This window comes from Silurus meridionalis, chromosome 4, assembly GCF_014805685.1.
Source record: "Silurus meridionalis isolate SWU-2019-XX chromosome 4, ASM1480568v1, whole genome shotgun sequence".
NCBI classification, from domain to species: domain Eukaryota; kingdom Metazoa; phylum Chordata; class Actinopteri; order Siluriformes; family Siluridae; genus Silurus; species Silurus meridionalis.
The window spans coordinates 20,002,314-20,072,962 of NC_060887.1; the positions used below are offsets into that span (position 1 = coordinate 20,002,314).

The 70,649-nt window shown below is 36.6% G+C and overlaps 5 protein-coding genes and 1 long non-coding RNA gene across 8 annotated transcripts; 2 read left to right on the forward strand and 4 right to left on the reverse strand.

Moving 5' to 3' along the window:
- Window positions 1–3,394: 3,394 nt before the first annotated feature.
- On the reverse strand, window positions 3,395–19,489 carry si:dkey-17m8.1 (C-Jun-amino-terminal kinase-interacting protein 4). Of its 2 annotated transcripts, XM_046847746.1 has the most exons (29): window positions 19,368–19,489; window positions 18,190–18,304; window positions 17,834–18,084; window positions 17,245–17,439; window positions 16,966–17,086; window positions 16,324–16,394; window positions 16,149–16,216; window positions 14,591–14,645; window positions 14,339–14,505; window positions 13,669–13,910; window positions 13,496–13,553; window positions 12,399–12,551; window positions 11,519–11,561; window positions 11,123–11,250; window positions 10,990–11,043; window positions 9,382–9,549; window positions 9,102–9,228; window positions 8,853–8,936; window positions 8,108–8,155; window positions 7,665–7,806; window positions 7,522–7,564; window positions 7,355–7,435; window positions 7,198–7,265; window positions 6,949–7,097; window positions 6,658–6,829; window positions 5,047–5,160; window positions 4,846–4,941; window positions 4,641–4,733; window positions 3,395–3,741 (listed from the first exon to the last, which is right to left on the reverse strand). In XM_046847746.1, the coding sequence occupies exons 3-29, from the start codon at window positions 17,930–17,932 to the stop codon at window positions 3,632–3,634; spliced, it is 2,949 nt and encodes a 982-aa protein (XP_046703702.1). In that variant the 5' UTR covers window positions 17,933–18,084; window positions 18,190–18,304; window positions 19,368–19,489; the 3' UTR covers window positions 3,395–3,631. The 2 variants fall into 2 exon arrangements, with proteins under 2 accessions (XP_046703702.1, XP_046703703.1); XM_046847747.1 differs by having other exon boundaries at window positions 16,324–16,413; window positions 17,834–18,304.
- Window positions 19,490–24,377: 4,888 nt separating this feature from the next.
- Window positions 24,378–30,401, reverse strand: msmp2 (microseminoprotein, prostate associated 2). Its single transcript, XM_046848011.1, has 5 exons — window positions 30,274–30,401; window positions 27,932–27,964; window positions 25,672–25,777; window positions 25,203–25,311; window positions 24,378–24,802 (listed from the first exon to the last, which is right to left on the reverse strand). The coding sequence occupies exons 2-5, from the start codon at window positions 27,935–27,937 to the stop codon at window positions 24,637–24,639; spliced, it is 387 nt and encodes a 128-aa protein (XP_046703967.1). The 5' UTR covers window positions 27,938–27,964; window positions 30,274–30,401; the 3' UTR covers window positions 24,378–24,636.
- A 4,755-nt stretch (window positions 30,402–35,156) lies between these two features.
- zgc:174935 (uncharacterized protein LOC796019 homolog) lies at window positions 35,157–37,814 on the reverse strand. The gene is made up of 4 exons (XM_046847795.1): window positions 37,187–37,814; window positions 36,938–36,992; window positions 36,430–36,544; window positions 35,157–35,224 (listed from the first exon to the last, which is right to left on the reverse strand). Exons 1-4 carry the CDS (start codon window positions 37,481–37,483, stop codon window positions 35,170–35,172), a joined length of 522 nt encoding a protein of 173 aa, XP_046703751.1. The 5' UTR covers window positions 37,484–37,814; the 3' UTR covers window positions 35,157–35,169.
- A 659-nt stretch (window positions 37,815–38,473) lies between these two features.
- Window positions 38,474–41,807, forward strand: si:dkey-87o1.2 (uncharacterized protein LOC796684 homolog). The gene is made up of 4 exons (XM_046847519.1): window positions 38,474–39,079; window positions 40,968–41,022; window positions 41,140–41,257; window positions 41,548–41,807. Exons 1-4 carry the CDS (start codon window positions 38,783–38,785, stop codon window positions 41,585–41,587), a joined length of 510 nt encoding a protein of 169 aa, XP_046703475.1. The 5' UTR covers window positions 38,474–38,782; the 3' UTR covers window positions 41,588–41,807.
- Window positions 41,808–47,247: 5,440 nt separating this feature from the next.
- LOC124385249 lies at window positions 47,248–49,505 on the reverse strand. The gene is made up of 4 exons (XR_006925715.1): window positions 48,673–49,505; window positions 48,537–48,568; window positions 47,801–47,921; window positions 47,248–47,594 (listed from the first exon to the last, which is right to left on the reverse strand). It is a non-coding gene; the product is annotated as an uncharacterized LOC124385249 (long non-coding RNA).
- Window positions 49,506–49,690: 185 nt separating this feature from the next.
- On the forward strand, window positions 49,691–62,759 carry them4 (thioesterase superfamily member 4). 2 transcript variants are annotated; one of them, XM_046848454.1, is made up of 6 exons: window positions 49,691–50,586; window positions 58,838–59,024; window positions 60,243–60,405; window positions 60,655–60,765; window positions 61,134–61,258; window positions 62,228–62,759. In XM_046848454.1, the coding sequence occupies exons 1-6, from the start codon at window positions 50,446–50,448 to the stop codon at window positions 62,269–62,271; spliced, it is 771 nt and encodes a 256-aa protein (XP_046704410.1). In that variant the 5' UTR covers window positions 49,691–50,445; the 3' UTR covers window positions 62,272–62,759. The 2 variants fall into 2 exon arrangements, with proteins under 2 accessions (XP_046704410.1, XP_046704409.1); XM_046848453.1 differs by having other exon boundaries at window positions 49,701–50,586; window positions 58,835–59,024.
- Window positions 62,760–70,649: the final 7,890 nt, after the last annotated feature.

Here is a 70,649-nt window from a genome sequence, read left to right on the forward strand (position 1 = left end):
TGTGAGAGAGTGAGAGTGTGTGTGAGAGTGTGTGTGAGAGAGTGTGTAAATGAGAGAGTGAGTGTGTGAGAGAGAGTGAGAGTGTGTAAGAGAGAGTGTGTGTGTGTGTGTAAGAAAGTGTGTGTGAGCGAGAGAGAGTGAGAGAGAGAGAGAGTGGGTGTGTGTAAACGAGTGTGTGTGTGTGTGTGTGTGTGTGTGTGTGTGTGAGAGAGAGAGTGTGTGTGTGTGTGTGTGTGTGTGTGTGAGAGAGAGAGAGAGTGAGAGAGAGTGTGAGAGAGAGAGAGTGTGTGTGAGAGAGAGAGAGTGTGTGTGTGAGAGAGATGTGTGTGTGTGTGTGAGAGAATGTGTGAGAGAGAGCGAAGTGTGTGTGTGTGTGTGTGTGAGAAAGTGAGTGTGTGTGTGTGTGTAAGAAAGTGTGTGTGAGAGAGTGTGTGTGTGTGTGAGCGAGAGAGAGTGTGAGAGAGAGTGTGTGTGTGTGTGTGTGTGAAAGAGAGATAGTGTGTGTGTGAGAGAGAGAGATAGTGTGTGTGTGTGAGTGAGAGAGAGTGAGTGTGTGTGAGAGAATGTGTGAGAGAGAGAGAGAGAGTGTGTGTGTGTGTGTGTGTGAGAGAGAGCAAGAGAGAGCGTGAGTGTGTGTGAGAGAGAGAGCGATAGAGAAAGAGAGTGTGTGTGAGAGCGAGAGAGTGTGTGTGTGTGTGTGTGTCCCAGGTGTAATGTTGGTGCTGGTGGTACAGTGGTATAATGACTTTTATAATGTCATTATTGATTATTAATATTAACTATATAAATCAGCTTAAACGTCAGCATGTTTAATCCAGTGTTGATCCAGTTTTCTGACTCAGAATGGAAAGAAACACACAGCACACAAAAGCAGAATGGTCAGGTGATACAGGAGTGTGAATGTGGATCTGGAAGAAACAAATGAGCTGGTTAAAAATATAAATCAAAAAAAGATTTCAGAAGGATATCTTAGTAGAAGGTAGGTGTAGGTGATGAGATCATTTTTTAAAGCACATCATATGTGTGTGTTACATGTGTGTGAATAAGAGGAAGGGCAGTGGAGTGGTGAGGTTGCAGGGAGAAGAGGTGGAGAAGGTGGATGAGTTCAGGTACCCGGTAGTCAACAGTGCAAAGTAATGGAGAGTGTGTTAGAGAAGTGAAGAAAAGAGTGCAGGCAGGGTGGAGTGGGTGGAGAAGAATGACAGGAGTGATTTGTGATAGTAGGGTATCTGCAAGAGTGAAAGGGAAAGTTTATAGGACTGTGGTGAGACCTGAGATGTTGTATGGTTTAGAGACAGCAGAGGTAGCAGAGCTGAAGATGTTGAGGTTTTCTTTGGGAGTGATGAGGATGGACAGGATTAGAAATTAGTTTATTAGAGGGACAGCGCATGTAGGACGTTTTGGAGACAAAGTGAGGGAGGTGAGATTGAGATGGTTTGGACATGTGAAGAGGAAGGCCTAAGAGGTGGTTTATGGATGTGGTGAGGGAAGACATGCAGTTTTGAGTTGAAAGAGGCAGATGTACAGGACAGGGGGAAACGGAGATGGATGATCCGCTGTGGCGACCCCTGTTGGGAGAAGCTGAAAGAAAAAGAAGATATGTTTGTGTGTGGTTGATCTTTTTTTTTTTTTTTCTTTTTTTTTTGCTGCACACGTTATCAAGTGTGAAATCTAATTGGTGTTATTGATTTCCTGTCACTGATAAGCCTCAGGCTGAAAAAAGGCCACCTTTTTCTTATTCACCACGTTCCATCAGGACATCATGTCTGCTGAGAATGAAGGACTGGCCCATTGTAAGAGCATCCGGGTATTCGCCATGACCGTGGACCTCTTTGAGATTTCTATAGTACTGCTTGGAGTCTTTGTGCCACTCGAGGTTGAAGGTCAATGCTTCGGTGATCTGCTGGTCTACTCTGGCTTGCTGTTGGTCCCGATGTCCATAGTTGGCTGGGTGATACAGTGGCAACATCAAAGGCCTGAGCTTAGTAAAAGTGTTTTGGTGTAACCAAGTTGACCTCAGCTCGCACACTCAGTAACTGAATACGCAAGAGCCGCCGCACAGCATAGGCTGATCTTTGATTTCCGACGCTCAAATCTCCAAGAATAGTACACACATATACATATATTTATCTGAAATAGAAATTGTATCTAAACTTTAATACCTCAGAAAAATCTAATATATTATATTTAAAATTATACAACATTAAAAATTCATAGGTATCAAATGGTTGTGTATCACAGCATGGAAATGTAACTTATGTTACAATGGGAATTTTTCTGGTTAATTTAATTTGTTTTCCTCTAACCCTACAATTTTATTGTCCATGGATTAATAATTCAAATTATGCCTATAACATTTTTGACGCAGGATTTCTCACATGTATACCATTACTATCACTGCTCTATCCATATTTATACTTAGTACATTCAATTTTTATTTACACATTTTTTAATATTTTCTATTAAATAATTAAACAGGAAGATCTGATTAAAGACTTGTTTCAAAGGTCAGAATGGTAAATTTCTTACATTTATGCTTTGTGTTAGTGCTTGGGTTATTTATTCAGGTTAGCATTTTTATTTAACTATGATGCAATTGCATATTTCAAACTGTTTGGATTAGTATGGAAACTGTATTTGATTAATATTATATAAGTAGGTAAATAAAATACACCATCTTCCATTTTTAATAAATATTGTATTTACAAAAGTACTTTTTGTACTTTAATAATACAGTCTGACGTGTTCACATAAACGTCATAAATTAGTGAATAGTTCCAGTTCTCGATACTTTTAAATTGTCGACACGGTCTTTCATACACAAATTTCGAACAAACTTCATGTTTAAAGACTGAAACTCACATAAATCTCTTGAGGCAAATTTTCACATCTTGTTACAAGAATACTTAAGAGTTTAAAACAAATGTTTTGATCAATATGGTGGTGCGTTTTCAAATCCTGAATTTAACAGACCTCATGTTAAAATCAATTTTGCAGGATGTTGACAGGAAGGAGGGGTGGCCAAAGAAAGATAGCCAAACAGATTTCTGTTTGTTCAGACTCATTCCAAAGGCTAGTGTGAATTAACAGTTGTGGCCAAGTTTAACATTTTCACATTCATATTTATGTAGTTTGACAACTGTAAATAGATCTGCTACGAAATTAATTAAAATGCCATTTAGCAGGCGATGATGTGGCTGCCAAATTTACAAGTTGAAAAACAGGTCTATGAGATGATCTGCTGGAGTGCTGAGAATCATTTGTGCAGCACATAGCAGATTACCAAACAGTTGGTGAGAGCTGAGTGACAAAACCAAAAAAATAGAACTGCACTGCAATATTAAGTTGGTACACAATAACATAGAAGGCTTAAACAAATAACCGAGGCTCCACCGACATTTTTGGTACTCTTTTTTGCACCTTTTCTGGAACATCCATTCTGAGTGCTATATAAAGTCATTTATGTATGGTATCAACAGTCAGGTCACCTAATACCATTCCTTATTCTTACAAAGGCAATAACCAGGAGAAGGGGCAGACATATAAGTGCACAGCAAGGATACATGTAAAGTGTGCTTCTGAACAAACAAACACTAAATGATAAATACATATCATATAAACAAAATTACTGTCAAAGGGAGGAGCTAGGAACTGTCTGAGTCGGGCTCTGCCAGATGATCACGTGACTTCGTTCTGATCTCTGTGGGACAGTCTCCCCAAGTCCATCACTAACTTCATCACCTGTTGAAGGGAAACAAGCACTACATTTATTTATTACTTATTATTACTTAATATATGAAGTTGCCAGTTTAATCACACATATTAAAGATCAAATTGAGAAAGTGGATACAGGAATCGCTGGCAACATGAACATTTATTTACATTACAGCACAGTCAAAGTTAAATCTAGCTGGCCAGAAGGTGTTGATTATTTTTATAGACAAAGCTCTGATATTTGTACCAGCGATATCAATTGCCTTTCTTCCTTTAAAATGTAATAAAAGATGGATAAAGCAAAATTTCAATCGAACAAGCTTCAGTCTTCTTCAAACCTAAAATATGGAAAAAACTTTTCCCATTTCAGCAGTTTTCACACCTCACAGATGAGATCAAGTTTACACTAAGCACATGTGGCAGATGTGAAAGAGTCTGAAGATGCTGTGGGGACCATTTTTGCTGCTTGCAACATCAAGAATGTCCAGTTATGGTGGCTGGTCAGCGATGGGCTGAGGAGGAATATTCTTAGAGGGTCAAGCTAATGAAACCCTTATTGCCGTTAGCTACTCAAAACCATTGTTAGACCTTATGCTCATTCGGTGGGCCCTGGGTTTCTACTGGTGCAGGACAATGCCTGAGCATGTGGGCAGTTTGGGGATGACAAAGGAATTGATACCATTGAATAGCTCTCACGTTCCCCAGACCTGAATCCAATTGAACACCTCTGGAAACCAATGTATCAGTTATGTATATGAAAAAAGCCACTAACTAGCATGTATTTAATTGCAGTATAATTTAGGACTGGCTGGAATCTGTAAATATGCGCAATTGCTATTTGTAATTTAAACGAATGACGTTCATGGAGGTTGAATACCTTTTCATGGCACTGTAAAAACATTTGGGGAGAACCACTATTGACTCACCAATGCGAAAATTGATGTAGCCTTCCCCACCACTGAGGATGAGATGTGAGGGAGAGGCAGAACCATCTGCTGTAACAGAAGATCCACGGCAGCCTGAAATGATGTCAGAAGCCAGTTAAGCTGAGAAGATGCACTACATTGTAAGTTCAACAACATGAAGCACATAATGTGGCATTGTTAAATGAAATAAAACAGAAGGTGTTACCGGGAGCTAAAATGATAAATTTAACTGCTTGACGATGGCCATGAAAGCATAGTTGAGCTGAAGCCAATGTGCAATATGGGATAGAGGACTCAGAACCTGTTTGGGCAAAATATTAGAAGAGGAAAAAAAAACATCGGGTAAATACTACATACTTAAATTGCTTAAATGGGTAAAAAAAAAACAACAAAAAAAAACCCTTACTGAGTGACAGCGGAATGGAGAAAACAGCACCACTTCCTGTGCCCAACCACAGCCGCCCACAGATCACGGACAGGGCAGAGATCTGAAGAGGTGAAAGGGACAGGAATGCACTGCCTGCAAGAAAGAAAAAACAATATAAATTTATCTTTTCATATTCTGTTAAGAAACATTTGATGTGCGACAGTATAAGTAAACCTTTATTTTTGCCTTGAAGGGTGAATTTTGACAAACAGACAAAATTTTTTTTTCCTGCCTATAAATATACACTGATACATATACAAAACTTATATACAAATATAACAATAATAATAGAGATCATGTTAGGCAGTAAAAAAGCTGTAATTACTGAGTGTGTTTCCTTTCACAGTGAAACTCAAGCTTTGATAGTTTGTAAAAAATGGTCATAAACCTAATAGATTTAAGTTTATTAAAAAAAAAAAAAAAAAGCTGTCAAATATTCAATATGTGCATACAGCATTCCTCCATTTGTAAACATAGCAGTAACAAAAGGTGAAATTTAGCCAACAAAACTATGAATTATTTAAAGATTACTGTGTGAGTGAACAGTACACGTTGACTTGACGTTTAAGTCACTGATAAGACTAGAGAGAGTCTGCTGTGTACAACTAATGTGACATTTTTATTTTAATAGCTATAGTTATATAGTTCAATTATATATTTTTATCAAAAGCTACTGCACTGCCGGTGTCTTTCAGTGGAATTGAAATAGAACTAGGGATGCACCGAATATTCGTCCACCGAAAATTTTCGGCCGAAAATGTCCCAAAAGTGCATTTTCGGTTATCGGCCGAAAGACTTTGATCACCGAAAAAACATGGCCGAAACAGTTTGTTGTGATGACGAAAACAGAAACCGTGGCCTGCAAGTGCATGTCTAAAACAACATGTCTGCGGTGTGGACATATTTCAGATATACCGAAATATGTCCACAACGCAGAGTACTTTCTCCACGTCGGGTTTAATTTATCACCTGAAATCCAAACATCCCGATCGCTATACTGAATATGAGAGAAACACGGCACAGAAAAGCAAAACCCCTTCGAGCATGCGCACTCCATCTGTGGTGGACGTTTTTGAAAAGGCAGGAAGATTCCCAATGATAGTGTTGTATTGTTGTATCTTTAAGCAGTTGAACTTTTTCAGAATGCACTTTGTTTTTGTGAAAGAACATATTTAATTTTACAACCTTTCAGCAGGCCAGAGGGCCTGTACATTATTATTTAATGTACACATGAGTGCATTTAAGTTAAACATTTAAGTTTGAATTTTAATTTATTTTATCCTGTGCATTGTTGCAATGTGCTATAAATAAATATTTTCATAATTTGTAATTGATTTATTCTTTGAAACTTTGATATTAATTTATGCAATTGAAATGCCTTGATTTTAGTAAGGTTAGTACACAGTCATAGCCATAAAGGCAATCATAATAATAATTGGCATAATTTCTTTCGGTGTTTTGGTTTTCGGCTTTGCTTTCCTCTTTTTTGGTTTTCGGTTTCGGCCCAGAATTTTCATTTCGGTGCATCCCTAAATAGAACCTTTAAATGCTAGTACTACTAGGTCAGTTAAAAATTTTTTTTAAACTTACCTAGAGCTTTGGTTACCATTGATGAAACATCAACCTCCTGTAATGGCCGCCCAGTTGTCCAATCAAACAGCCTGAGCGTAGCATCCAGCCGACAGGAAGCCCAAACTCCGCTTCCTGCTGCACACAGGAAGCGAACCTGTTGTTCGCTTCGATGAGACACAGCGAATGTTTTCTGTATTGCCGAAAGAGAAGAAAAGAAAAAGGTAAACATCATTTGTACGTTTTTTTTTTTTTTTTTTTAAGTTCCCACTGAGATTCAGTTCCATGACGGAGCTTCCCGTCTGTACATACCTCCACCTTTCTATTTTGAACATCAATCATCAACACTTTGTTCCAGTATCCCACCCAGAGACAGCCGTTCTTGGCTAGGCAACAGCGAATGGGCTGCAGAGGAGTTATGCCTAGTGAAAGTACTTCATGGGCATGAAGATTCCACCCACCTACAAAAAGCGACAACAAAAAAAATTAACCAGACCTTTGTTTTATAGCATGTATGGTTCTAATCCAATTTATTGAAACTGATTAAAAGATGAAGTGTACCAGAGCTGTAGCTGAAAAATGCAAGCATTCCGTTGCCTAATCCAGCAATCACCTGACCTGATGAGAACCTGAGGACAAAAAAAAATGGTTTAAAAATAATTGTCTGCAAAATCTGATAATAACAAACACAGGACAGGGCCAGTAAATAAAAACTCACGTAAGAGAGTGCACCCCCTCTGAAAGACTGACTGACTGCATACAGCGCCTCCGAGAGCCAGAGGCTGAATGAATGAGCAAGCTGATATAGAAAAAAAAAGCGAATTAAAAAAAGTACTTAATCTGAATACATAAAAAATGAATTGGAAGCATATTAGCCATTCATACCCTCCATCCTGCGTCCCAATCCACACAGTCCCAGATGTTTCTCCTAAAGCAAGAGATGAGCCAAACAAGAATCAGTATCCAGTCAGAAGCAGTTGTCAGACTAAGCAGGAACTATTTTAAGCATGCTTGATGGCTGAACTGACCAGTGGGAGGCACAGCACAAATGCACAGAGCAGGAGAGGTGGGTGGAAGGCTGAACTGATCCAGGAGGGTATTGGACCGTGCTGGGTCAATCACTGTGACATCACTACTGGAGGCAGGACCAGTGATCACCCAGACAGAACACTGAGATCGGCATAGGCATGGAATGTGTATGAAAATAAATGACGTTATGGAATGTGGAAATTATGTGTTCAGTTAAAAATGATAATAAGACATATATTGAAAATGTTTCTCAGGATCAGAACTTATATGCCTCAAACTGAATATAAGAGAGTTGACTCTACATTTGTTTTGCTTAATTTGAGGTCATGTTCATGTAAGAACAGGTATGCAATTATCCTTTCTGTGGTTCCTCTGTAATTATCCAACACGCAGTGACCTGATTTCCAAGTTCAAGTTGTAACAAATCAAGATTTCAACATACGTGCTGCTCCCCTGACACCTCTGGTGGAACTGCTACAGCACAGGTCAGCTATAAATAAATAAAAAAATAAAAAGACAAATCCCCTCAGTAAACATAACACACATGCATGCAGTCAACAATTGAGCTATTAGCTACTGATGACCTGTCTGTTGGTCAGAGTTAGGAAGGATTATTTGATCAGAGCCTTTTTCACAGATCACTGAGAACTGAATTACTTCACAAAAATATCATATCTATATGAACTTGTCAGTAAAATGATCTTCAGTCATTTAAAATGTATCTCTGGTGAGTAGGTTGTATTTTATTTACATTTTAATGTTTTAAGACAAATATTGATTCTGAACTTCTCCAGATGATGTAGGTGGCACAGTTGGGATTGTAGTGTAGAGGTTTTTAGCTTGCTTTTAGTTAAATGGTTTTCACCTTCCATATGTGAAATGTCTCTCTCTCTTTGTAATACCACACGTTGTTATATTGCGTTTTTGTACTGTATTGATGGTTTCTATAATCGTGATGTGATAGTGGTGGTATTAAGAGGTGGATTAAGTCAGGTAAGTCCCCACTGAAGGCCCAGGTACCAAATGCACGGCCGGACATTCGTACTGAGATATCTATATATATTGTTTATTAAGCATTTTAGCAATAACTTGCCAAAAGTCTTCTAAATTTATTATTTCAGTAAAATCTTTATTCTTGAACATACCCTCAAGAATGCATTTGTGAAATGGAAATAACTGAATCTGACCTTAGCAGAAGCATCTCTTTGGTCAAGCAATCGCAGCTGTATGAGGGCAGGCATGTCTTTAGGCTCCAGAGTTGGGTCGTTGTTCTAATTCACGCACACACACACACACAGAAACAGGCAAGATCAAAAAATCTAACGATTTGATTATTTTACTGAAATGACAATGACAGGAAAATGTTGAAGGATTAGAGCTTCACTGCACATCTGCTGTTGAGGAGAGCAGGCATGCATGTGCAAGTGTGTGCATACCTGTGTGTCAGTGTGAGAAACGGGCATGCTCCAGCCATGCACCTGTCTTTTTCCCAGTGTTCTCCACACGTGAGAGCGGATTTCCCGATATAATTCTCTCCTCCTCAGCCTGGGAGATAGAGAATCCCTGAGGGGACAATGAGAGTGGCGAATATTAAAGTTTGTAGTCAAAAAAACTTTTAATTGCTTGGTGGTGTGAGGAATATAGCAGCAGTTTTAATTAAATCCAAAAATGAAGACGTGCATCCATAAACTTGACATGGAGAAAATGCCTGCATACTCTGTTTGAACCATGCTGACGGATAGCTTATGAGGTGAGCCCACTGGTGAGGAAGTTGGAGGTGCAACAGGGGGGACAGTAAGGGCCAAAGCAGCGGGTGCCAAAGCAGCTGGAGCTAATGCAACTGGAGCAAGTTGGTCCTTTGTCAAACCAAGAAAACGGTTAAACCTGAAAGACAAACACAATCACAATACTCATTAAAAGCTTAAATGCTTATTCAGGACAACTCAATAAATTATCGAGAGCCTTCTGTAAAATATTCAAAAGTAATCACTAAAAGTAATAAGAAATCATTTTCATCAGCAAAAATAAAATTATCCTGTGTTATCTAACAAAGCAGGAAGCACCTGTAAAGGGGTCTTGTAAGTTGTCCACTTCTATGTGCAGAATATTTTTAAGCTCCTTTATATTAATAGATTTGTGCATGTGAACCTCGCTCTCTTAAATCCAGGCAAGAGCGTTGTCCACTCCTCCATATAGAAATAATAACTATATCTATTCTTTGTTTAGTGCATGTGGAACTCAGATTTTAGAACACAGATTTTCATTAGAGTTCAAATGCAAAGCTGTGATTTTGCAAACTGCCAACCCTTTCAACTGATTTTACCAGGCACAGAGGCAACCAGGATTTTAGTGAATATCTCCTCCTCCTTTTAACAGAATTTATAATTCAATCAATCTTGAGTCCCTAAATTGCCAAGTACAAAACAGTCAAAAGCACCAAAAATCTGCAAATGTTTCCTTCCCATTGACCACAATCTATGGTTCTATTTGTTTTCCAATATTGGCACTGAATTATTTTGGTTTCTCCCAGGCACAGCACACAGTTATAGCATCTAATAATAGTAATAATAATAACAGTAACAATAGTTAAAAAATATTTAAAATAAAATTTAAATTCTAAGGTCTGAATGTAGTTCTGAAAATTGTAAAGCATGATCCTGATTGGGTGCATTTTTTAAGGAAAGTAGGCGTATAATTAGAGATGGTCCCCAAGTGACGATGGGTCGACTTACGATTTTTCGATCTTACAATGACGAGAGCAATACGACAAAATTGTAAAAATATTTAAAATTTCACAGCACAGGCAGCAGCGTATGATGTACGACACATTGGGACGCGCAGCTGGGAAGAGCGTATCTCTCGCCCTGTGAGATGCCCCACTCTGTGTATTTCTTTCTGTTTCAAACAGCAATTTTAGTGATAAAAGCATGTCTTCCAAGTGCCCAACTATGACTCCTACATGTAGTGGAAAAAAAATAAAAAGATGAGGAAAGCCATCAGTTTAAAGCAGAAACTGAAATTATAAATCAGCATGAAGCAGGAAATACTTTCACAGTCTTTGACTTACGATATTTTTAACTTACGATGGGGTCGTCGTAAAGCATCTTAATCGTAAGTAGGGGACTACCTGTATATGCATTACTTATATGGCATCTATTGTAAGTATTCTTTAATACTGTCCATAATTTTCCACATTTAAACAGTATGTTTATTGAGAAAGAAAACCCCATAAAAACAAAGTAGAAAGAACATTAAAAATTCCATGAGTCACTGGAAACTCCAGAATTGATTATTTATATTTAGGGGAAATCAAATTGAACAAACCTCCTCCATACACTGCTTTTCTTGTCGTCTGGAATATTTTCAGTCTTAGTATTCCTTTAAGAAGAAAGAAATGCAAGTCAGCCTATGTTTAAAAAAAACCAAACAGTATCATTTGAAATTTAGTTAAACAGACCCATGAGCCTGTGCACGCCGCAGGGCATCCTGCAGTTCAATCAACCGCTCTTTATACTGATTCTTCTCCATGACTACACGAGCCATCTCTGAACGTGAGAACCGGCGATTTGAGGTAGAAAAAGAAGTCTGGTGGGGAAAGAATATAAAAGTAGATGTCATATGCCATTAATTTGTACTGGACACAAGAAAGACATTTATAACTGTGGATCATAATCCATCTGTCTAAAGCTCCAATTCCTGCCTGAGCTTTTATCCTGTTCCAGCTCTGAACCAGGTGATAAAGAGTTGCAGCAGTTGGATCTCCTTGTTTGGCCGTATGTTTTAGTAATGACAGAAGATAGAAAAGGCTCATTTTGGAAAGCACAATTTGACATATAGATTAACAAAAACTTACGTCAGAGTCCTCAGCCTGTGATGCTTCCAGTTCTTTGCGAAGCCTGTGATACAGAAAATAAATATATAAATTAAAAAAGGCAGAGGTTTTGACCAATCACTGGGATTTTGTGATATTTTAAGTGCTGTTCATATCAGATACCTTCGATTATATACATTCTTCATTTCTGACTCATGATGGCATATCTACTACAATAACTAATGCATATGTAACTAAACATGTCAGAAAGAACAGTCAAGAAAACTAGGACAGGTTTGTTTTATATATTTTTGAGAAAGTATATTTTTATATGATTTTTATATGTTGTATTTTGTGGTATAATGTAAAATCTGCCATAAATAAAAGACAAAAAAGACAAAATAAAATTTTTCACAATAAAAGACAAAAACTTGATTTTAAAAAAGCACAAATGAGTAAAGACATTTCCTTTATCAGCAGAGCTCTTTTGGACACATAGCTCTAGCAGGAAATGTGGATTTCTATTAAAAACCTCAGTAAGCCTACCACGGTTATCATTTCTTCTTTTTAAAATAGATTTGCTTGAGTGTCGGGCTCACTGGCAGACATTTCCATGTAGCGCAAGTACATTACACAGTGAACCTATGCATTTGAACTATGATGCAAATAATTGCATTATGATTTGAACATAAAAAAAAAATGAACAGACAGAGTTTCAATAAGAGACCAAAAAAAAAAAAAATAGTAATATCTTCTCAAAATTGTACCACTCTGTACTCTAATATAAAACAGCTGATTTTTTTTGCCATGTTATATGATTTTGATTTATTGCATACTGTAAGAACAGGTTTTGCAAAGTGCCAAAGAAAAAGGAAGTGTTAATGAACCTGAAAAGCGGAACAACATTAATGGTACACTTTACCGTTTGGTCTCCTCTTCCATCTCCTTTGTTTTGCTTTCCAGTCGGCTGATGGTTTCCTGACAGGAAGTGAGCTCCAGGTTCAGAGCAGATCTCTCATTCGTCAGTTCCTCTACACGAGAAATGAGGGCCTTACGAGCAGCGTCTACCATCTCGCTAAAAGAATAATAATAATAATAATAATAATAAAAACAGTCTAAACATTAGCACCAATAAGCATACATTTTTTATTGTACAGTGGTGTGAAAAAGTGTTTGCCCCCTTCCTGATTTCTTTTTTTTTTTTTTGCATGTTTGTCACACTTTAATGTTTTAGATCATCAAACTAATTTAAATATTAGTAAAAGATAACACAAGTGAACATAACATGCAGATTTTAAATGAAAGTTTTTATTATTGAGGGAAAACAAAATTCAAAACTACATGGCCCTGTGTGAAAAAGTGCTCCCCTGTTAGAGTTCAATTTCTTTAGCCACACCCAGGCCTGATTACTGCCACACCTGTTCACAATCAAATCTCTTAAATAGGTCCCTTTCTGACAGAGTGAAGTAGACCAAAAGATCCTCAAAAGCTGGACATCATGCTGAGATCCAAAGAAACGCAAACAAATAAGAAAGAAAGTAACTGAGATCTATAAGTCTGGAAAAGATTATAAAGCCGTTTCTAAAGCTTTGGGACTCCAGTGAACCAAAGTGAGAGCCGTTATTCACACATGGCAAAAACATGGAACAGTGGAGAAACTTCCCAGGAGAACCTTCATTTAAAAATGGCATGTTATGTTGACTTGTGTTATCTTTTACTAATATTTAAATGTTTTATGATCTGAAACATTAAAGTGTGACAAACATGCAAAGATAATAAGAAATCAGGAAGGGGGCTCACACTTTTTCACCACTGAATATAATGCTTCTTAGTCAGTACTCAGTTACTCTAATAGAGCTTGATGTTAAGTACTGTTAAAAAGACATTAACAGGGGAGATTTCCAAAACCAGTCCTTTACAGTAGATTATTATTCTAATTATCTAGTGTAACTTGGTGCATGACTATCCTGTTTAGTGTTCTGTCAAATGCCTACTTGAGACGAGCAAACAAGCTCTTACTGGGTGTGTTTCAGTTCCTCATACTGTGAAAGAATCTCCTCAAACTGGACTGTGCTGCCTGTTTGGAAACCACACAGAAGAAAAAAAACCACACCCAGGTCTGACATGACTTAATCTAAATAAATAAAAAAGAAAGCAAAAAGTTGAAATTTTCACACAGGTTTTAAGCCTACCTCTCACGCTGACACCTTGGTCCACACTCTCCACATATTCCTGGCTAAGCTCTGAAAGCTCAGAAAATACAGAATCTGTGTTTCTCATCTCCCACTCCAAACTGTCCAAGTCCTTTTCTTTTTCCTCAATTTCATTTTCTTGATTGCCTTCCTCCTGGTCCTCACCTCTCTCTTCTTTAATTTGTCTGATCTCTTCCTCTAGACTGCCGTTTGATTCTCCTATTTCTGCTCGAACTGGAGTACTGAGCAAAAAAAAATACAAATTGCATATTATATTATATTATATTATATATATATATATATATATATATATATATATATATATATATATATATATATATATATATATATATATATATATATAAACATTTTATTGCACTACAACAAAATTTAACACTATATTTCCTTCATTCTGAATAAGAGAAAATAATTCTTTGAAGAATCAATGTAATCAAGATTAGACAGGAGTTGCAACAGCTGCTTAATAAGTAACTAGATTTGAGTCTTCAGTGCATAGAGGAAAAGAGCCTTTATTCCAGCTAAAATGATTCAGAGAGCCAGAAATCAATCAAACAAAAAGTGGGACATAATTATGAAATTACAGAAAATGAAAGAACAACAGTTATTAATGTTTAAAATGAACCTACAAATATCTATTAGGTAAATGTACCTTGCTTCCACGAGGCCCTGCAGCTGAGCCAATTCTGGAGTAGAACTTATGATGTCGTTGATAAAAAAAGAATTATTCACAGTTTCCATTTTGATTAGTTTAGTGTCTGTGGAAGTTGACGTTTCTGATATTTTGGGGTTGGAAGCAACATCAGGTGTCGCCTCACGCTATATGGAAAAAACAATGGGAAGACAGTCTTGTGTGAAAAACTGTACTTGTGAACAGTTATAATATGCAAATGTGTAAAATTACCTGGATGGCTGCATTTTCTTCAGGTGGCTCTGTACTTTTGGAGCGTATGCGATTTCTACAACATAACAGGTAACTTTCATAAAACACAATGTAAAATGTGGGGATAAGTTAATGCTAGTATTATGGCAAATAATATCTAATCTAATCTAATCTAATCTAATCCTATCTATCTATTTCTCTCTTTTATTAACGTGCGAATAATGCAGCCCGCATTTCTATTTGACAATTTTTATTAAAAATATAAATAAATAAATATAAAAGAGGCAAATTATAAACTTCAACACAACACACAATGTCCTTTCTTTACTTTTTTTTTAAATAATAAACTCAACCGAAATTTTGTTCCAAATCCGGCAATTAAAACCGTCCGTGTGGAAACATAGAAATTGTTCCGTTTGGTGTCCTTTTGATTTAGGTCATTTAAAACATTATAATTACTTTAAACATTTACAAGAATATTTTGTTTTATGATAAGTATGTTTTCACTAATAATAAACATACATTTGCATAAAGCAGCCATAAAATGTGTAAAATATTTAATAGTGATGAATTGCATTATTGTCATGAGTAACGTGTTTACAAATGCTTTGCAGGATGAGCAAAAAATTTTATTCAAATGTAACTTGCATTGTGAACATCGAGCATCACGCGAGCAGCTTTCTCTCAACTGAGATGATGATTCTTTCTCTCTCGCTGCGTAATACAATGGGAGCTCAGGTCAACTTCCCACGTATTCGTCCTCTTTCTGCATGTATACCTCGTACATACAGCATTCGCCCGAATGTACGGTTTACTATAGTATTGTGACCATGTGTGTTCTCATGAAAGGAGATTCTCCTCGGAAAAAAAAAACCTCCCCCTCGTCTCCCTCGTGGCAGCCACGCGACTCTTTTCAAAGGTAACGTGCAGGTTAATTTGTTTTATTTTTACTTTACATTATGTACAAATAATTGTTATTTGTTTCAGATACAGTAGGGATAATTTATACATAAAATAAAAAAATATTTTTATGAATATTTTTGGGTGTGTGGAACAGATTACCTGAGTTTACATTAATTGCTATGTAAATGTCACTTAAACATTTAGAAGAATATTTTGTCCTCCTGCTCTATGTTGAGTTTGGGTTCACTAATGATAAACATACATTTGCATAAAGCATCCATATTTGTCCCTGCCCATGTTGATTATAGTACTACAAACTAGAAAAGCATCAATTTAAGGTACATTTAGAACAGATAAAAATTTGCTATTAATTTGCGATTAATCGTGAGTTAACTAATGAATATTATATATATATATATATATATATATATATATATATATATATATATATATATATATATATATATATATATAAAATGTAGATATATTAATGCATTGTCTCAGCATACGGTAAATAAATTAAAAAATAATTTCACACAGGTAATTAAGACATGCATGCATAAACTTTGTATGGAGGAGGAAGGAAGGAAAAAAAAAAAAAAAAAAAAAACCCATAATGAGACAATAATAAACTTTATCGTACTCCTAAAAAACAAAGTTAGGCATTTTAAAATACCTTAGAGGGGACCCTTCCCTTTCCAGCTCCTTTTTCTTTTCCAGTAGATCCCGATATGTTAGAACTAACTAGATAGAGAGATAGAGAGATAAAGAGAAGGATGGAAAAAGGGAGAGATAATATAGATCTGAAACATGCTCTGTGCTAATTGTCTAGGTAGAAGTTAGATACTGACCTTGCTATGTGTGTGTTTCAATGTGTTTAACTCTTTAGTCAGACTTGCTTTCTGCTCCTCCAGAGCCACCACTGAAGAAAACAGAAGCACCTGATATGTAAAGACACGTTTAAAAAAGATTTCAAGATTCAAATACTAAATTCCTTATTTTAATTAGTCCATGATGTGGATCTTGTAGCGGAAACAGGCAACACTTTTGATCAGAAATGTACTTAGCCTATTCTTTAGACTGCAAGTTTCAAACCTGATAAAGAAAATGCTGCAGTGCTCTCTGGGTGGCGTTATTAGTTCCCTTGTCAATCAGAGTGGCACTAGCCAATTGTGGGCTTCTGTGTGCTTGTATGCCGAAGAAGACATTGCGTTATTTCATATGATCATTTTGCAGCTGCCCTGTGATGCAACATTGGCAGCGGTTCAAAAAGCTGCTATGGTTGGCTTCACTTAACGCCAAGGAAACAAGTGTTAGCCTTCACTCTCTCTGCATGGCAGCTGTCGTGCTAGGAAAGAGCTGGTTAGTGGTCGAAAGTAACTGGGGTGGGGGGTTTAAAACAAATAAATAAATAAATAAATAAAAAGTACAACTCTGAACTGCTTTGGCATTCTAGCATAAAAGCGCAAACATGTAGGGAAAAATGGATTTACTTTGATCAGCTTGCTCTCTGGCTTTCTTCTCCAGATCCCTTTCTCTCTTCTCCCGCTCCTTGTCTCTGCCACGTATCGCTCTCCTCTCCTGCTCAAACTGATCATCCAACTCCAAATAACGCTGCAGCGGTAAGAGAGGAAATTGATGTGTATACGCATTTCTTTTGAAATATTATATAGAAAAAGTCCTGCTCAGGCACAGAATAAATAGAAAAAAGAAATAAAAAAACCTCAAAATTGAGCTTGGATTGTTTAATTCAGTACAAATACTAAACTTACCTCTTGGCTCTCCCTACGCAGCGTTCTCTCTCTCTCATATCTCTCCAGCAGCTCTTCCTTCTCCCCTTTCTCCTTCTCCACAGCATCCTCGCTCTCTCTTAGCTGAGCCCGACAGCTGGCGAGCCCTTCAAGAACCCACACCAGGATGGGCAGCAGTGATTCAACCACATCTGCTCCATGAGTCTCCACAACTGACTATACAGTAATAAGTAAAAAGAAAATACATAGTACACAAAGAGATCAAGAGGGGCAAAAATAGCAGTGAAATGGTAAGGAAACATCATGTGCTGTGGCTATATCCTTTACTGAACAGCACATATGATGACTACATATTTTAGTCCGAGTCTCTTATCTACAGGCACAGGCACTAGAACAGGAAAAGCAGTTCACTACATCAGGGACTTTTTACATAGTGGACAGCTACATTTCACTTCCTTTTTGAAACGATGGCAAAACAATGTTTTATAAAAACTTAGTACAATTTAGCATTCATCTATGTGACACTTCCATACAGGCTCTTGTTGTCTGACATCTCAGCCCAATCTGCCATGTGACATGAACGTGCAAAGTGTGCATTCTGATTGGTTACCTGGAGCTCAGAGTACAATTTTCCCGCCTCCTCACTGACAATGTCTGGGTCCAGCTCCAGGTCTCCCATCACACTCAAGGAAGTTTCTCCATACTCCATTTCTTTTTCCTCCTAAACCTTGTCCCAATGACTGATTCCTGTATTTCACTTTAACTCCCTGCACAGTTGCTTATTTTCTCCAGGAATTCTCTTCCTTTCGTAACTTAAATAATCTTATCTCCCATTTTGATCACCCCAACATGTTCTAACGACTGTGGAACACAAACAGACGACAATATGTCTACAAATACACATCTGTATTCCAAAATCTAAATAAAAACCCAACTAGCACTCGTTAATAAAAAGGTGCAGCGTACTTTCACATGCTTCTGCCTCATTCAACCCACACACGAAATTTCACAAGAGACCCAACAAGCTGCTTTTATACTGAAACAAGCTTAACTAATGTCTGGTGGTGGCTTGGTGTCCATCCTGGAAAAGAGGAAGAAAATGATTTCCTTTAATTATCATAGCAGTAATTTCCCGATCATCAAGCACTTTTTGTAACATGAATATCATTGCTGTTTGTGAACAGAGGACTTGCGGGTGTAAATAAATGTGTGAAATCTGGCTCATTAAGAATTAAAATAAAGTGAGCATTCACAGTTTGACGGTTGCTTCTTTTTGTGTGTGTGTGTGTGTGTGTGTGTGTGTGTGTGTGTGTGTTTACTATAGCTGTGACAATCACAACCCACTGTTATTAACCGTATTTATTACTGACTCAAGAGTGCTGGTTTAACAGTGAACTGAAATTGAACGACTTCAACTCCCAGCTCAATATCTAAAATACAAGCAAGCCTATGAATACCGACAACTCGTGTGTTTAATTGGTAGAAAGCACAGGAAATAAGTAGACTGGCTCTAGCAAAATAGATAAAATATTATATTACACCATTAAACAATGGGCATGAATATGTTCCCAGTTAGAGCAGGACCAATTTATAATTATGGGATTGGCTGAATTTATCAATGATGCTCTGGGAAAGTAAATGGATTCAGAAAAAAAACAAAAACAAAATAATAGTACAGAATTAATTTAGGTTCAGGATGCATGGGTGGAATTAGGGACTACTGCATTTCGTTACCTTGTACTTGTACATGTGTAATGACAATAAAGTTGAAACTAATCTGATCTACGGTTAGAGATGTAGGACCACCACCCTGGCTGTGTTGACAGGTCGCATGGTTTTCTCAGGTAGTAAAGTTTTAGGTAGAAATCTAAAGGGCTGAAATATTATCAGATCAAATATGCTCAGTAGAATAAAAACCTCACATAGTACTTTAAGATAGAATCAATTATACATAGAGTCTATTATGCTCTGCTGTGAGAGGAGACAGGGCCTAAATGTACACACAAGACACACTTCGAAAAGGAGAAGACACAAGACACCTTTGAAAACTCACCGGCTGTTTTTCACTCAACCGGTAACTGCGGGTCGAAACAAATATATATATATATGTGTGGAGAGAAAGAAAAAGAGAAAGATCAGCTCACCTGGAGCTGTTATTGAGACTCGGGGATCTTCTCCGTCCTGTTGGCTTTCCAGTCGCGTTAACTCGACAATCGTATCAATTACTCTGGAGCAGGTTAGGGAAGGGGCGTGGACACGAAAGTAATAAGCGTGGCAGTAGGCAGGTGATAACCAATCAGATTAAAGAAAGAGGTAGAATCCAACCAATCGTGGAGTTTTGGAGGCGGGAAGAAGTGCGCCTTCGGGAGGAAAAAAAAAAACTTTCTGAAAGTTGAAAATAGACACGTGACGAGAGGCAGTCATGTGATGCAGGGCCACGGAGGGGGGAAAAAAGTTAAAACCACGCAAAGTATTATGCATTCCTAACACTGTGTAAGCAACAGTTGAATGAACGCTCAAAGGTCATACCCTATTTGTCGTCTTCTGAATTGACTGTTTAATGTATTCGGCAGCGGGTTACCCCTATAATGTCTTTAACGCATATCAGGTTTCAGCAGTGACTCCACCACTGGCAGAGCTTCCAAAAGTACACACATCCTCAAGTAGAAGGACAGATACTTATGTTTTAAAAGACTCTGGTGAAAAGTTGAAGTACTGACTACACATTGTCTACACTCAAGTTAAGTAAAGTATGGGCTCTGATTCTTAAGTAAAAAGTAGCCATTACTACTACATGTTTTAGTGTCAGCCTGGTAACTGGACCTCACATCATAATAATAAATTAATACAAAAGAATTTCAAATTCTGTTATCTCATGAATGTATCCCGGCTGAACAACCACAATATAGAACACAAGCAGAGAAATGATGATGATCAGGTGATCAGAAATGTCTCTGTTTCCAGTCATGGTTACATCACTGACTCCCTCTGTCTCATCCACAGTAACCACAGACTTCTTGTTGCGTTCTTCCTTGCTTTCTGTTAGCTTCGTAAACTAGTCTACATCTGTGGTGTGTGAGAGCCAGGAAATGATTTACCAGTGGTAGATTGAAAAAGCCCCACAATGACATGAAATAGGTTAATGGGCTGAAAATGGTGTGTAATAATAAGAAAGAAATATTGATCATGTCACCAAATAAATTCAGACTCAAGTAACATGTCTGGTTTGAAAATGTAAGAAGTTTAAAGTACAGATATTTGTGTAAAAATGTAGAGGGAAATTAAAAATGTCTAAAAATAGTGAAGTAAAGTACTGATACCAGAAAAATCCACTTAAGTACAGTAACAAAGTATTTTTACTTCATTACTTCCCATCTCTGACCACTGGGAAATACCAACCCCATAGACTATTTCACGTTTTCTGTTTCAAAACGTGTTAGATCAGGTGCGACATCAGAGTCCACAGCCAACCTCATCTACACACAAATACGATGTAATCAATAATGCTGATTCCTGCTAGGGTTATTCGAGATGGCCAATTACCAATAGCAACAAATCCAATAACAAAGTTAAAATGACAAGTAAAGAAATAAACTAATTTAAAGTGTTAAGGTTGTGGTGTCACAGAAGACTTTATTCAGCAGAAATATAGCCAGGCAGGCCACTGAAGTACCCAAAAGCAATACCCAAACAGCCACTGAAGTACCTCAAAATAATCAACATACTGTCTTAATATACCCTCTTTAGCCATTTGTGTAACACCCACATTCCTCATTATTTTCTAGAAGCATGTAATTTATGTATGGTCGCTCCACTCTATCCCGGCCACCCCCTCTACAAAAATTTTTATTATAAACAGAATCTAAAAAAAAATCCAGAAAATCACATTGTTTAATTTTTTAAATAATTTATTTAAATTTTATTGCATGAAAAAAGTATTTGATACCATAGAAAAATAGAACTTAATATTTAGTACAGAACCCATTGTTTACAATTACAGAGGTCAGACGTTTCCTGTAGTTCTTCACCAGGTTTGCACACACTGCAGCAGGGATTTTGGCCCAATCCTCCTTACAGGTCTTTCAGGTTTTGTGGCTGTCGCTGGGCATCACAGAGTTTCAGCTCACTCCATAGAATTTCTATAGGGTGCAGGTCTGCAGACTGGCTAGGCCACTCCAGGACTGTGAAATGCTTCTTATGGATCCACTTCTTAGTTGCCCTGGGTGTGTGTTTGGGGTCATTGTCCTGCTGGAAGACCCAGCCATGATCTTCAATGCTCTTACTGATGTTAGGAGGTTGTTGCCCAAAATCTCACGATACATGGCCCCATCCATCTTGTCAGTCGTCCTGTCCCCTTTGCAGAAAAGCACCCCAAAGCATAATGTTTCCACCACCATGCTTTACGGTTGGAATGGTGTTCTTGGGATTGTACTCATCCTTCTTCTTCCTCCAAACACGGCGAGCGGAGTTTATACCAAAAAGTTCTATTTTGGTCTCATCTGACCACATGACCTTCTCCCATGCCTCGTCTGGATCATCCAAATGGTCTTTGGCAAACTTCAGACGGGCCGTGACATGTGCTGGCTTGAGCAGGGGGACCTTGCGTGCGCTGCAGTATTTTAATCCTTGACGGTGTGGTGTGTTGCTAATTGTAACCATTGAGACTGTGGTCCCAGCTCTCTTCATGTCATTGACCAGGTCCTTCCGTGTAGTTCTAGGCTGATCCCTCACCTTACTCGGGATCAGTGATACAGTGATAAGAGGAGATCTAGCATGGAGCCCTATTCTGAGGAAGACTGACAGTCATTTTGAATTTCTTCCATTTTCTAATAATTGCACCAACAGTTTTTGCCTTCTCATCAAGCTGTTTGCCTATTGTCCTGTAGCCCATCCCAGCCTTTTGCAGGTCTACAATTTTGTCCCTAGTGTCTTCAGACAGCTCTTTGGTCTTGCCCATAGTGGAGAAGTTGGAGTCTGATTGATTAAGTGTGTGGACAGGTATCTTTTATACAGGCAACAAGTTCAAACAGGTGCAATTAATACAGGCAATGAGTGGAGAATAGAGGGCTTCTCAATGACAAACTAACAGGTCTGTGAGAGACTTCTTGCTGGTTGGTAGGTGATCAAATACTTTTTTTATGCAATAAAATGGAAAATAATACAAACCCAATTCCAAAAAAGTTGGGACACAGTACAAATTGTGAATAAAAAAAGGAATGCAATAATTTACAAATCTCATAAACTTATATTTTATTCACAATAGAATATAGATAACATATCAAATGTTGAAAGTGAGACATTTTGAAATGTCATTCCCAAATATTGGCTCATTTTGGATTTCATGAGAGCTACACATTCCAAAAAAAAAAGGTTATGGAAAAGTTAAAAGGTAAATGTACATATAAGGAACAGCTGGAGGACCAATTTGCAACTTATTGGGTCAATTGGCAACATGATTGAGTATAAAAAGAGCTTCTCAGAGTGGCAGTGTCTCTCAGATGTCAAGATCGGCACAGGATCACTAATTCCCCCAATGCTGCGGCAAAAATAGTGGAGCAATATCAGAAAGGTGTTTCTCAGAGAAAAATTGCACATTAACATCATCTACAGTGCATAATATTATCCAAAGATTAAGAGAATCTGGAACAATCTCTGTGCGTAAGGGTCAAGGCCGGAAAACCATACTGGATGCCTAAGATCTTCAGGTCCTTAGACGGCACTGCATCACATGCAGGAATGCTACTGTAAGGAAATCACAACATGGGCTCAGGAATACTTCCAGAAAAAATTGCCGATGAAAACAATCCACTGTGCCATTCACCGTTGCAGGCTAAAACTTTATCAAAAGGTCAAAAAAGAAGCCATATCTAAACATGATCCAGAAGCGCAGGCTTTTTATCTGGGCCAGGGCTCATTTAAAATGGACTGTGGCAAAGTGAAAAACTGTTCTGTGGTCAGACGAATCAAAATTTGAAGTTCTTTTTGGAAAACTGGGCCACCATGTCATCCGGACTAAAGAGGACAACCCAAGTTGTTATCAGCGCTCAGTTCAGAAGCCTGCATCTCTGATGGTATGGGGTTGCATGAGTGCGTGTGGCATGGGCAGCTTACACATCTGGAAAGGCACCATCAATGCTGAAAGGTATATCCAAGTTCTAGAACAACATATGCTCCCATCCAGACGTCGTCTCTTTCAGGGAAGACCTTGCTTTTTCCAACATGACAGTGCCAGACCACATACTGCATAAATTACAACACCATGGCTGCGTAGAAGAAGGATCCGGGTACTGAAATGGCCAGCCTGCAGTCCAGATCTTTCACTCATAGAAAAAAATTGGTTCATCATAAAGAGGAAGACGCGACAAAGAAAACCTAAGACAGTTGAGCAACTAGAAGCCTGTATTAGACAAGAATGGGACAACATTCCTATTCCTAAACTTGAGCAACTTGTCTCCTCAGTCCCCAGACATTTGCAGACTGTTATAAAAAGAAGAGGGGATGCCACACAGTGGTAAACATGGCCTTGTCCCAGCTTTTTTGGGATGTGTTGATGCCATGAAATTTAAAATCAACTTATTTTTCCCTTGAAATTATACATTTTCTCAGTTTAAACATTAGATATATCTTTTATGTTGTATTTTGAATAAAATATTAAAATTTGGAACTTCCACATCATCGAGTTCTGTTTTCATTCACAATTTGTACATTTTCCCAACTTAATGGGAATCAGGTTTGTAATTTAAACAACATACAATGTGATTTTCTGGATTTTTTATAGATTCTCTCTTACAGTTGAGGTGTACCTAGGATGACAGTTACAGATCTCTTCGTTCTTTGTAAGTGGGAAAAGTTTGATCAGCAGTGTATCAAATACTTATTTTCCCCACTGTATTTGTATGACAGAAACACTCTATGAAAAGGTTAAAAACACTATAAGATCTACAGTGGCATGCATTTACAGAATCAACAAGAACTCAGTTCCCACCAGCACATAACTATTAATGCAGATATGACTTCAGTCATCAATATGTCAACATTAGCAGATGAAAAGATCATTATTAAGTGCTAGGTCTACTTTTTACAGCTGAAATTGCAGTACACATGGTGAACCTTGTCGAAAAATTCTGCTGGGTCAAAACTACAGCAATAACAAATACAACATATAAGTGACTTTTATTAACTCAAGATAGAAAGCGCATGAAAACATATCCAATCTGGATATAAACAACTAAAAAACAAATTACTAACTGAATACTATTAGTATTACAGACCCTTTGAAGAAATCTTTAGAAATCTAGGTCATGTGGATTACTTGCATATAATTGTACATACATTAAAGGAATTTGGGCACTCTCTAGTCAGGCTATCAGATTTCTTTATTTAAATTAATTCGCAATAAATAATATTAGACAGTTAAAATAATGGGTCATTGTCGGATTTCCAGTTGTCTGGATGTTTCCCCCATTTCCCATAGAGACAGGGAAATTTACGATTAGCCTTCATCACCACTACACTGACACACGAATCAGGCTTCCTGATGACCTCACACCAGTCTGGATAATCTACAGGCTGTGGATTGCTGCAAGGAAGACAGATAAAAAAAACAGATTTTAGTGTAGATGTGAATTTCTGTAATTGCAAAGTCTGCCAGTCTTGTACATTTATGTAGTTACATGCACCTTTATGTGGTTACATAAACTTGAATGCTGAACTAAAGTAAATGGAAGGTTGTGCAACATAAAAGTAATTAAGTGATTGTGTTACATTCTCATAACACACAAAAGCTTGCACCCATTAAATACATATCTAAAATCATTTCAATTAATTCATTTCATTTATACTAATCTAAATAACTAACATGCTGCCTTTTTAATATCATACACCATTAAATATTATTGATAAAATCTTGATAGTCCTGCTTTGGAGTAATATTAATTTGGCAAATGATTGTGACAAGCACAATGATCTGAATCACTTACTGATCACAGCAGCCTACTCCAAAGGGTTCCATGCACACACAGTGGTAGCAGTCATTAGTAATCCAGCTGTCACCAATACCAAAGACTTGACCCTGGTATTCACAGCTCCCTGTGTAGCAATGTATAGTGATCATTCAATGATAAATATGACTTAAAAAAATATAGATGATGCATACACAACCCAAATCAATCAAATTTATACGAGTTTAAAAGATTGTACAGCGCATCAGGTACAAATTTAATTTCAGATATAATATAGCTGATGCAGAAAGTGAAGTTTCACATCAATTATTTTTCTGGTTTCACTGCACAAAATACACTAGATTGTTTGCTTTAGTGATAGAAAACAATTTTGAAGGGTTTCATTAAGTTCTATTTCATGGTCAGCACAATAGAGTATACAATACTGAGCCACCAAAATTACAGGTCATACACACATACAAGCCTTCCTTTAGTGTTTTAGTGGTACCTTTAGTGTTGAAGGTACATTCTCCATTGCTATAGAGGGCTAAAGATGAAGCAGCTGTAGTCAGCAGACAAACAGCCAGCAGCAGTGCAACATCAGTGGCGACCATCTGCAAAATAGTGGCAAATATTTATCTGGATTTAAACAATAATTAGACATTTTCCTCATAAAGTTATATGTCTTAATTAGCAGCAACACTCTAATAGACCATTTTAAACCAACCAATGCCTGGAAACAAAAACGGATAAAAACCTTAAGTTGAACGATTAATTTCAAGTAATTTGCAAATATTAAAGTGTCTCTTCTTCTTCAGTGTTCTTCTGGTCTTCCTTGTTCTGTACTGTCTTCTTCTGTCACTTCTGTCCAGGAGCATCTGACTGAGCTGTGATGGGTTTAAGCTGTGACCCCAAGTATTTATACATTTGTGTGCGACCCTCCTGCATTATGTTCAGACACAAAACGCTCTTCTTTTCACATACACTCACAAAAGGTTTCTCCCCAAGTCATTTTGTAACGCTAGTACAATAATACCCTGTTTACACACTTTTGTTCCTTCTGCCCTGTAGTGGTTGTGTGTGTGTGTGTGTGTGTGTGTGTGTGTGTGTGTGTGTGTGTGTGTGTGTGTGTGTGTTTGTGTGATTGCTTTTCTTTTATAAATAGAATACATATGCATTTGGGTGCATTTAAAGGTTAATGGGTATGTGACTGTCAGATGTGATTGTGAGTTTAGGCACACACACACACACACACACACACACACACACACACACACACACACACACAAATATATGTAACACATTTATAACACAGTTTATTATTATTAACATTTGTAATAATCAACATTTTAACAGTTTACATTTTCAAAACAATGTTTTTAGTAAAATGCCTGCTTTGGTTAGATAATATATAAAATAATATTTCAATATTCTATACAAATAAAATAGAACAAATCAAATGAATGCATTTTATTAAATAATATTGATTAAGTTGAGTACAATTAAATTGGCACAAATTAAATTGATTAAATAAAATTTAATAAATGGAAAGATTTAATTAGTTTACATTTGGTATTCCTATTTAGAGAATACAGATGTGTATGTGTGTAATATTAGATTTTCTAAAGTTATGATCTACTTAACTGTTCTACTTATTTCAGCATAAACATAACAAATGTCTTCATTCATTCTATCCTTCATTCATTTACTCCCTTGATAAAAGGAATTGTCAGGATGTTCTACTTTTAAAAGAAATTCTTGAAGCTGAACATAAAACGTTAAAGAATCCATAACGCGAGCAATAGCTGCTAGTCACTTCCTGGTTAGCGGCTAACGCTAGCGCTATGGATTCTTTAGCGTTTCATGCATGTGCAAAACAAATCTTATTTCCGGTACAGAGTGAGTAGCCACAGTGACACTGCTCTAACTCTAATTTCTTTATTATACCCCTGGCCTTGTTGTGTATGTTTTCAAGTTTAATAATATTTTTTTCGAAATGCACTCAAAGTGTGAGTCGGAAACTAAACAAACTTGCTACCCGCAACTTAATACGTTCCTGAGGGAACTCATATTGTAACCATGTCCATGTAAACGTGCACCAAACCGAAAGCCCTGTACTAGTGGTGCTCCGATCAGGATTTTTGGGGCTGATCACAGATCCCAGATCACTGGAAGCTGGATCGACCGATACCGATTACAGGGTCTATTTAAAGCCTACTATTTATCCATGTATTAATTTATTCATGCTACATGATAAATAACATCAAATACCATCAAGTTCAAAAAAATAAAAAATTCAAGTGTGTTAGGTACGCTAATCAATGTTGTTATAATTTACTTGCATTAATGACCTTTTTTTTTTATTTTATTCTTTTTTTGAGTGAGGTGAGTGTATGAACTTTTTTTTAATAGAGACAATCATAAATGAAGATAAATTAAAAAACACATTATATATCATGTCATGTCTTTATTCCCCACTAGAGGGCCGCGCCCCACACTTTGAGAAATACTGATGTAACGTGAATCCCAAGTAGGACATGATCCTTTACGTCAGTGGTCCCCAACCCCGGGCCGCGGAACAGCACCGGTCCGTGGGTCAATTGGTACCGGGCCGCACAGAAAGAATACATAACTTACATTATTTCCGTTTTATTTATTATCTGATTCTGAACAATGTTTTATTTTGGAAAATGAGTGGATTCTCTCCACCACATCTGTCTATGACTCACTCTTGATGAATGTCATGATGCCTCGGTCACATGTCTTACCTCCATCCGCTACCTTCTTAAAGAGGCTCCGGCCTGTAACACAGAATACATTACCACTAAATTCAAACACCCAAGCTAGCAAAATGAACAAAAACAACACAGTGGATTCACATTTATTATTATATTTAGAAAATACCAGTTTTATGCCGGACTCAAAAGGGGAACCCATCCTCATTTAGGTGACATCAAGAGTTTGATCATAAATTTTTCAACAATACAGAACACTGGAGAGTGAGAACTCTTATACTGGAGTATAAGATTATAAGTAATGTTTCTTCTACAGTTTTCTACAGTCTTTATGGTTATAAAACTACGAGCTACTGAGCTCAACAGTTGTGATCATCACAGATCCAGCACCAGCTTCTCCATGCCAGAGCCTTTAAACACTCCAGGATAGTAATGATATAGTAATGATAGTGACCAGTATAATTACAATAGTAAAAATGTTTAGCAACATATTTTTTTTTTGTATTAAGTGACGCATACGTTATAAAAATTATTAAATCATACTTACTGTGTAATTATACTCTATCTGGCTCATTATGGAATGACAATGTGGATGTTTTTTTGTACATGTTGTCTAAGTAAATATAATGCATATTTCAGCATTTTGGGTAAACGCTAGACAGCAGTGACTGGGTAAGATAATGTGTTTACCATGCTTATCTGACTGACTACAGTTTGTGTACACTTCATTTTGTTTAATTGCCCCATAATCTACTGAATTACTGTGTGTGTGTGTGTGTGTGTGTGTGTGTGTGTGTGTGTGTGTGCATGCGTTTGTTTTGTAATTGTATTTGTACTGGTTGATATTCCTTTTCAAAATGCTCCAGATCTACCACTTTTTCCAGCACTTCTTTCACAAGATCCCTCGAAAGAATCAAATATGGAATTGTTCTCGGTTTTAATCGTTCGATTTGGGCTCGTATTATTGCTCAATATATCTCTGTTACTAGATTCATGTAAATGCTAGTAGAATTGTTGAATGCATGATATTGCCTTGATGCAATAATAAAAGTTGTTTATTATAAGCAAAGACATGAAATTCTAAGGGTAGTATGGATTCGGTGCATGAGTTTGCTTACTGAGTCATAAACTGTGATAATCTCTATCCTAGAGATATTGTGCATAGAAAAGAAAAATAGTAAAAGAACGCTATTGTATAGCTGTGCGAACTTATTGAGTCCTGGTTTCATATGATTTGTCTGCACCTTTTCGTTTTGTGATGCAGTCCATAATTGCCTTTATACTAAACTGATGTACATTGAATTGGATGTGCACCATGTTTTATTTTTCATACATGAGAATAGACATATGAAAAAACCTTCAGATATGGAAACAGACCAAATCATGTTCGAAGATCATCAGAGTTTTGATGCTTATGAAGTGCACTTTGACATACACATATAGAGGAAACTTGGTAAATAACACTTGATTTTTTTTCTATTGGTAAGCATTTTGACAAGTATAATATCTATTTCTTTATGATTTTTTTATGATTTCATATTTTTTGTGTCCATGCACCATATTCTCATCAAAACCATGTTGATTTAAAATCTCATCTTTTGTCTCATATTGCTTTATTAGATTTTTTATCTCAGCGTATACATGCAAAATATAAAAAAATTAAATAGGTTTTTTGAAAATCTACATATGAGTTTGATTACATGCTTTAAAAAAAAAATCAATACCATTTATAAAATGATATAAAAATCTAGAAGGACTGTCAAAAATGTGTATATGTACATAAGTACTTCCTGATTTTAGTAGTGGTAAAAACGTTCTTTTAACGATGATCTAATACTTGTGATAAAGCGGTACCTTTCCACTCTACATCAATTTTTCTAAAGAGTGCTCTGTAAAATTAAGAAAAAGAAAACCAGGAGATGATGTGAAGATTTTGCCAGGCTCTATAGGAATATGTCTGATATTTAGTTGATATGATATGAGGAAAACAACCGAATATCAAACATATCACATAGCTCCTGGCCTGTTGATGATGAGGCCGGTACTAAAAATAAAACATAGAGCTTCAAAAGGATGTGATGATCATTGTTTACTGAGGAAACAGGGAGACAAATAAGGGGATGATCACAAAATAAAAAACAGAGATTAGAGGAGGGGTCAAATCAGATAACAGATCTGTACACTAAACAAGAATAATGTCTTTTGTGCACCACATACACAATATAACAATGGAACAGCTGCAATGGGAATTATAAATCACACCAATTACAGCAAAATACCAAAAAGAACAACAGTAGTCATTGAATAAATGCATCACGTATGCAATATAGTGTCAGTAAACACAATAACAAATCACACACAGTCACAAACCTTACCATACGGTGATCATGCCTTGTTTATATCCTCATTAGTGATATAGTAAATAATAAATAATGGAAAAAAGAAATGCAGCATCTAGTCCATATTATTTGGTGTGTAGAGCATTAGAAACTCTATGTGTGTGAGAAGTATCACTCAGTGGGCATATATATATATATGTGTGTGTGTGTGTGTCACTGGCAGAGGTTTAGCAGCACACAGACATAGGGGTTAATTAGAAGTGTATTGATTAGCATGCCCACGGCTCTTCCTCCTGCATTAGGCTGATCAATAAATGTGATTTCACACACATGAATGAAAAGAGGACAAACAGTCATGTCAGTCACTCTGGGCAAAAAATTCCCTTATCAATATCATAATGATCAAAATCTATTCCACATGGCTGTCCCAATGAGCATCATGTCCATTATGACTGCTGATAAAAAGTTTTAAGCAATCATTATTAACATTGATTATACACTGAACTACAAGACAATATTACTATGCTTTCTGGGACATTTTACATTTTATTTTTGAACAGAATTATTTATATATAAATTCGGGTTAAGCTATTAAAATCAATAGATTTCATAGCAGTTGACTGAAATGGATTAAGTGGTTTGTTTGCCAGTTTACAGCTTACTGTGTTTGTGATCACTGCCTTCCTTTAAAATTCTAAATAAATTCTCATTTAAAATCTCTCACTTTTGGATAGTAAAAGTGAGAGATTTTAAATGAGAATTTATTTAGAATTTTAAAGGAAGTAACTTAGGCAGAGATCACAAACACGTTTATAAATTAAACATTATAAAAAAACACTAGGATTTAATAAGGGAAACACATTTGTGTTGAATGTTGAAGTAAATATTTTAAAGATATTTTTTTAAAAGTAAAAACATTACATATAGAAACGTAATATTTTTACCTTAAAAAAATATTTGCTTCAACATTTAACACAAATGTGTTTCCCTTATTAAATCCTAATTGTTTTTTATAATGTTGACACAATGCAGAGAGTACTGTACTATATATACAGTTTTACTAATAAGTCAGGGCATATCATTTCAATCTTACTTTGATCTTCTCTTTACCTTATGGACAAATTATATTGGGTGTATTTATTTTGTGACTCTTTCGGTTTTGTCGTTCTTTATATTTATGCATTTCAGTTTGAGGATAATTATTTAATGATACATTTCCTTATTTTAGTTTTTATTTATTTATTTATTTTTTTTTACTTAACTGGACCAGAAGGTCATGAGGTGCCAGGACATGCTGGTTTATCGGCAGCAGGACAGCTGGAAATAGAAGAGCCTGATTCTTTGAAATTTCACTTTATTGTAATTAAGTGAGTCTAGAGAATTAAGCATTCTTCTTTTCCTGCAAAAAAGATTGCCCCTAAGGCAAAAAAAATAAATCTTTTGCTCTGAACCAGTCTTTTAGTTTATTTATGAGACGGCAGAAAACACTGTGGTGAATAAAGAATGATATTAAAAAAAAGAATCATAATAATTTTCTAATAATTTAAACTCTGTTACTTCCTGCTTCTCAGAATGATACACAACCGATTTCAAAGTTTAGCTTATATTTGTTATGTGAAAAAGGAAAAGATATTATATTATTATATTATTATAGATATTATGAAATGTCTATAAATGTATTAATCAATGTGTGCAGTTGTCACACTAGAAAACAGTCAGGATTAATGAGCTGTGTGTGTTAAATGGTCAAAAGTAAAGTGACTCCCTGGGAAATATGCAGATGTATGTTCAAATTGTATTGGTTTTTGTCCTCCTCCCTCCGCTGTGGTTATTACCCAGAGTCCTGTTGTACAAAGTGACCTTCTGTGTGAACTGAGGTGGAAGAGGCTGCCACTAATTGCAGAGCCTAATTGTGAGCCTAGGGGCAGCATTGTCATTGGTGATGTGGGAAAGGAATATAGGGGATAAGGGAGGAGTGCAAACACATGCTCACTCAATAAAGTTCACATGTGTTCAGCAAGATGGATTTAGACAAAGTCAACTTTCATTTGAACTTTTTGTCATTATCTCCAGCGTGGATGACCCAGTAAAACATGTCAAATGTAATAAAATCAACAGAATTCAGAGATTAGTGGAATGAAACAGGAGGAAAAAACATCTGGAAATAAAAAGTGGTTCTTAGGTAATATGATGCATACATAAAGATGTTTTCTTAATTTAATTCCACTAAATGGGCAATAATTAGCAATAGAACACTTCTATTAAGCAATTTGACTTATAGGTTTATTCAGTGTTTAAAATTAAAGTGGCTTAAATTAAACAAGATTTAACAAGATTTAAGTTGTATTGCTTATTAAGTAATTAAGTACCTTTTACATTAACCTCAGAATAAAAAGTGCAGATAAATACCAAAGTGTGCATTTAAACCTGCTATTTAGAGAATCTAGTGATTGAACCTTTAGAGCCTCTATACATGGTGAATCATTTTAAGAACCTTCTTGTGTCAAACATTTCAATTGTTTGAATTATACGGCCAGAAATATACATTTCACAATATCCATTATTTCCAGACAGGATAAATATCAGAAAATAAGATTTTTCTTAAACAGAGAATTGTTAGTGGATACAGAGTCATGTATTCCATGTTTTCTGTTCTTCGTGTACGTATTTGTGTTTTATTACATTTTACAAACCTAATGAATGAAAGTGTACTTTATTAACCATAATGATGGACTTGCTGTGGTGAGATACCGTGATGTTCCTGATCGCTTTATGTCACTATAGCCAGGAATATAGGGCTGAGGTGATGGACTGAGAATGATGAGGGATGACAGTGAGAAGGTCAGAATATTTTGTCTAATCGATATAAACTATCAGAGTTGAAAGTGTATGTTGAAGCTTGAAGGAGAGCCGAAACACAACACAGGCAAACACTGTGGCAAAGTAACCACATCAGATGATCAAGAAAGCATTAAAATAGCAGAATAGCAATGCAGAGACACCAAACACACTGTATAACCAGTGTAACCCAGGTGGATAATCATCATCATCATATTGTTGACACGATCATTAACACACACATAACTCCCATAAAAGCAAACACGGAAAATGGAGATACACAGAAACAAAAAAATACATTTACATGTCCTTAACTCCTATGTCTTTTTTATTCTCTTCCTCTTAAAAGCATTGGGATAAAATCAATACCAGAACTGAAAAAAGAGAAACTAACTTCATTTTCTGATTTCTTCTTAAATGTGTTTATTGAGTTTAGAGAAGGTATATTATGCTTTTGCACATTAAATTTAGTCTCCTTCAACAGTCTCATTGGGGTCTTAGGGGATATTCTGCCACATACCACGTATATTTGTGTTTTATTTTTTAGGAAATGGTTGAAAAGTTGGAAAAGTTGATAGTCAAAATCAGTGTGTGATGTATATAATAATGTCCAGGACAGATTACAGATTTCTTAAACACTTATATATATACATACAGGACCTCATAGATCATTGTTGACAATAGGTGTTCATTTTTTGTGTTTTGGTGTACTTAAGACACAAAAAATGAACACCTATTGTTGACAATAGGTGTTCATTATTTTCATTTGGTGTACTTAAAACACAAAATGCAAGTGCAGCGATTAAATCTTCACCAAACAGAATTCTGGTTTCTGAACATGAAAAAGCAGCTCACATGTCAGAAACAGTCCAAACAATAAAAGATATGAAAGGCAGAAGACATATAAATGCATTTAATAATGAACTAATATATTAACACAAGTATCATTTTGTATATATACAGTGGAACCCGGTTATGTCGATGTCCTAGGGGGTCGCCAAAAAGCATCGAGATAACCGATGATCGAGATAAACGAAAATCAATATGGCGGCAATATATTAACGTGCTTGAAATGTCTTTATGTACATGATGTGCGTTAATAAATGAGAATGTGCATGCATGTGTTTTTGGAGGGTTTTTTACACAACAGCGTTGCCGCGATTTGTTTGATGAAGGCATGCTATAAAAAATACATACAGTACATGTTTGTTAACTGTCAGGAATCCCCCTGCCACGCCCCCTCCGGCCCCCTTTGGCGTGTCAGGTGCTTTCTCGGCCGCTTTCTCTGAAGCTCCCGCGGCTTCAATCGCGCACATATGTTGCTCGTTTATCATCATCACCAGCTCCTATTTAAACTTCCACACTCTCACTGTCCGTTATTGTTGGTATATGTTGGTTCACGGCGGTCGTTGTTATCGCTCATGCGTATCCCGCACGTGTCTTCCCACCGCACTCTCTCAACGGCTGTGCTTTTCTTCCCAAAGCCGCGCGCCCTACTAACACTACGAACACTAGCACTAACTAACAGCAGAGATTCACCAGTATACAATACAACACCTGTAGCAGCTGTAAGACTTGATTTTTCCGCCACTTCCGCGAGTTCTTTGGCGGCTGCACCGAGATAACCGACGTTAAATGGCAAATTTTCCCCTTGTGCTCCAGATATCAGGGTTCAGCGACATGGAAAAGTCGACATAACCGATAAAAATGCTTAGACAAAGCGAGAATTTGGCGGTTCCACTTCAAAAATGTCGACTTAATAGGGTTGTCGAGTTAACCGAGGCGAGATAACCGGGTTCCACTATATATATATATATATACACACATATATATATATATACGTATATATATACGTATATATATATATATATATATATGTATATATATATATATATATATATATATATATATATATATATATATATATATATATATATATACATACATAGGTATGAATGAGTATATTTTTCTTGTTATAAATAATGAAGTCTTGTTTTTCTCACAATGGTTCTCACATGATGGTTTAGTTCATGTTTCTCCTCTCTGCCATTAAAGCTTCATCCTGTAAACATGTATTTTTGCTTTGGGCTCTTTTTAAGTTGAATTAGCTTTTTTCTCTTGTAAAACCAGCCCAACACCACATAGTTTTCTGTAAGTAGAGCAAAAAAGGTATTATTAGAAAAACATTTATTATAAATACATTTTAAAAACACAACACATTGAGACAATGAAAAAAAAGCATTGACATCCCATAAATTAAAATAAAAATGAGTGAAATATAATTGTAACCTATAGACTATAGACAATAAAGATGCATATATACTGACCAGACATAACCTTATGGCCACTGATCAGGTGTAAATGTATTACCACCTGTCTAATATTGTGTTGGTCCTTTTGCTGGCAAAACAGTTCTGCCCCATTGAGCATTAACATTAAAGTCTTCAGCAATTTGAGCTGCAGGAGCTCGTCTGTTGGATCGGACCACACAAACCAGCCTTCGCTTCCTACGTGCATCGCTGAGCCTTAGCTTCCCATTATCCTGTTGTCGGTTCACCACTGTTTTTTCCTTAAAGCACGTTTGATAGATACGAACCACTACAGACTGGGAACATCCCACAAGAGCTGCAGTTTTGGAGATGCTCTGACACAGTCGTCTAGACATCACAATTTGCTTACCCATTTTTTCTGCTTCTAACATGCCTTACATTTATCCCACACATTAACAGGTGCCATGAAGAAGAGATCATCAGTGTTATTTACTTCAGTTGCCTTAATGTTATAATGTCATAATTGTATGTCTGGTCGGTGTAAATGTTAGACAGAAACTTAATAAAGCCAGTTGGAACACTGACAAAGTTAAAATAACCCAGGTCAATTTACACTTTTTGTTTACATATTGTTTGTATCTAGGAAACAATATCAGTAACAAATGAGCACAGATTTGCATTTTTTTTTATTATACATGCTGCTATCTGCATTGAGATGAATTTAAAATATTATGCAATTGCATTATGCATTATGCAAGTCAATTACTTATAATTACCCAGAGACAGCTGATGTCTCTTGTGTTTTAAAAACACATATGAAATACTGTAAATGTTACTCAATTAATTATTGTGTAGGAGAAAATGTAATTTTTGTAAGTCACTCTTCATTCTATAGCACCTGTTTTTCCAGATTAGGTTTCCAGATATTGTTTTAAATTGTGCAATGATTAAATAAAGCCTAAGCCATCAAAGACTGTACCAACCTGTTTCTTTAACCAAACAAACTACAGAATAACCTGGTAAATCTGAAAAATAGCCCAGATCCATTCCTTAACAGAGCACGCAAATAAACAATCATACTCACATCCCATCTGGGGAGTCATTGGTGATGTAGTCACACACTTTGCTGCGTTTCTCAGCTTCCGATTTGAGGCTGTTTATTTGCTCAGTTAAACTGGCCTTCTGCTTCTGAAACTCACCTGGAGATGAAAAATAGTTCCAAAGATTTCACTGGATAATCTATATTTCACAAACTGCTACATTTATAACAAATGTTCATGTCGGACGATGAAACTTGGGCTGCTTTACACAGCCTGACCACAAGGAGGCAGTGTTCAGCAATCCATAATGACTGTGTAATCATTATGATTTTAGGCAAATACATTAATTTGGTAAACATTTGTTAATTTAGCTGTATTCTGAAAGTGACATTTTTGACAGAACAAAGTTGCAAATGCATTTCAGCTTTTCAACTGCAAATGCATTCCAGCTTCCTTTTTTATTAACGCTGTTGAATATTGCTTCAACACTTGCTATAATCACACTAGATTAAAAAGTATTCATTAAATCAACGTTGTAAATGTGGTACTCACTGTCAGTTTTGTTTTTCTCTGTCTGTAGAGTACCAACGTCATTCTTGAGCTCGTTCTGGAATGAAAAGTAAAACAGATTTTGGAAAATAGGAGTGAAAATCTTGAACTTTCCTTGTTACTGGGGTGATACTATTTTTTATTTCTAGCTTTATGTAGTATTTTCATTGGGAACATGTTCGAACAGGGTGAAGAGCAATAGTTTGTCTGGGTCTCTCTTATTATATATAAACCCCGGATTCATCCCCTCACCAGCTCATCGGTGCATGTCTTCAGCTCTGCTTCTTTCCCTTCTGCAGCTTCCTTGGTTATTTTGACCTTTGCTGTAAGGTCCACAACATCTGTCTTGATTTCTTCCAGCCTCTTGGTGCCCTCAGAAATATTGGATTCGTATTCCTTCAGCACGTCGCTGGTCACCCTGTGCTTCACGTTCTCGAAATAAGCGGTCTTGGTCAGTTGGAGCTCCATGTTCTTCCTTGAGTGAATGACGCCCAGCAGACCCAGGTTCAATGCCACCATCAAAACCACCAGCACAGCCAGGTACCTCATGATGAACTTCAAGAGGAAGAGAAAAGAAGAAGAAGAGTGGGAAATGAAAAACCGTCTACTACAGTGAACTCGGTGGTGTGACCGGCTGGTCAACTTTCACCTCTCCGACAGAACAGGAACTTCTGCACGCAGGCGCTTCTTGTGTTTAAGAATATGCGTTGACAAGTTTACAGAAAACAAAACGTGCTACTTGAGCATCAGTGCACTGTTTTTCATTAGGAAACGACGTAATGAACGAATTATGAAAGTAATAAAGAAAAGAAAAGCATCTGAGCCACAGACGCGTAAAAGCCAACAACAGCCAGAGGAGATAAAAAATAAAACCCGCCGCACCTGATTCAGGCTCCGCCTATAGCAGATACACTGACAGGATTTTTTACCTTAAATAAATATTCCACCACATCACAAAACGACCAGGGTTAAGCAGGGTAAAGGGTGAACAGGAGGTTTGCTTTATACACAAACAAATAAATAAATATTCATAAAATGGCACGTCCCAATTTAGCACTCAACGTTGAAATGGTGGTGTTTTATCCTAACGATTTTTTTTTAGTCAGTGCCTAAGTGATTTCAGAAATAGATTATGTGCTAAGGTCTTTGTGTTTTCTCATGCCAAAAAAAATTAATAGACAATTCAATAAGTGTAAATTATACCCTAAACCTGAAGAGTGTAATGCAATATTCCAACTCTATACATGTGATTACATTGCATCAAGACGATATCAGAATCAGGCAGACTGGGATATAATCATAAAATAGTCAAAAAACAAAACAAAACTCAGCATTCCACCTGAGCAACCTACAGTTTAGTGGATTGTGTAAGAGCTTTATCTAAGGCCAAAGGCCAGGACTTTCAAAACAGAAATATCTGAACGTTTTATCGCAGTGTACACACACACACACACACACACACATGCACACGCACACACACAGTTTGTGTGCTCAGTTTACCTAAGAGGATCCTGGTTCTGCCTTTATTATTAAGCTATGCAGTGGCCAGTATTGCCTTGTGCGAATGTGTATCAGGTCCTGTTTATTTAATTTATTTTTGTATTTGTCTTCTTGTTACACCTAATTATCTGGTTGGACAGGTAAACCCGGATACCAGATAAAGGGTGGAGTGAGGGAGGGAAATGTACTCAGAGCTGGCCACTGAGAGTGCTGCTCTACTGAGATACACTACAGGTGAGTCTACCTTTTACAATCGACAGATAAATGAGAACCTAGAGAAACAGAGAGAGTGGGGAAAGGACCTCCAGTGATCTCACCTCCAAAGTTTCTCTACCTCACACGTGCAGTATGAAGTCTGTCTGGGCATTGGTTTTCTTTGCAATCTGTGCAATGCTGGTTGTAGCCTTTCAGGCTATAAAGCAGGAGAGGAATATTCGCAGAACAAGAAAAGAAATTTTTCTAAATACTGAGGACGTGAAGATAATGGAGGAAAAAATCGTGACTTCCAGAATGACACTACAGAAACTAAGCAAAGAGTTGGATCCATTGGACAAACAGCATAAGCAGCTGACAAAGATGATGGACATGACAATAAAAAAGACAGAAAATGATGAGCAAACTTTGAACAGTTGCCGAATGAAGAAGGTAAAAAAAAGTTGTGTGTAATTACTTATGTTGTAAGTTATATAAAATATAGATATTATATATTCAGATAGGTAATAAAGCATATATTAGTGCTTCAGGTTTTAGTCTTCTGTGATATGAACTAAGAATAAACACAATAGTTTTGTCTTCTTAATTACCATTATGGAATGTATGAATGTATGTGTGTGTGTGTGTGTGTGTGTGTGTATATATATATATATATATATATATATATATATATATATATATATATATATATACACATACAGGGCACTTAGTTAAATCCTGATATCAGGTTACTGTTTTCCTGTTACTGTATTATATAATATATACATATTCTATACTGATTTATAATTTTAGAGCAATGACCAATATTTCAGAGGTGCCAGTAGATTATTTACTTGAGTAATGTGTTGCCTTATTTAAAATGACCTTTGACCTGACAGCTTTAACTGACAAGCACAAGGGTAAATATGTATGTTGGTGGCTTTTGTTATATGCATAAAGGGAAGTACATTTGCATGCATGCTGATGTCTGAACATTCACTCCCTGTGTCACAGTGTTACACACAAGAATTCACATTGTTGTTCAGCCTGCTGCTCAGTGATACATTTAATTGCAGCATGTGAAATAAATATTGCAGCTAAAATAAACAACACGGTCTCACAGCATTTCTTTATATAGTCATGAAATGTAATCTATTAATTAAGCCATGGACACGAATTTCCCTCTTTTTTTGTGACACAGCACGACTGGCTTCATCTGGCTTTGTCTCTATAGCACCTGAGGCTGAGGATCATGGGTAATGCTGACAAAGATGCCAAATGTAAACTTTTTCCCCTACTTTTTATCAGAGAATAAGACAGAAAATATAGGGTTAGGGTTATACTGTAATAAATGTGTGTCTCTAATTAACACAGTCTTCTTAATTAACTGGGAGAATATATTTACTGCATTTTGACTGGAAGGAACCACTGATGATGGTTTATAATAGTGAGATAAAAAAAAAAGAGAAAAGAAAAACAATACAGCATCTGTGGTACCCAGTGCCAGAAAGACAAATGTGGCAGAGGCACCAAAAATACTTCCTATTGAAATAGATTACATTAAAAGATGTGCTCAGTGAAAAAAGAGGGAAATTCGTGTTCATGAACACAAATCTATAGATTACATTTCGTGACTATATCACAAAATGCCTTGAGAGCATACTCAAAAGATGCATGAGGCAGTATTGAGTTTCAATCCAATGAGGAAGACAGTTGATGGACCCTTTCTTACACTGGACTTTAAATTTAGGGGTGTTGGTTCAGATATTCAGTCCCCTCTAATGGTATTAGTACAGTAAGGCTAAACCACAAAACAATAAGCTAAATGGCAGCACATGTCTCGAAAGCATCATAAAAGCATCAGTTACGAGCATGATGTAGTTATGAAACCAAATATTAAGTGCTATTTATTTTAACTAGGTTGAAGTGTATCTGTGTTATACTTTTTGCTTACCTAAAATATTGCTGGCAACCAAAGGTACAGCATTTAGAAATAAAAGCTGAATTTCTTATTGATTATATCATATGCTTTTTTATCTGTTATTGAGTGTATAGAAAAAAATATTCTAAATGTTCTATTTCTAAATATTTGGAGTGGACTGTATGTAAAGCTGCTTTGTCTTTAGGAAAATTCTAGAATACATAAAGGAACATATTATGGGTTTGTTGATTTCAGACTCAAACGCTGGAAGTTCTACATTACTTGTAGGGAAAAATTAGTTTGGATGTCCAAACTCTGATTTGAATGCGCCATAGACCTTGTGAGCCTATTAAAAAACTTTTATTATAGCAAAGATGAATAATTCCTGCTTATCCATTTTCATCTTTCTTCTCACTTTAGACAGATGTTGAGCAGGAGAAATCAGAATTGTCTTCATCAGTCGATATTCTAAGGAGTAAGAGAGACTTATTTTTTGTCAGTTGTATATGGTGAAGTAATTAAGTATGAATACCTTTATCAATTATTTAAATAAAAGTAGATGCTTTTTTTTACATACTCTCTATTTATTTAGCAAGTCAGAATGTTGAGATGCAGCAAATGCAGGAGGAGATTCAGCGTTTGAAGCAACAGATCCTGGGAAGAGATTCAATGATCTGTACATATGTGGATACAAAACAGGAAAAGGGAAGGTGAGAGCTGGGCAAACGATTCATGACATTATCAGATGCACTGAAAAGTTAAAATAGCATGGAATTTTTGTTATTATTATTTATTTGTTTACTTCATTTCTCTCTCTCTCTCTCTCTCTCTCTCTCTCTCTCTCTCTCTCTCTCTCTCTCTATATATATATATATATATATATATATATATATATATATATATATATATATATATAAATAATCCTGTTGTAATCCTGATCATTTGATTATTGCCCATATACAAATTGTTGTGAAATTAATCATTTGCTTTATTTGAACAGGAAATTGTGTGCGGACATAAAGGCTGCCAGCAACCAATAGCAAGTACTAAGGAAATTGTACTAAAACATATGTTGTTTTTCATCCCCACAGCTTACACATTTGATCCATCACTTTAGAAATAAAAATGTATTGTTTTTTTTTTTTACATTTTTTATGGTTGTATAATATACTTGAGACTAAGCAAATGTGAGTAGACAGCTCATATGACAAGAGTTTTTGCTAATGCTAATAAACAGCAATACATTTTTACAGAACTCAATTTAAAGTGTGGAAGTCACTCATAGGTACACCCACAACTATCCTTAAATACTATGTAAACATTTACTTGTACAGTACCTATTATTCACTATTAAAGACCACTGGATAAACAAATAGATTTTTTTATTTTAATTAGCCAATTAAAAAGGTTGGGCAAATATTATGCATCCATCCATCTATCCATCCATTCATCCATCTATCCATCCATTCATCCATCCATCCATCCATCCATGGAGCATCCATCCAGCATTATTCCAGAGTAATCCAGAGTATCCTGGATGAATATAGCTTGATCTGTACATACAAATGTGTTTCAGATTCAGTAATGGCAAACATATGTCTTAGAAAATAAAATTGCAAACACACACACACACACACACACACACACACATATATATAAATATACACACTGGGGGAAAAATGATTTGATCCCCATCTTATTTTGTGAGTTTGCCCCTTACAATAAAATTAACAGAGAGAAGCAAAAAAAACAAAAAAACAAAACAAAACAAATAAGTATTTGATCCCCTACCAAACACACCAAATTAGTCCTGTCCCTTTAAGAAAGAACAGCTAATATCAACTCATTATTTGAACACCAGTCACAGAATCAACCTCTTTCATTTAAACCTCTCCGCCACCATGGGCAAGACCAAAGAGCTGTCAAAGGACGTCAGGGACAAGATTGTAGACCTGCACAAGGCTGAAATGGGTTACAAGACTATCAGCAAGAAGCTTGGTGGGAAAGAGACCACTGAGAAAGGTGAGGGATCAGCCCAGAATTACACGGGAGGAGTTTGTTAATGATCTAAAGGGAGCCTGGACCACAGTCATCAAGAAAACCATTGGTAACACACCAAGGTCCTTCTGTTTAAGAATGCACATGAACAGGCCCATCTGAAGTTTGCCAATGAACACCTGAATAATTCAGAGAAGGCTTGGGAGAATGCAATGTGGTCATTTAAGAAAAAAAATGTAGCTCTTTGGCATTAACTCAATTTGCTTTGTTTGAAGGCAGAGAAATGCTAAATATGACTCCAAGAACACCATCCTCACTCTCAAACATGAAGGAGGAAACATTCCTTCACAACATGAACAGAGCCATGATAACCTCCTGGCCTCAGCCAGAACGCTAAAGATGGGTCATGGATGGGTCTTCCAGCATGTCCATTCCATACAATCTGATGGTCTTGTAGCCCATTTCGGCCTTCTGCAGGTCTACAACCCTGTCCCTGACGTCCTTTGACAGCTCTTTGGTCTTGCCCATGGTGGTGGAGAGGCAAAACATTGACCACCAGAGGAGAGGATTCTGTGACAGGTGTTTTTTTTATACACATAATGAGTTGATATTAGGAGTTCTTTCCAAAAAGGACAGGACTAATTTGGATCTGTGGGTTTCAGAATTCTTGCCGGTTGGTTTTCATTGATAGATGATTTCCAAAATTAAGATTTGTTAAAATGAAGATTAAGGACTGTTATTTCATGCTAGCTAATCTATTGTGTAACCGGCCACTGAGTTACAAAACAAATAGCGAATACCATGTCAAAAAATTGATTATGTCACTATGTAAAGGCAATTCTGAACGCATGCAAACCAAATTGAACCCATTAATAATTCCTTGCTAGGTGATTACTATGTACACAGACAATGCTGAACATAAGTGTACCCCATTTATTCACAAATCTGTATGTAGGTATTTATCATTGATTATAGATATGAAGCTTCATAAAACACCCAGCAGTGAAGATTATTGCTAGTACACTACTTTATTGTGTTTGCTATTCAGAGAAAAGGGTATTTTGAGATGCATGTTTGGAAGTAGGCTATTTTCTATTAAAACAAAAATTTTTGTATGCTTTCCCCTTACAATGTCTACAACTGTAGCTTCCTGCCTGTCAAACAGGTTTCCAAAGATAGCTTGATCTTTGTAATCACAGTCTCCTACCTGTGAGCATATCCAGCTTTTGACTGAATACTTATTGTAAACACAGGTAAAGGACGTGACTGATGAGAGAACATTAATTATCTTTTTTATTATATATAATATATATATATAATAGTGCAATATTATGTTTGATGTCAAACTATTAGACTTGAATAAGATGACAGAGGCATAAGTTAAATTATTTATTCAACTTTAAACCTGGTCAAAGTAAACAATTACAAATATTAGACAAAAATTATAATTTAAAACCTAGCATTGTTCATCAAATGAGAGAGACACTTTGTGTCAGTAGGGAAAAAGAGTAAAGACAATGGCCAAACCCCAGAGAAAACAAATCACAAAAGGCCTAGTTCATACTTACATTTAATTTTATTTTCATTTTTCTTCAATTCAATGAGGTGTTTCACAAAAATTAAATGTTTTTCATGTTACAGATAAGACTGAATATGTAAATGTTTAACTTCTCAGTACATAGCAACAGTAGCTTACATTTAACGCCATTCTCCATATTTGTGTTTTCCCAGTTCTTTTTTCACCTGGAAAGTGAGGTTGTGGGAGAAGTTTAATGAACAAGAGCAGATTCTCAGTACCTTTGTTGAAATGTCTTGCGAACAGATATCTTTTGTATCACACTCATATGTGTTTGTTATACATCCCTCTCGATATTTAGGCTGTAATAATAACCTGCTTTCTTCTGCAAAGGCTTTCTACTAGATTTTGTAGTGTGGTTGTAAGAATTTGTATATTCAGTCATGGTTTAATTTGGTTGAGGTAAAGTATCTGTGCAGGCCGTTTGAGTTCTTCCACCGTAGCGCACAAGCATACTGTCACGCTGCAACATGTTTAAAGCCCCTTAGTAATTGTAATGCTACAAGAAATATCCTGCTTCCAACTTTGTATGAGCAGTTGGGAAGGAACCACATATGGAGGTGATGGTCAGGTGTCTATATTTGCTATATAATGTACTGTAAATAGTCTGATGGCTGTTTGCTGCATAACTTTCACTGTACTGTATTTACACCCAAACATTCACCTCTGAGAACTAGACCAAACTGCAGCAACTCCTTGGTCTGAGATGAAGTAGTAAGAGTGGACTTGAAATAATTTATAGTAAAAATCTTTTGAAATTGTTCTATTTGCAAAAACCTTCTACTCCGATGTTTAAAATCACAAACTTTATCTAGCCCATATGAGAAACATTGTCTTTTCCCATGATGAGTTCAATTACAAACCTACAGTACTTTGCTTGTTTTGTGGTTGCAACTTATATACAGGGAGTGCAGAATTATTAGGCAAATGAGTATTTTGACCACATCATCCTCGTTATGCATGTTGTCTTACTCCAAGCTGTATAGGCTGGAAAGCCTACTACCAATTAAGCATATTAGGTGATGTGCATCTCTGTAATGAGAAGGGGTGTGGTCTAATGACATCAACACCCTATATCAGGTGTGCATAATTATTAGGCAACTTCCTTTCCTTTGGCAAAATGGGTCAAAAGAAGGACTTGACAGGCTCAGAAAAGTCAAAAATAGTGAGATATATTGCAGAGGGATGCAGCAGTCTTAAAATAGCCAAGCTTCTGAAGCGTGATCATCGAACAATCAAGCGTTTCATTCAAAATAGTCGACAGGGTCGCAAGAAGCGTGTGGAAAACCAAGGCGCAAAATAACTGCCCGTGAACTGAGAAAAGTCAAGCGTGCAGCTGCCAAGATGCCACTTGCCACCAGTTTGGCCATATTTCAGAGCTGCAACATCACTGGGTGCCCAAAAGCACAAGGTGTGCAATACTCAGAGACATGGCCAAGGTAAGAAAGGCAGAAAGTCGACCACCACTGAACAAGACACACAAGCTGAAACGTCAAGACTGGGCCAAGAAATATCTCAAGACTGATTTTTCTAAGGTTTTATGGACTGATGAAATGAGAGTGAGTCTTGATGGGCCAGATGGATGGGCCCGTGGCTGGATTGGTAAAGGGCAGAGAGCTCCAGTCCGACTCAGGCGCCAGCAAGGTGGAGGTGGAGTACTGGTTTGGGCTGGTATCATCAAAGATGAGCTTGTGGGGCCTTTTCGGGTTGAGGATGGAGTCAAGCTGAACTCCCAGTCCTACTGCCAGTTTCTGGAAGACACCTTCTTCAAGCAGTGGTACAGGAAGAAGTCTGCATCCTTCAAGAAAACATGATTTTCATGCAGGACAATGCTCCATCACACACGTCCAAGTACTCCACAGCGTGGCTGGCAAGAAAGGGTATAAAAGAAGAAAATCTAATGATATGGCCTCCTTGTTCACCTGATCTGAACCCCATTGAGAACCTGTGGTCCATCATCAAATGTGCGATTTACAAGGAGGAAAACAGTACACCTCTCTGAACAGTGTCTGGGAGGCTGTGGTTGCTGCTGCACGCAATGTTGATGGTGAACAGATCAAAACACTGACAGAATCCATGGATGGCAGGCTTTTGAGTGTCCTTGCAAAGAAAGGTGGCTATATTGGTCACTGATTTGTTTTTGTTTGGTTTTTGAATGTCAGAAATGTATATTTGTGAATGTTGAGATGTTATATTGGTTTCACTGGTAAAAATAAATAATTGAAATGGGTATGAATTTGTTTTTTGTTAAGTTGCCTAATAATTATGCACAGTAATAGTCACCTGCACACACAGATATCCCCCTAAAATAGCTAAAACTAAAAACTACTTCCAAAAATATTCAGCTTTGATATTAATGAGTTTTTTGTGTTCATTGAGAACATGGTTGTTGTTCAAATTAAATCCTCAAATAAAATTAATCCTCAAAAATACAACTTGCCTAATAATTCTGCACTCCCTGTAGATTCAGGGAAAAAACTTACTGCATGTACACTTCTACAGTACATACATCTAAAAAGATTACTACAAGTGACATATATAGCAATATAGCATATATAGAAATACACTATGAAAATTGTAGAGTCACACTGAAGGCATCAAAACTATGAATTAACACATGTGGAATTATATACTTAACAAAAAAGTGTGAAACAACTGAAAATGTCATATTGTAGCCACCTTTTGCTTAGATTACTGCTTTGCACACTCTTGGCATTCTCTTGATGCCTACTTTGAAGAGCCTACAATATGACATATTTTCAGTTCACTTTTTTGTTATGTATATAATTCCATATATAATTCCACGTGTGTTAATTCATAGTTTTGATGCCTTCAGTGTGAATCTACAATTTTCATAGTCATGAAAATAAAGAAAACTCTTTGAATGAGAAGGTGTGTCCAAACTTTTGGTCTGTACTGTACATACATTACAGCACAGTGAAATCCTTTCTTTGCATATCCCAGCAAGTTGTGATCAGAGTGTAGGGCCAGCCATGATACAGCGCCCATGGACCAGAGAGGGTTAAGGGACTTAAACACTGAAGAATGTTGTTAATGCATCTGGCAAATAAAAGCTAAAATTCTCAAACCAAAAACCTTCGGTGGATAGCAAAACACTCCCAATCATTTTAAATGTGACTGTACAGCTGTAATCGTTCATATTTATTTCAGGTTTTTTTTCCATTCTCATACAGTACATCTACAAACTGTTTTGATGGACTTAGACAATGGATAATCTCATGTAATATATTAATAAAAGTACAATCCCAATGTACTGAAGATGTATTGAAAACAAGGATGTGAATGTTAGTAGGTGAGGAGGATAAGAAAGGTTTGTTTGTGAAGGTTTATTACAGTGCTGTGTAAAAGATTTATATCCTTTCCTGATAAATGGCCAGGCCCTTTTTGCTCAGTTCTTTGGAATAAAGTTGTCTCTCTTCATCCAGAACTCTGCGCAGTGCCTCCCTACGCACCTTTTAAAACATGACAGATAAAGCAGAGTAGTTTATCTCTTTATCTACTTGTAAGCACTGAGTGGGGATTTTTAAAACTTATAGATTTTTGAGGGGAGATTTTAGAAGTTATTTTATGTATATTAGTATAAACAGGATTGCTTATATAATGAATAGAACATATCTGGCAAATGACCAGGTTCTTCTCTTCGACGTTCTCTGCCTACCAGTATGAGCGCAGCACGACCCAACCTAGCGTCTTTGGCGAGCTCCAGATGTAACAAGGACTTGGCAAAACCAGTTTGGGTGGCTTCTTCAAATTCTGATCCATGCTTAACATAACTGCTCCTTGAAACAGATAAACCAGTTATATGAGGATTGTGAGCAGATGGCAAAAAGGATAAAAATTATTTGCATATCAAAGGCTGTAAATCTGTTTTAGACTTCCTTGTTATATAATTTAGAGAATATTTGGTAGGATAATTGAGCAAAAAACTTCAGCTGAAAACAAAAGCAGAAATCAATTATTTGATATTGCATATTTCATCAAGTAGATCTACCATATAAGTAAGATAAATAATTATAAATACAGCTCAGCTCTTACTACACATTACACACTTCACACTTTTCTTCAACAGTGGAACAGGACCATCAGGGAACCGGTAATGAGGAAATATGATACAGGTAATAACATTTTTTACAAAAGCAGTGAATTAGTAATGACATGATGGCATGTGGAAAACTAGTACAAACATATTTACAAACTACAAAAATCTTGTATACACATTGTTTTAAAGTGTTTCTAAGGTTGTTATGCCACTAAACTAATCTAGGGATCAGCACGCACGCACGCACACACACACACACACACACACACACACACACACACACACACCCACACACACACACACACACACACACACAATGTCATTGTTGGGGTGACAACAAATGATGAAAACAAACCTTTCTAGTTGATCAAGTCTGTGTGCCATTTTCTAGAAAAGAAAGAAGACAGTGGTGATAAGTGTAAGAATATTTTCTGTAAACCGAATATTCACTGGTGACATTTAATCAGACAAGAAAAATGTGTAATAATTACCTCTATTCTGTCTTCTTTCAGTACAGCAGAATTCCTAAAGACTGTTCGGTTTAAGCAGCCATTTCAACAATACTGAGCTTCTTACGATACAAAAACATTTTTATGCTTCAGGTCATTTAGCCGTCGAGGGTTTTACAAGGTAACTATGGAAGCTTTCAGTTAGGTTGTTAAGGTAACGTGTTCTGGTCATGTGATTTCAACACCATGTGCAGTTGAGTGATTCAGGGCTAATGTTTCAGCTCACGAACAAAGGCCGACTCATTCGGCTCCAAAAACAGCTTTTGGATTTACATATTTTTCATGTTCCCAAATAATTACACAGAATTATAAAATGTTTGTTATGTGTAATCACACTGTAGTTCACTCTGAAGTGATGTCTCGGGTGCACAGATAGTGAGTCAAACACACAAGTTAGTTAGCTGTGGAAAATAAAAACCATTCACTTAAAGCAGGATTGTTATCGCACTGAACTAAAGGAAAAGCTTTTAGATGATCATAATTATATACCAGTAAACAATATATTACAGCTATCAATTCAATTTGTATAGCGATTTTACCAATGGACATTGTGCCAAAGTAGCTTAACAGAGATGATGAGGTTATAAAATTGGAATGTATATGTTAGTATCTAAACTTATAGCTCTAAACTCATAGATACTAACATATACATTTCAATTTTATAACCTGACTCTAAAGAGAACCTCATCTTGGTGACACCAAATGTTCATTCATTATAGTTGAATCATTGTTGAGGTGTACTGTGCAGTGATGGGTCCTTAATGCAAAACTGTCTAAGCAAAGCAAAGTCCTAAGCCATTGTAGGAGACTGTTGATATTAATGAAATTACAATTAATTATAGTACAAATCCATCCTCATAGTTTTTGTTGTGCTCAGTGACTTAATGGATTTTTGGGCTGTTAAAGTGGAACCATCCTCAGCTGCACTGCATCTCCAATAGAAAATAACTCCATCCAGAGGTGGCGGATCAGGTGGATCTCAGGAGAGAGAGAGAGAGAGAGAGAGAGAGAGAGAGCGCACTAAAGACACTATATAGTGTATCAATGGTCACAATGGTCAAACGCGCCCCAACACACAGCTGCGTTTTGTTTACAGACCGCTGGTCGCTGATCTTTGCTTATGATCGTGTCAGTGTTTTCATGGTATTTTACTGTATGGCTCATAGATTCACAGAAAACACGCGTCTCTACAATTCCCTCCAACACCTCCGATAACAAGTCTCATCTGACCTTTACTCATACACTAGACACTTCCCCTAGTTTCACTCTGAACTCAATTTACCTACATTACTTTTAAAACTTGTGTCAGCTGAGCGTCATTAGATCAAATGTGAAGTAAGTGCATGGAGTTAGTTTCTTTTTTAAAAGCTCATGACACCCCGCACCACTTCCCCCCGGGTCTTAATGGAGCTAGTGATAGTGAAGGCTGGATTGCTGAATTGAAACTCTCCTCCGTCTCCAGGAAGTACGAGCAGCGGTCATCCGCGTCTTTTACATCATTCAAAGTCACCGGCACCCTGTTGGGTTTCCAGCTTCGTTAGATCGTCGGGAGAAATCAAAATTTATACCCATACGAAGAAAATACTATAGGGTTTAGTTACCGATTCCATCTGTAACACGGAGGTCAGTGTGCATATGCTAGGTGCCGACTCATGCCTGTTCATAGAACGCGCTAGTCAGAGAATGTTGCCAGATCCGTTATTTTTTAAATAAGCGCGTGCCAGGTTTCGTGATTAACCCTGACAGAGCTTTATTATGCTGCGACGCTGCTTCCAAGCCGCGTTGAGGTTCATTCCTCATTGGCCTGCACTGTATCAGGATGTTGTTTCTCAGCAGACTGTGGGTAAAAGCCTGGAGATCTGGCAAACAGCGCACTGGAACACGCGAGGCCTGTCGGTAAGTTCATCATGTTTCCTGTCCAATCAGCTTCAATCCTCTTCTTCTTCTTTCAGCTTCTCCCATTAGGGGTCGCCACAGCGGATCACCCTGTCCTCTACATCTGTCTCTTTCACACCAACCACCTGCATGTCTTCCCTCACCACATCCATAAACCTCCTCCTTGACCTTTTTCTTTTCCTCCTTCCTGGTGGCTCCATCCTCAGCATTCTCCTACTAATATACCCCATGTCCCTCCTCTGCACATGTCCAAACCATCTCAATCTCACCTCCCTCACCTTGTCTCCAAAACATCCTACATGCTCTGTCCCCCTAATAAACTAATTTCTAATCCTGTCCATCATCATCACTCCCAACAAAAACCTCAACATCTTTAGCTCTGCTACCTTCAGCCCCACCTCCTGTCTTTTACTCAATGCCACTGTCTCTAAACCATACAACATCTTAGATCTCACCACAGTCCTATAAACTTTCCCTTTCACACCGCAGATACTCTTCTATCTCAATCAGCTACAATCCTAAGGATTTTCTAGTCATGTGATACCTACTAACATACATATGTACAATATATATACATACATTTTTATATATATATATATATATATATATATATATATATATATATATATATATATATATATATATATATATACAGTGGAACCCGGTTATGTCGATGTCCTAGGGGGTCGCCAAAAAGCATCGAGGTAACCGATGATCGAGATAAACGAAAATCAAAATGACGGCAATATATTAACGTGCTTGAAATTTCTTTATGTACATGATGTGCGTTAATAAATGAGAATGTGCATGCACGTGTTTTGAAGGTTTTTTTACATAACAGCGTTGCCGCGATTTGTTTGATGAAGACATGCTATAAAAATACATACAGTACATGTTTATCAATCAGGAATCCACCTGCCACGCCCCCTTCGGCCCCCTTCAGCGTGTCAGGTGCTTTCTCGGTCGCTTTCTCTGAAGCTCCGCTTCAATCGCGCACATATGGTGCTCGTTTAGCATCATCACCAGCTCCTATTTAAACTTCCACACTCTCACTGTCCGTTATTGTTGGTATATGTTGGTTCACGGCGGTCGTTGTTATCGCGCATGCGTATCCCGGTACGTGCCTTCCCACCGGCACTCTCTCAACGGCTGCGCTTTTCTTCCCAAAGCGCACCGCGGATTTTCAGCTGAAAAACACGGAGTTTGAGCTCCCTCCAAAGATTCTCTATTGGGTTTGGGTCTGGAGACGGGCTAGGCCACGCCAGAACCTTGATATGCTTCTTACAGAGCCACTCCTTGGTTATCCTGGCTGTGTGCTTCAGGTCATTGTCATGTTGGAAGACCCAGCCTCGACCCATCTTCAATGCTCTAACTGAGGAAAGGAGGATGTTCCCCAAAATCTTGCAATACATGGCCCCGGTCATCCTCTCCTTAATACAGTGCAGTCGCCCTGTCCCATGTGCAGAAAAACACCCCCAAAGCATGATGCTACCACCCCCATGCTTCACAGTAGGGATGGTGTTCTTGGGATGGTACTCATCATTCTTCTTCCTCCAAACACGTTTAGTGGAATTATGACCCAAAAGTTCTATTTTGGTCTCGTCTGACCACATGACTTTCTCCCATGACTCCTCTGGATCATCCAAATGGTCATTGGCAAACTTAAGACGTGCCTGGACATGTGCTGGTTTAAGCAGGGGAACCTTCCGTGCCATGCATGATTTCAAACCATGATGTCTTGGTGTATTACCAACAGTAACCTTGGAAACGGTGGTCCCAGCTCTTTTCAGGTCATTGACCAGCTCCTCCCGTGTAGTTCTGGGCTGATTTCTCACCTTCCTTAGGATCATTGAGACCCCACGAGGTGAGATCTTGCATGGAGCCCCAGTCCGAGGGAGATTGACAGTCATGTTTAGCTTCTTCCATTTTCCAATGATTGCTCCAGTGGACCTTTTTTCACCAAGCTTGGCAATTTCCCCGTAGCCCTTTCCAGCCTTGTGGAGGTGTACAATTTTGTCTCTAGTGTCTTTGGACAGCTCTTTGGTCTTGGCCATGTTAGTAGTTGGATTCTTACTGATTGTATGGGGTGGACAGGTGTCTTTATGCAGCTAACGACCTCAAACAGGTGCATCTAATTTAGGATAATAAATGTGGTGGAGGTGGACATTTTAAAGGCAGACTAACAGGTCTTTGAGGGTCAGAATTCTAGCTGATAGACAGGTGTTCAAATACTTATTTGCAGCTGTATCATACAAATAAATAGTTTAAAAATCATATATTGTGATTTCTGGATTTTTTTTTTTTAGATTATGTCTCTCACAGTGGACATGCACCTACGATGACAATTTCAGACCCTCCATGATTTCTAAGTGGGAGAACTTGCAAAATAGCAGAGTGTTCAAATACTTATTTTCCTCACTGTATATATATATATATATATATATATATATATATATATATATATATATATATATATATATATATATATTTTATTTTAGTGTGTGTGTGTGTGTGTGTGTGTGTGTGTGTGTGTGTGTATACACCGTATTTTCGGACTATAAGCCGCTACTTATATATATATATATATATATATATATATATATATATATATATATATATATATATATATATATATATATTTTATTTTAGTGTGTGTGTGTGTGTGTGTGTGTGTGTGTGTGTGTGTGTGTGTGTGTGTGTGTGTGTGTGTGTGTGTGTGTGTATACACCGTATTTTCGGACTATAAGCCGCTACTTTTTTCCTACGCTTTGAACCCTGCGGCTTAAACAACAAAGCGGCTAATTTATGGATTTTTCCAGGGTTAATATATATATATATATATATATATATATATATATATATATATATATATATATATATATATATATATATATATATATAATATTAATTATAATTCTACTGGAACAGGAAAGCAACAATTGTCAATCATAGTGGGTTTGTGAAATGTTTGTGAATTTAATGGGCCTGTAACAGACAAACAGATATATGTAGAAAAATGCAAATAAATAATTTTTAAGCGAATAAATATGATTAACAGACACAGGATGTCCTGCTTAACCCAGAAACATTTCTTCAAAGCAGAACATGCTAAAATGTCAGTCCTGAAGAGCGAGCTACATGATCAATCATGTTTAAACCTTTTTTAATGAGTACTTATTATTATTATTATTATTAAGTCAAGTCAAGTCAAGTTTATTTGTATAGCGCTTTTCACAACAGACATTGTCTCAAAGCAGCTTTACACAAATCAACAGTGATGGTGAATGGTGTGCATTTGTCCCTGATGAGCAAGCCGTGGCGACTGTGGCAAGGAAAAACTCCCTTAGATGTTATGAGGAAGAAACCTTGAGAGGAACCAGACTCAAAAGGGGAACCCATCCTCATCTGGGTGACATCAAGAGTTTGATCATAAATCTTTCAACAATACAGAACACTGGAGAGTGAGAACTAACATGATTACTGGAGTATAAGATTATAAGTAATGTTCTTTCTGCAGTCTTAAACAGTCTATATGGTTAGTAGCTCCGAGTTTTATAAGCTCAGCATTTGTGATCACCACAGATCCAGCATCAGCTTCTCCATGCCAGAGCCTTTAAACACTCCAGGAGGTCCAATGTCAAAACTCCACACATGTAGCGGGATCCAAATGGCACTGGTACGCCTCTAGATGGTTCAGGATGTTTGTGAGTTCGGCATCTACTTTAAAGGTCCGTAATCATCACGAGGTGGGAGGTGACTGAGCTGGAGCAACCTCAGGATGCCTCGGGATGGGGAGAGAAAGAGAAGCAGTGGAGAGGAATTAGCGTAGCTGCTGTTCATGATATTAACAGCACAAGTTGATAATGTGCATGTGATCAGATGTTCTGGAGCACAAGGTTATGATGTGATGTGTGTTATGTGTAGGCTTTGCTAAAAGATACGTTTTTAATCTACACTTAAATTGGGTGAGTGTGTCTTCCTCACCACATCCATAAACCTCCTCCTTGACCTTTTCTTTCCTCCTTCCTGGTGGCTCCATCCTCAGCATTCTCCTACTAATATACCCCATGTCCCTCCTCTGCACATGTCCAAACCATCTCAATCTCACCTCCCTCACCTTGTCTCCAAAACATCCTACATGCTCTGTCCCCTAATAAACTAATTTCTAATCCTGTCCATCATCATCACTCCCAACAAAAACCTCAACATCTTTAGCTCTGCTACCTTCAGCCCCACCTCCTGTCTTTTACTCAATGCCACTGTCTCTAAACCATACAACATCTTAGATCTCACCACAGTCCTATAAACTTTCCCTTTCACTCTTGCAGATACTCTTCTATCTCAATCAGCTACAATCCTAAGGATTTTCTAGTCATGTGATACCTACTAACATACATATGTACAATATATATATATATATATATATATATATATATATATATATATATATATATATATATATATATATATATATATATATATATATACAGTGGAACCCGGTTATGTCGATGTCCTAGGGGTCGCCAAAAAGCATCAAGGTAACTGATGATCGAGATAAACGAAAATCAAAATGACGGCAATATATTAACGTGCTTGAAATTTCTTTATGTACATGATGTGCGTTAATAAATGAGAATGTGCATGCACGTGTTTTTGAAGGTTTTTTTTTTTACATAACAGCGTTGCCGCGATTTGTTTGATGAAGACATGCTATAAAAATACATACAGTACATGTTTATCAATCAGGAATCCACCTGCCACGCCCCTTCGCCCCTTCAGCGTGTCAGGTGCTTTCTCGGTCGCTTTCTCTGAAGCTCCGCTTCAATCGCGCACATATGGTGCTCGTTTAGCATCATCACCAGCTCCTATTTAAACTTCCACACTCTCACTGTCCGTTATTGTTGGTATATGTTGGTTCACGGCGGTCGTTGTTATCGCGCATGCGTATCCCGGTACGTGCCTTCCCACCGGCACTCTCTCAACGGCTGCGCTTTTCTTCCCAAAGCGCACGGATTTTCAGCTGAAAACACGGAGTTTGAGCTCCTCCAAAGATTCTCTATTGGGTTTGGGTCTGAGACGGGCTAGGCCACGCCAGAACCTTGATATGCTTCTTACAGAGCCACTCCTTGGTTATCCTGGCTGTGTGCTTCAGGTCATTGTCATGTTGGAAGACCCAGCCTCGACCCATCTTCAATGCTCTAACTGAGGAAAGGAGGATGTTCCCCAAAATCTTGCAATACATGGCCCCGGTCATCCTCTCCTTAATACAGTGCAGTCGCCCTGTCCCATGTGCAGAAAAACACCCCCAAAGCATGATGCTACCACCCCCATGCTTCACAGTAGGGATGGTGTTCTTGGGATGGTACTCATCATTCTTCTTCCTCCAAACACGTTTAGTGGAATTATGACCCAAAAGTTCTATTTTGGTCTCGTCTGACCACATGACTTTCTCCCATGACTCCTCTGGATCATCCAAATGGTCATTGGCAAACTTAAGACGTGCCTGGACATGTGCTGGTTTAAGCAGGGGAACCTTCCGTGCCATGCATGATTTCAAACCATGATGTCTTGGTGTATTACCAACAGTAACCTTGGAAATAGTGGTCCCAGCTCTTTTCAGGTCATTGACCAGCTCCTCCCGTGTAGTTCTGGGCTGATTTCTCACCTTCCTTAGGATCATTGAGACCCCACGGTGAGATCTTGCATGGAGCCCCAGTCCGAGGAGATTGACAGTCATGTTTAGCTTCTTCCATTTTCCAATGATTGCTCCAGTGGACCTTTTTTCACCAAGCTTGGCAATTTCCCCGTAGCCCTTTCCAGCCTTGTGGAGGTGTACAATTTTGTCTCTAGTGTCTTTGGACAGCTCTTTGGTCTTGGCCATGTTAGTAGTTGGATTCTTACTGATTGTATGGGGTGGACAGGTGTCTTTATGCAGCTAACGACCTCAAACAGGTGCATCTAATTTAGGATAATAAATGTGGTGGAGGTGGACATTTTAAAGGCAGACTAACAGGTCTTTGAGGGTCAGAATTCTAGCTGATAGACAGGTGTTCAAATACTTATTTGCAGCTGTATCATACAAATAAATAGTTTAAAAATCATATATTGTGATTTCTGGATTTTTTTTTTAGATTATGTCTCTCACAGTGGACATGCACCTCGATGACAATTTCAGACCCTCCATGATTTCTAAGTGGGAGAACTTGCAAAATAGCAGGGTGTTCAAATACTTATTTTCCTCACTGTATATATATATATATATATATATATATATATATATATATTTTATTTTAGTGTGTGTGTGTGTGTGTGTGTGTGTGTGTGTGTGTGTGTGTATACACCGTATTTTCGGACTATAAGCCGCTACTTATATATATATATATATATATATATATATATATATATATATATATATATATATATATATATATATATATATTTTATTTTAGTGTGTGTGTGTGTGTGTGTGTGTGTGTGTGTGTGTGTGTGTGTGTGTGTGTGTGTGTGTGTGTGTGTGTGTGTATACACCGTATTTTCGGACTATAAGCCGCTACTTTTTCCTACGCTTTGAACCCTGCGGCTTAAACAACAAAGCGGCTAATTTATGGATTTTCCGTTAATATATATATATATATATATATATATATATATATATATATATATATATATATATATATATATATATATATATATATAATATTAATTATAATTCTACTGGAACAGGAAAGCAACAATTGTCAATCATAGTGGGTTTGTGAAATGTTTGTGAATTTAATGGGCCTGTAACAGACAAACAGATATATGTAGAAAATGCAAATAAATAATTTTAAGCGAATAAATATGATTAACAGACACAGGATGTCCTGCTTAACCCAGAAACATTTCTTCAAAGCAGAACATGCTAAAATGTCAGTCCTGAAGAGCGAGCTACATGATCAATCATGTTTAAACCTTTTTAATGAGTACTTATTATTATTATTATTAAGTCAAGTCAAGTCAAGTTTATTTGTATAGCGCTTTTCACAACAGACATTGTCTCAAAGCAGCTTTACACAAATCAACAGTGATGGTGAATGGTGTGCATTTGTCCCTGATGAGCAAGCCGTGGCGACTGTGGCAAGGAAAAACTCCCTTAGATGTTATGAGGAAGAAACCTTGAGAGGAACCAGACTCAAAAGGGGAACCCATCCTCATCTGGGTGACATCAAGAGTTTGATCATAAATCTTTCAACAATACAGAACACTGGAGAGTGAGAACTAACATGATTACTGGAGTATAAGATTATAAGTAATGTTCTTTCTGCAGTCTTAAACAGTCTATATGGTTAGTAGCTCCGAGTTTTATAAGCTCAGCATTTGTGATCACCACAGATCCAGCATCAGCTTCTCCATGCCAGAGCCTTTAAACACTCCAGGAGGTCCAATGTCAAAACTCCACACATGTAGCGGGATCCAAATGGCACTGGTACGTCTCTAGATGGTTCAGGATGTTTGTGAGTTCGGCATCTACTTCTTTAAAGGTCCGTAATCATCACGAGGTGGGAGGTGACTGGAGCTGGAGCAACCTCAGGATGCCTCGGGATGGGGAGAGAAAGAGAAGCAGTGGAGAGGAATTAGCGTAGCTGCTGTTCATGATATTAACAGCACAAGTTGATAATGTGCATGTGATCAGATGTTCTGGAGCACAAGGTTATGATGTGATGTGTGTTATGTGTAGGCTTTGCTAAAAGATACGTTTTAATCTACACTTAAATTGGGTGAGTGTGTCTGAGCCCCGAACACCGTCAGGAAGACTATTCCAGAGTTTAGGAGCTAAATGTGAAAATGCTCTACCACCTTTAGTGGACTTTGCTATTCTAGGAACTACTAGAAGCCCAGAGTTTTGAGATCTCAGGGAGCGTGGCGGATTGTAGCGTGTTAAAAGACTGGATAGATACACGGGAGCCAAACCATTTAGTGCTTTATAAGTGAGAAGTAATAGTTTGTAGTCTATTCGAAACTTAACAGGAAGCCAATGTAGGGACGATAAGATCGGGGTTATGTGATCATATTTTTTTGACCTTGTAAGAACTCTGGCTGCTGCATTCTGGACTAACTGAAGCTTGTTTATTAATGAAGCAGGACATCCACCTAGTTATTATTATTATTATTATTATTATTATTATTTATTCTGTGCAGATAGTACAAGTTCTCTGATTGGGAATATGCTTTATATATAACACTGTCTGACTTTCATCTCTTTACCCAGAAGATGTCACTGTGGCCCTTCAGTGTAAAGTCGCGGGACTTCAGCCAGCCCAATGCATCCTGGAGTGCAGAGATGCAGGACGTTTATAATCGTTATAATGCACTGTGTGAAGCCGAAACTGAAGAAAGTGGGAAGACGGGGACTTGGCGCAAGCTGCCCAGTTACAACCGCACTCTCAAATACGTTAGAGGTGTGCGATAAGGAATTTGTTTCTTTTGTAGCCAATTGTGTCCATTTTTGCTCATGAAAGCTTAATGTCTTATTGAATTCTGTTATATTCCACTAGCCCTGTTTTATTTAAGAAAATCATTTAAAAGCGCTTCCATTTACGCTTAACTTAACTTCTTGTAAAGAAAATATGTCAGATTGTTAAACATTTTAGACCAAAGAAAAAAAAAAAAAAAGTGAAATCAACTGGCTGTTCCTTGAGCCAAGCCATATTTTCCAGCTGCTTTTTAGTTAGACCTGTCTCTTATTTAAGAATGTTATGAAATAAAGAAAATGAATTAAGACACACCCTGTTACGCAAATGTAAACTGCGGATGTATAATAAATCTTTTGTTTTAAATACTTTACGAAAATATGCTTCTACGTTGCTCCTTGTGCTATATTAATAGAAACAAAAAAAAAAAAGAGGTTTTTTAGCTGTATTTAACATTTAGGCAGATCTTTATTAGGCTATTATGGGTAAGACATGTGATAAAGTGTGTATACCACCATGATCATATGAATTTTGTTTAATTAAGACTCTAATCAAATGTGTAATTGGATGTATAACAAAATACAGTATTTAAAGTTCAAGGTTTACATAAAGAATCACCAAATCAGCAATGCCATTTACCTTTGTATAAATATAACATGTAAATTGTAAATAAACGTAAGAAAATACTTGTTACATTACCACATGTGGCAAAACATAATAGTTTGTACTGTAAAGCATTTAGAAAATCAGTCAGAAAAAGGATTTAGTATACAGTTTATTTTACACTACATGTACACTTTGTCATAGGTATAACAGAGTGAGTGGCCTTGTACACTATACATACTACTATTGTACTGCATGTAAATGTAGTAAAACTGTCTCTATATAAAACTACTCTCATAATTCTAATATAAAAAGACCACTTAAATGTAATACAGCCAACATTGTACAACACACTATTGTTACATTTACATGAACTACACACATACACTTCAGCACTTTCAGGCCGAGCAGTCTCTTCGCCTTCATATATATTCTTGTGTGTGGTTTTGCACAGTGATCCTACTTTAATAAAATTGCTCACACAAGCATTACGTGCTATACATGCAATTTGTTGTCGAATTGTTCTGCTCCTCACAGTGTTGTGTAATGCCTTAAAATGCATAACAGCAACATATAATTTCTGTTTGTTTTTGGATCTGGTAGGCGGCGTGTGCCTGAGTAAAATAATCCAGTCTAAATCCAGACTCTTCACAAGAAACATTAAAGATCTAGGGGCAGCGTTCGAGTATGTGGTTTTTTTGAACCAGCAGGAAAAGAGATGTGTGTGTGTGTTTCAACCTGGACATTTACTGGAGGGGCCTCCTGGGTGAGCAAACGCTGCACTGAACATATTATATTACACATATTATACATTCTATAATTGATGATGATCAATGATTTTAGCAAAGATGTGTCTAACTAAAACTTTCAGCGCTTAATTACAAAGTGAGGCCTAAACCTATAATACCCAAAATAGGACACTGAATGGAAAAATAACCTGTACTCCTGTTAGTGAGAGAAGGGGAAAGTCCCTTCAGCAAAGGAAGTGGTGTAAAAGTGATTTCCTGTGCCACAGACATGTGCACGGTGGAGCAATCGCCACCATGATCGATACAGTGACAGGGACTCTTGCTGGTTACCTGGCTGGGCCTGTTATGACTGCCAACCTCAATATCAACTATCGCAGGTATACAGAATCTATTACCTTAAAGGTGCAAACTCACTACAAAATACACAGAGTTTAGTAGGTGTTTTAAAGTCTTGCATGTTTCTAAATAAATATGCGAGAATTGTCGAACCATGGGATTTCTGCTTGTCTTTTAACTCATACTTGTTTTCACAAAAAAAAGGTCATATGCTGCAACCTGCATTACAAAATCACATTTTAAATATCTATAATAGAATTCTAACTTTAATCATCACAGTAATTCTTTGTGCTACCACCTAAAACACAGGTGCATTTAAAGTTTTTTTGCACTATTATGGGTAGTTTAATATGATTCTACTCCTAACAGTCTTACTAACCAACACTTCTTGTCTGTTTTCAATACACAGTCCAGTACCACTGGGTAGTGTAGTTGTGCTTCACAGTGCTCTGGATCGTGTCGAAGGCAAGAAAATCTTTGTATCCTGTAGAGTGACCAGTACTGATGAATCCAAATTACACACCGAGGCTACAGGTAGATATTCCATATGTTTAAAACTGATAATAATAATAGACTAGCCTAGATATTATTGATCATAGTCTAGCTATGGTTTGTAAAACCCATTATAATAGCAATATGGCCATGTGCAATTGTGTGCATTCTGCTGAATCTTCAAAGGATAAATAATGCACCTGCTCTGAGTGAGCTCACTTGGCACAACGGAAAAATATAGACTCACTGAACACTACTAGGAGCAGTATACTATAGCTAGATCGGGCCTTCCTTTGCTCTCAGAATAGTTTTACATTCTTCATGGCATTTACTTCTAAAGGTGTTCCTTTGGTGCTTTGGTCCAGGTTGAGATGATTGCATCAGACAATTCTTGCAGATTTTTCAGGTGCAGGGCTGCTCAGTGTTCAATGCATGTATATTCTTAGTAAGTTAACCTATTCTTAAAACAGTAATTAACAGTAATTTGATCTTTTTTCAATTTTTGCTTTTGGGTTTTGCAGTGCACCCATGTGTCTATCTGACATTTTTATTGTTTTTTTCTCAATAGCAAGAAGTTGAATAGTTGTTGGATTACTAATTGGATAAACTATTTAAATATGGTAATTGATCCAATCACATCAAAGTCTAATCTCAAAAACATTTTTCAATGTTTTGCTCTTTGAAGTATATTTTAAGGGTAATTCTGGCATACAAATGAGTAACAAGGAAGTCTTGTTGTAAGCATTGGTGTCCTCCTTGGGTTTTACGTGGTGCCTCTAGTGGTGTACTTTGGTATATGTTTTATCCTGTAAGGTAGTGACGTAGACCTGTTGGAGTAAGACAGCATATGGAAAACAGCTGTAAATCCAGTGCAAATAATATTGCTAAAAACTAGATTGTTGAAACACAGAGGGTGAACATTGCTCACTATTGAATTTATTTACATGTAGAAATCTGTAAAATCACTATGTCTCTCTCTCTCTCTCTCTCTCTCTCTCTCTTTCTTTACAGCTTTATTCATAGCATTCAAAATGGGATATTTGTTTGGATCTTAATCCTCAAGCCGATTATCATCCGCTGAAGACACTCTGTGTGTGTGTGTGTGTGTGTGTGTGTGTGTGTGTGTGTGTGTGTGTGTGTGTGTAGATGTGTGTGGATGTACAGAACTGTTTACTGTCTTAGACTCATCAGACTCACCAGTTATTTGCTCTACCTCTCTTTATGTATTCACAACTACTATGTTTTATTTATAAATTTTTTAAAATAAACCTTAATATTCACCTTCGAGACATTATTTTGATAGGACTTTGAATGGGTTTAAACATACCGCAAGTATTAGCAACAATAACATGCATTATGTTTTTTAACATAGTAAAATGACCACTAACATCAACTTGATAACTTGCAAATAAGAAGGTATTCATGTGTGCATGCAGTTATAATAAAACAAATCTACAGTATTGTATTTGAATATATGAATGAATAAATATGTGGATTTTTGTGAGTTCATCTTTTATTTGCAATAAAGATTTTCTGAGCTGTATGTATACATTTATTTATTTTGCAAAATACAGTAAATGTTTATCTGTTGGATATTATGATCTAATATATATATATATATATATATATATATATATATATATATATATATATATATATATATATATATATGTAATATGTGATCCTAAAATGTTATGTAGGCTGTTATAAAGCACCCCTGCTTTAAACATCTGCCCATTGAAACTCGTTAATTTTGTGCATAACAATTCTAAAGTAACTTCTAAATGGCAAATTGGTCCAAAGTACAGTAAAAGTAAGAGCAAAGTGTGAGAAAACTAATACTACACTATCAGAAAATAATTAGTTGTATGAGTAATTGAAGAAGAGTGATCCTTGTGACATGTAAAGTGCTTGTGTGCTAATTAATTCTGCTCTATTATATACTGTAGAAATAGTTTTTAACTAGGCACCTCACATAACTTGTCCCCCCTCCTCCTCCTTTTATTATTCCAGTAAAAAGATCTTAATGATATCACAGCATTACGGTAATGAGTGACACGCTGTCCACATCTAAAGGAGAAACATTCATATGGTGAGAAAAACTGTGGTCTCAACTCATTGAATGACGAAGTCATTCAATGCAACCCATTCAGTATATATTAGAATACGGTGATGCCACTTTAGTCTGTAGCATCAGGTTTTATTAAGTACCAAATATAGTATCTGTCTAAGGAACATCATCTATGAAAGACATTTTGTCAAGTATTTCTTTGTTATACAGTATATGAACCATGAAATCCCATAGAGGAATAGAGTAAGCTAGGAATACGGTCCAAAACTGCTAAATCTGCTTCATTCAGGCCTGTTCTATACAGTTGAATCATTTTTAGATCTCAGTCCCTCACTGGTCTGTGTATGTGTTTGCATGTATGAGTGTGTGGTTGAGACTGTCCCCATGCTCTCCAGTGGGCCCCTCGTCTCTTTCTCTATGTAGGACACACATAGTAAGCAATTTCTCTCTCTCTCTCACTTTCTCTCTCTGCATGTTTGTGTGAGTTTGTGTTTTGGGAGAGAATAAGGTGGGCTCTGGTCAGGTTGGCTCTCCATCATGGCTTCTGTGGTGCACTGAAGCGAAGATCCACGATGCCATTTTTTCCATTTGAGGTATTAACGGTAAAACACACACACACACACACACACACACACACACACACACACACACACATACTCTGTCACATAGCCTTTCTCTTTGCTACCCACAGGATATTTGTAGTTATTTAGTATTTAAAATGCTAATAATCAAATTAGTGCATAAATTAATTATAATTAATCTCATTATAATGTTATTTCTTTCACTGAAAAAAATCTGTTAACCCAAATGAATCTGTAACCTCATAACATGTCCATCTCATTAGAAAAAAAATAATGAAATTTGTTAAGTAGATATCGGTGAGAAACAATTGTCCCTATGGGCTAGTGGCACAATTGCACTGCATTATTTCTCCTGATGGGTAAACATGGTCTTGTCTAAAACTGCTTTGAATTGTAGAATATTCCTGCATACATTGTGTTTGTTTGGGTTATAACATTAATGTGTGATAATGAACATTTCCTCAGTAAATGCTGTAATTGCTATTACAGAAGCGAGTAGGCCTGCATGGTCAAGGAGCTCTGTGCTATGAGTCAAGCACAAAGTATGTGTGCCAGCCTCGTCTCCCTCTCCTACATAAGCAGACTTGTCTCTTCTATTCAGAGTCCAGTTTATCTCAGTGAATTGTAAGAATTACAATGGAATTAAAATAAAACCAACACAAAGAAAAAGACAAATCATGTAACGACTGGACTATTGTAATGCATTACTAGGTGGATGTCCTGCATCATAAATGAACAAGCTACAGTTAGTAGAATGCTACACTGGTGACCTGTTAAGTTTCAGATTGACTGCAAACTATTGCTATTTACTTACAAAGCCCTAAATGAGTTAGCGCCCATGTATCTATCAGTATTTTAACACACTCTCTCTCTCTTTGAGATCTCCAAACCCCACACATCTATTAGTTACTGGAATAGCAAAGTCCAATAGAGCATTCTCACATTGAGCTCCTAAAAACTTTGGAATAGCCTTCCTGACAGTGTTCCAGTGTTAGACACCCTCTCCCAGTTTAAGCGTAGATTAAAGATGTATCTATTTAGCAAGGCCTACACATAACAAATATCATAACCTTTGCTCCAGTACATCTGATTACATGCACATTATCTTCTTGTGCTTGTTAATATTATTAACAGCAGATACACTAATTCCTCTCCACTGCTTCTCTTTCTCTACCCATCCTGAGGGTGCTGGCTCCAGTTGTTTTGATTTTTGAAAGAGAAGATGCTGACCCCGCAATAAACCTGACCCATCTAGAGATGTACCAGTGCCATTTCGATTCTACTTCATGAATAGTTTAGACATTGGGGATAAACAACCTCTTAATTGCTACTTAAAATAACATTCTACATCTGCTGTTTCTCCATCATTGAACATTTAAAGGCTTTGGCGTAAAGGAGTTGTGTTCTATCTGTAATGATCTCAGATGGTGAGCTATTTTATGAGTTGCTCAGCAGCTCCTGGTTCGACAATGTCACCTAACTGTAAAAGACTTTGGAAAGGACATAACTTATATTCACTCACTCCAGTGTTAATGGTATTTCTCTTGTTGTGGTGTTTTGCATTGTTTCAATGATTTATAATCACACTCTTGATATCACCCAAATTAGGTTGGGTTACTTTCTTGAATCTGGTTCCTCTCAATGTATCTTGGTGCCAGATGTGCATGTGTTAGTACTTTTACTTTTTATCACTTACCTCCCCTCATGAAACCATTGGTAGATTTGAACTGGTTAACACCTTGCCCACTCTTCCATAATCAACTGTGCCACATGAATCTACAGTACATATATCCACTATCATTGTACCCACTGAGCCACAAAGCTATGGTGGCTCAGACAACTGTGTTCAGACTGTTTTGGTCCATTTTCTGTAGGCAGCCACATTAGCCATAATTTCCCAGATTTCCCAGACTTAATATACAGTTTATCTCTCCTAGTTTGTTTCAAAAAGGTGGCACACATACCAGTCAGAAAAAAACATCTAAATTACATGTTGCAAAATGTTATGCAACAATACATTTATTAATTTATGACAGTCATTCTCAACTACTGAATAATAATAAAAAAAAAATTCACATCACTTAAAGGAATTTTACAAGTATTTTGCCTGTTGAGGACTTTAAATCAGAAACAGATGTCAGGAAACATAGTGTGTAAGCACATCTTGATATTCTGGATATATTTTCATATTTATTAACAGGAAAGACGATGACCTTAATTGACACAATCTGGTTGTTGTTCATTCAGAGCCCCCTTATTAATAATTGTTAATTATTACTATGTTAATGATTACTATGGTCATAACATTTACTCAAAAATGCATAAAGGGTTGAAATGTTCTGCACATAATGTACACATACACCTTAATGAGGTTTAATATAGACCTCTGTGGTTTACATCTTTGGGGAGGTCTTAAAGGTCTTATGACATACTCTACTGCAGATTAATTTAACATAATTTGAATATACTATAACTTAGTATACTGTATGATGTGGTGAAATGGTACTCTTAACACCTGAAGATTGCATAATTGATACCTTGATGATTTTTGTCATTTTTCAATCCAGACTCAATAAATCAGAGTAAATATAATGTGGAATAATTATGTACAAATTCTAAAGTGTAGACAGAGGGCAATCTCTTTTTGACCACATATACACTGTATCATGCTAACTCAGCCAAATCTGATCAGATGTATTAAATCTAGTCTGTAATAGCTCAGTAAATCTAACTAAACAAAAACTGCTAAATTAAATACTACCTTAAAATACTACCTTTATATAAAAACTTACACTTTGAATAAGTTTGCATTTATGCTGTTCCTGCACAGTCAGTATGAACTGTGTGCATTCACAATCAAAAAGATGTTATTGTCAAAACAATCAGTTTGCACAAATGCATTTGCTCCTACAATCTAACACCTGACAGAGTTACTTTGTTACTGTAAAGAGTATACTTAAGTACTTGCATGAAAAATTGCTGAAGCTGGTATACATGTAAACATTAAATGTATTTCTAAAATTCATATATAACAGTGTGCACATCTTCATCAACTGCATTACAGTAGCCTCAAAAGGTTGTGTTATAGATACATTTATTAATTTATGACAGTCATTCTCAACTACTGAATAATAATAAAAAAAAAATTCACATCACTTAAAGGAATTTTACAAGTATTTTGCCTGTTGAGGACTTTAAATCAGAAACAGATGTCAGGAAACATAGTGTGTAAGCACATCTTGATATTCTGGATATATTTTCATATTTATTAACAGGAAAGACGATGACCTTAATTGACACAATCTGGTTGTTGTTCATTCAGAGCCCCCTTATTAATAATTGTTAATTATTACTATGTTAATGATTACTATGGTCATAACATTTACTCAAAAATGCATAAAGGGTTGAAATGTTCTGCACATAATGTACACATACACCTTAATGAGGTTTAATATAGACCTCTGTGGTTTACATCTTTGGGGAGGTCTTAAAGGTCTTATGACATACTCTACTGCAGATTAATTTAACATAATTTGAATATACTATAACTTAGTATACTGTATGATGTGGTGAAATGGTACTCTTAACACCTGAAGATTGCATAATTGATACCTTGATGATTTTTGTCATTTTTCAATCCAGACTCTTATTTATGTACTGTGCAATTCACAATAAATCAGAGTAAATATAATGTGGAATAATTATGTACAAATTCTAAAGTGTAGACAGAGGGCAATCTCTTTTTGACCACATATACACTGTATCATGCTAACTCAGCCAAATCTGATCAGATGTATTAAATCTAGTCTGTAATAGCTCAGTAAATCTAACTAAACAAAAACTGCTAAATTAAATACTACCTTAAAATACTACCTTTATATAAAAACTTACACTTTGAATAAGTTTGCATTTATGCTGTTCCTGCACAGTCAGTATGAACTGTGTGCATTCACAATCAAAAAGATGTTATTGTCAAAACCATCAGTTTGCACAAATGCGTTTGCTCCTACAATCTAACACCTGACAGAGTTACTTTGTTACTGTAAAGAGTATACTTAAGTACTTGCATGAAAAATTGCTGAAGCTGGTATACATGTAAACATTAAATGTATTTCTAAAATTCATATATAACAGTGTGCACATCTTCATCAACTGCATTACAGTAGCCTCAAAAGGTTGTGTTATAGAGACATTTATTCGTAAACAGTTCTAAGAATCTAAACACTGGAAATCTATATTAAGTCACCAAAATTTGTAAACATGCTAAACTCCTTTTACTATATTCATTGACTGCATGTTGGCTGATTTGATTTAAAAACATAAATATTTAATTGCAAATTTGAAACCTATAATATTTAATCTTATAATATCCAAAAACTGTAACCCTTTACCGTAAAGTTTCTTGTAATATATGTTAAGTAAGTTACTGTATTTTTCAGTTAACTAAGTTCAGGATTTTTTGTGCCAATTTCAATGTTCTTTAAACATTCTAGACCTTTCTTTGTCTAGCTAATATGTTTTAACTTTTCTGTGATGATGGGAATAGAGGTTTGTGCCTGTACTGCAGCCAAACTGGAATGAATCAGTGGGAATTTAATGAACAAAACACCTGAAATAATTATTTCTGTTAATAATATAATTCAGAGGTGTATGAGTTTTTGTGTAGTTTTTAAGCTTTTGTGAGCTTTAGTTAGCCTTTCCAGTAACGTTATCAATAATGATAAATTGACAGTGCTGCAGAAGAAGACGGAAAGGTATTTCCGTTTAAATAATTTAATATTTGTAGACCATGTTTCTAATTTGTTTTCTTAAATGTTTTTACCTCACAATCATTAAAAATTCAGCACATCTTCTCACTTACTTACAGCAAGTTACCATATGTCATTTGTATAACCTGATTGTCTTTAAAAGGCCCAAAATGGCAATAAAACTAAATTTAGTACTATTTGTTTTGAAATATATATATATATATATATATATATATATATATATATATATATATATATATATATATATATATATATATATATATTGCAACTAATATCATGTTTTTAAGTTCTTATCTTCTACTGTTATAAAAAAATATTTAAATTATATTATTTTTAAATAAATAAATTTTGACATATTGTATTGAAATCTTTCTTTGCACTTATGCCTGTAAAAATACAGTGTAATGCTTTAGACAGTATCGTTTAATAGTGTACAAGTTTATATCACATTACAATAGGAAACGGTATTTGCTTATAACAGTATTGTACTGTAAATATTGAGTCCAGTATTCGCCCTGTAAAAATGCAGAAAGTTGCTAGCAGCTTAGCAAGGGTTTTACAGTGCACATTTTTGCCGTGTTTACTTTGCTCACTGGATGCTGCAGTGGCTTAATTCTGTCGAAAAAAACATGTTGAACCTGAAACATTACAATATATTTCACCAACTTTATGTGGAACGGTCTTATTTTAATTGTGCCTTGGATTTCGGCTTCGGAAAGATGGCAGTTTAAGAACAGCAGTTTCAAAAACTCGCTGTTCAAAATGTCAAAAAACATAGTAGCTAAGTAAGATTTCCTCACCCAGTGAATAAATGTCACACTTTGATCATGTTGTTGTAGTGTTATGTGCTGTAGAAAATCAAAAGCCTAATCATTTCAGTTTGCAATCGTACACCAGCCTAAATGTCTTGGATGCACCTGCACTATGTTGGAGTCCCCCTTTTCACTTCTGGGGAGTAACCAAACTTTAAAAAATGTTATAACATTATTTGTGGTTAAGATACATGCAAAAGCGAAAAAAAGGCCTGTAGACTTTGAAATATCATAGGACCACAGCAGGAAATGTCAAACCTTCACCATGTGAAGTGTTTTCCCTGGCCACCACACATGTATGCTAATCTTCCCTCTTTGATAATGAACAAACCACTGATTAATTTGAGGTTAGTCCCACAACTGATTGAGCCTATGATGCAGTTCATCCTAACTTTACTAGGCATGTTTGTACTCTTGCAAAATATACTGTATATTCAGGTTCAAATACAGAGAGTAAAGGCCAGCAAATCCTCTGTAATTTTACTTTGTATGTTACTTTGTTCACTATCTAATCATCCCACATGTAACCAAAAAGATAATGTGATTTAAAAGTAAGTGAGTAATCCACCACAGTTACCACAATCAAATATAGAGATAAAGGAAGAGAACTCTCAGCATGATGAAAAATTTCCTTTTTTTACTTTGTTCAGATTTTGTTCTTGTACATTTCTCTTTCATAACTAAAAATCTCACTCCATTTTGATCTCCTTCTCTAAAAGGGCTGCTGTGTGTTGTAAGACTGAAAATGATCAGGATTAATGTTTAAGTTATGTGAAGCTGTTTTGGACTTCTGTCTTATTAACATAATATACCTTTATAATTAACATTCTATGGTTTTTATTTTCATATATTTGTCAGACATGCTTTCAGGGTAAGCAGCTATAGTGGCTTATAGTGATTTGCTTATGAAACATTAAAAGCTATAAGATAATAATCAGCTCTCTGAGTAATACAGTCACTGTACTGACATGTTTAAAAATCATTAGAAGTCTTGTAATAGATAAAAACAATTTTGTTAAAGGAGAGATGAATAAGGTATATGACTCTTACTGATATGAGCAATAATAATGGTTCAGTGACCTGGTGAATTATGGATAAACTTAGGGATAACTTTAAAGACTAATTAATAAATTAAAAATGTATGTTTGTAATCTATTTATTTGGGACAATTCCCATTGTTTAAAGTGCTGTACAAATGAT

Bases quoted from the DNA above. Each gene is read 5' to 3' on its own strand.
- si:dkey-87o1.2 (XM_046847519.1), top strand. From the start codon at position 38,783: ATGAAGTCTGTCTGGGCATTGGTTTTCTTTGCAATCTGTGCAATGCTG. The intron at 39,080-40,967 runs GTAAAAAAAAGT...TTCTCACTTTAG, and splicing joins ACAGTTGCCGAATGAAGAAG to ACAGATGTTGAGCAGGAGAA. The intron at 41,258-41,547 runs GTGAGAGCTGGG...TTATTTGAACAG, and splicing joins ACAAAACAGGAAAAGGGAAG to GAAATTGTGTGCGGACATAA.
- zgc:174935 (XM_046847795.1), bottom strand. From the start codon at position 37,483: ATGAGGTACCTGGCTGTGCTGGTGGTTTTGATGGTGGCATTGAACCTG. The intron at 36,545-36,937 runs GTGAGTACCACA...TTTCATCTCCAG, and splicing joins AGAGAAAAACAAAACTGACA to GTGAGTTTCAGAAGCAGAAG. The intron at 35,225-36,429 runs GTGAGTATGATT...CTCTACTTACAG, and splicing joins AATGACTCCCCAGATGGGAT to AAAACTATGTGGTGTTGGGC.
- them4 (XM_046848453.1), top strand. From the start codon at position 50,446: ATGCTGCGACGCTGCTTCCAAGCCGCGTTGAGGTTCATTCCTCATTGG. The intron at 50,587-58,834 runs GTAAGTTCATCA...CTCTTTACCCAG, and splicing joins GGAACACGCGAGGCCTGTCG to AAGATGTCACTGTGGCCCTT. The intron at 60,766-61,133 runs GTATACAGAATC...TTCAATACACAG, and splicing joins CTCAATATCAACTATCGCAG to TCCAGTACCACTGGGTAGTG.
- msmp2 (XM_046848011.1), bottom strand. The intron at 25,312-25,671 runs GTACCACTAAAA...ATTGCTACACAG, and splicing joins ATGTACCTTCAACACTAAAG to GGAGCTGTGAATACCAGGGT. The intron at 24,803-25,202 runs GTAAGTGATTCA...TCTTCCTTGCAG, and splicing joins GGAGTAGGCTGCTGTGATCA to CAATCCACAGCCTGTAGATT.
- si:dkey-17m8.1 (XM_046847746.1), bottom strand. From the start codon at position 17,932: ATGGAGTATGGAGAAACTTCCTTGAGTGTGATGGGAGACCTGGAGCTG. The intron at 14,646-16,148 runs GTATTTTAAAAT...GTTATGTTGTAG, and splicing joins AGGGAAGGGTCCCCTCTAAG to AAATCGCATACGCTCCAAAA. The intron at 4,734-4,845 runs GTAACACCTTCT...ACATCATTTCAG, and splicing joins ATTTATCATTTTAGCTCCCG to GCTGCCGTGGATCTTCTGTT.